This window comes from Electrophorus electricus, chromosome 1 (genome assembly GCF_041902795.1).
Source record: "Electrophorus electricus isolate QZ-2024a chromosome 1, ASM4190279v1, whole genome shotgun sequence".
NCBI lineage: Eukaryota > Metazoa > Chordata > Actinopteri > Gymnotiformes > Gymnotidae > Electrophorus > Electrophorus electricus.
Window position 1 is genome coordinate 41,274,506 of NC_137497.1, and position 65,000 is coordinate 41,339,505.

Genomic DNA, 65,000 nt, shown 5'->3' on the forward strand with positions numbered 1-65,000 from the left:
ACACACACACACATACGTAACTGTGTGGTCTTTGGCACTGATTGGGTCAGTTAATGGACTTTCTTTACTCTGGCCTCTTTTGCCTGGGTGGAGGGGGCTCTGACCAAGCTTCTGAGGTGGCGATAACTAGGGCTCTTACCTGGCAGCAGATACACGTGTGCACCTCTGTCTGCCTCAGTATGCAGGAAAGGATGTCAAGCTTTCAGATACACTTAGCACACTCAGTGATTAAATAAAAACTAAACCAGACCTCTCAGTTAGAAACAAATGTTTCCTTTTGAAAGTACAAGTACAATGTATATAATAAATGAAATGAATGAATAGGTCTTGTTATTTAATGTAACGGGAAGCCGTTTCTATAAACAGGTATACTGCAGCTTATTTTAACTAATGTTTAGTGCATATCTAGCTTTTGTCCAGTAACAGTAAATGTAATATTCAGACTTCATGCTCTCCTGTAACCCCCATCTGACACAGCTGACATTGCAGTGTGGTGGGTGGGTTTGTGAGCGTGTGCATGTCTGTTAATATGTGTGCATGTGAACGCGTGCTTTGCTTCGAGATGTGTCTCCTCTGACACTGGTGAAAGAGCTCCATCAGTTCTTCCTGCTGAGGTCTTGCTCCCAATCAGAAGCCAGCCACAAGCTCCCGAGATTGGACGGTTAAACTGGCTCATTGCCGAGCTCTCCTGAGCCTTGAGCGCAGGCCCTGCGCGTGGCTGTTAAGCACTATCCGGCGGCACCTCGCGCATGGCATAAACGGCTGGGTGGCAGCAATCTGGCACCTGGGAAGCAGGGCACCAGGGCGGCAGCTGGGCTCTGTGGCAGTCAGAGGGAGCGATATATAGCAGAGGAGCGCCTCCTCTACCCATAGCTCGGTGGGCTCCGCAGCTGGGGCGAGCTCCAGGGCTAAGTGCCAGGGTCAGGGCTGCTGGCCTTAATGCCAAACACACACACGTAAGTTAATGCTCTTTCGATATGCAGGTGCCATTTTTTTTATTTGCCATTGTTGTTATTTTTTTTAAGGCATTATGATGCATCAGGGTTGAGGCAGCGACGCGTGGCTTCACTCAAACACTGCTCTTGCCATGCAAGCAGGAGAATGGAGAGATAAATAAGGGAGCCACTTAATAGCTCACCAAAACAGAAAGACATAATTCAATATCGATCGAGTCCATGGAGGCAAGATGGAGAGACTGGCGGCCGTGTTATGGCTGCACAGGGAAGCCAGGCCCTCTGGAACATTGATCACTGTGTTCTGTCAAACCCCAGACCTCATTTTGGGGAAAGAAACCAATGTAGCTTTATCTTATTCCCTGTAATTAATTTTTCTGTCAGCAGCACTGGATTACATTGACTGGCACAATTATTTTTTGCCATGGTTATGTGACATATTTCCTTATATACAAGTACAAAGGAGACATGTAAGCCGAGCAGAATTGTGGCAAATGTAGTTTGGTGACAAGGTATGAAAGGTGCCGATGGAATGGTGGACTTCGAGTGGGAGGTGTCAGGGCAAAGCTATCACAGCTAGCACATCTTACTTGTCTGACTTCAGTTGTCTAGACCTAGCCACATACTGAAATGTGGCCCGTGGCCCGTGAGGTCATCTGGAATACCATGCTTTCAAACTGAATGCCAGAGCTTTCAAACTGCTATGTGAAATCGAGGAATTACAATAGAGCTGTGTGAAAAGAAAGGGTGTTTTATTTTAGATGGTATTGTTGTTGGACCCCCAGCGTAACTGACAGTGAAATAGATTGCACTCTGCAGTAGCACACAGGGACAAATGCAGTCTGATCTTTACTCATTATTATGTCAAAATTAAAGCAGTTTGAAATGCATTGAAAAACAAGTGCGTTTAAAATGACGGAATCGCTTCATTGCTACTCATCGGCATCAATGTCTCAGTACAAAGTAGTAACAGCAGCAGAAGGGACACCAAAAAGGAAAGTCATTGCTGCCACAGTGTCTTAATTCAGAGCAGTAACATGGTAATAAGGTCACAGTGTCAGCACCGCAACAGCAGTAGGTAAAACCATGAGTTACTACCCTTCTCTCTGTCCCTCTTACAGAAGATAGTCCCCATGTGCTCCTGCATCCCACGTCCCCGCCCTTAGCCCCACAGATCCTTGTGGAGGCTGAGTCTACCTCAGCGGCGGCAGCAAGTGAACAGGGCTCAGGCCTCGCCCCTGGTGCACCCCAGCCCGCGGAACAGGACACAGAGACCGATCCCGAGGCGGAGACAGAGGAGGAGAAGGCCCTGCGTCTCCTCTATTGCTCCCTCTGCAAGGTGGCTGTCAACTCGCCATCCCAGCTGGAAGCTCACAATAGTGGTGAGAGCCCCTTCTCTTTGCTCAGCGGTCCATCGGTTTGTGTTTGGCTAAAGGCCACTCTACTCGGGGAGAGAGTAGATAAACTGGTATGAAAGAAGTTTTCCATTTTAAACAACAGTGGAAAACAGTTTAAGGGAAACACTGGGCAGATTAACCTAACTGTTCCTGTCTCCAAGCACAGACGGTGAAATGGTTTGAAATGTTTTCATTATTCACATTTGAAACATTTCTGCATGAAGCAATTTTGTCTGAAGCTTCTTTCTTCCAGTGAATGATTATTTCCAGAGTTGTCTTATAAAAGCAAAGACAGCAAAAAGCACAGCAAAGTATATTCAGCGTCAGTATTCTCCAGCGAACCTCACCCGGAGATCTGCTAAAACGGCAAGATTGATATGCTGTGAACATAAACAGCATCAATTTGTGCAATAACACAATCATCACCAGACATATTTGACCATAACAAGAAGATACAAAAATTGTCTGAGCACATCTTTTCAGTATGAGTCACCAGTAACTTTTCACTCCAAATCACTGCAAAACAGTATGAACTCCAGTGTACCGCTTCACACAACAGTGCCATAAAGCAGTTATAGACCCCATTAGCAAGCACCATCATTTCCAACATTGAGTGAGGACCGCTATGCATTATTTAACTCATAACTCACTTCAGATATTTCGTGTCTGCTGACTTTGTTACAGCAGTGCTACTGATACCACGTTTATCTGGGTTGTGTCTCGTCGTGGTCCTTAGGCACCAAGCACAAGACCATGCTGGAGGCTCGGAACGGCAACGGCTCCATCAAGTCGTTCCCCAGGCCAGGTGTGAAGAGCAAGCTGACGACATCGACGGCTGCAGCCACGGGCTTGCAGAACAAGACGTTCCACTGTGAGACATGTGACGTGCATGTGAACTCGGAGACGCAGCTCAAACAGGTCAGAGTCCGGATGGCAGAAGGACGCGTGATGGAAACGAATATTGGGAATTTAGCCAAAAAAATTGCATTTTAAAATGTGAAGAACCCGAGATGATATGCAAGCACATGCAAGCAAAGAAAGAGGTCCGTAATGACGAGGCATCTAGAAGTGAGAGAACTGATCTGCGACTAATTCTCCTCTGTCAATAGAGCTGTGCTCATTTGGATGCAATAAAAGCAGAAACATATCTTGGTTCAGTGCTTTTTGCAAGAGCTCGTCGGTAAATGAAGCACCTATAACTATCCGCCTCTCTCCATCCAGCATATCAGCAGCCGGCGTCACAAAGACAGAGCAGCAGGGAAGCCAGCCAAGCCGAAGTACAGCCCGTATGCCAAGACCCAAAGAGGACAAACCAAGCAGCAAACGGTGGGTACCTGTGAACAGGCTAACACCATAAATAACCTCGCCTAAGGGGAAGGGCATCGGAGGGCACACGTTTATTATCTCAGCATATATGGTGCAAGATGTGTATATTGCACATACCTTTTTTATATCTGTGTTTATGTATGGCCATTTTAGTAAACGTTGTATGCTCAGAAATGGACTGACCCTGGGGAACAAATCAAGTTTATTCTATATAATTAAGTTAAATTCAGTACATTTAATAGTTTTTTTCCATCATTTGCTGTTTTATACATTTTATTGTATAATATGGTAGAGTATCCTAATAAAGTTGCATGCAAAAATTTGTTCAAGGGAACAACAAATGTAAGATATTTTATCACACAGGTGAGTCCTGAGATCTTCTTAGATTCTAATATTTCTTTAACCTCTCTTTATGTTCTTGAAGCCAAAATGACTTGTCTGCTTCAGCCTTAGTTATTCCAATGCTATGTCTCTCTGACTTGTATCCAGCAGCTGAAAGTTCCTCTGAGCAAGGACCTGTGCCAGCCGTTGCAGGCCACGCTAGTGCCCTCCCACTTGGCAGCAGTGGCCACAGCAGCCGCTGTAGGCCCCACCTTCCCCCTGCGTGCCAGCCATAGCCCCTCCCTCTTTCAAACACAGCCCCTCCCCACAGCCCTTCTTCGGGCTGCCCCCGGGCCAATTAGGACCACCCACGCGCCAGTACTGTTTGCTCCCTACTGACCTCTGAACTGTGACCTCTGACACATCAGCTGCACCGTCTCAGCCTTTGTGATACTTCGGTCTGGTTGCATATGGATGCTGGCCTTGGCTCTTTTCCTCCCCAGTGTTACAGAAGAGTCCTGTGTGGACCTGATGTGTGATACTATACCGCAATAAGTCAAGAGACAAACCAGGTAACTATGCATTGTCAGCACCACATGACACACTGATTTAAGCTATAAATGTGTTTAGGGGTAAAATGTCTTTTTTATTTTAGTGTAGTGTGTTATTGATGTGTCATTGCTTCTGAGAAACTGATGTTTTCTGTATTAAAAGAAAGGCTGAAAATAGTCTGGGAAAAAAAATAAGTTCTACTGCTCTGCTGTTTGCACTTTAAGCCCCCTGTATATGTCTGCAGCGCGTTAGATGGCTAGACCATGTCTTATTCCTTTCTGTCTGTATAGTTTTTATGTTTCGTGTGTGTGTGTGTGGGGGGGGGGGGGGGTGTTAGGGATCATCTGAATCAATAAAAGGTATATGGGGATGCTAAAGGAAAAACAAGTCAGTCTTTTCCAAAGTAAAATACTGCTGATGTATTTCAACGTACAGCAAAAGTACATTGGGATACCTGCTAAGCAGATAAATATATATATTTGTGTGTGTGTGCGTGTATGTGCATGCATGTGTGCGTGCGTATGTTTGTTGAAGTTTCCCTTAAAGCTACCCTCGCAAAAATCCACAGGTTGCAAGATGACAAAGCTTATCTGTTTCATCTAGCAATGTGAAAAAAGAATGAACCGTTTCAAATAAACTCATACTTTGTAAAGTTGTTTTGCAAATAAATATGTACACACACACACACACACACACACACACACACACACAGTGGTTTTGATTATTCTAAGACTTGTTAGGAAATATCTCCATCTATCTTTTTTCTTTTTTACTGGAAGCATTCCTGTTTATTCTGGTCCATGAAATTTTTCTATTCAAAATCAGCCATGATGCTGAAGAAATCTATTCAGCCCAATGTTACCGTAGACCATTAAGCACCAAAACAGGAATAAACATAATAAATCACACAGTGGGACCTGCACCAACCCAAGATGCAGATGGTGCATAACAATGTACACCTTCGCAGTCACTCTCTATACCCTCTGCAACGTATTGCTTCTATCCATTTCGCTCTGACAACTCAGTGGGAATCATATTTGTCAAATGTGCAGAGGCTCCAGGTGCTGGATGAACTCAGCTGTTCCCCCACAGAACCATACTTGAACTCTCTCTCTCTGTTGCGTAAATTTCCCACCATGACTTATCTATGTCTAAAACAGATAGGGGAGAAAAATCCCCCTTGTACACACTCCCAGCTCTGCTGCTGGCCACGGCCAATGCTGCTAGACTGGTGAGCAGATACCGGGAGTTGCTGAATGGTACTGCTGGCGCCGGTCTAGCTTCCAAGACTTGATTTCTGAACTAATAATGACCAACATCTGTAGCTATATGGGACATGCTCTTTGCAAACTGCTGTTCCAGAAAGCTGACACGCACACCCACACACAGATGCGTACACACACACAGACGCACACACCGCTAGTTGCATCTCAGCCAGCCAGAGGATCAACACAGCAGCTAAATCAAACTGTGTCAGGTGTTCTAATGTCAAATTCAACGCATATTTTGTACTCACATACACCACACATTAGATTAGAAACATTCATTTACTGATCAGTGATGAATGGGGTACAGGCTGGATAAAACGTTGCGCATGGTAGCTCAACCATGTAATTGTAGACCTATACACATTAAATTCCACTAAGATAGGTTAGTACAGTATACAGTGACCAGTGTAGGTGCAAAGTAGATGTTTTGAATGAGGTGGATGTGAGCATACACTTTTAAAATGGACTGCAGTATGTAGAAAACACCCATAGGGCATTAAGAGTACAAGGGTAGAAGGGTACAACACTGTATCTTGACATGATTTATGGCCCAATTTCTTGAAAGCACCGTAATGTGAAGCTCATCTTACCTACTAGAAAATATTTACAATCACTTTCAGTTAAAAACTGATTTCTGGTGTACAACACTTGACATGTAACCCTGGTATGACATGGAAAGGAAAAGGAAATATTATACTTATTGCTGCCTTAATGTCGATACTTCAAAGCCTTCTGCTCGTAGCTGCGCACTGAGTCTTTCGTGGCGCAGATGACTCACTGGAGCTGAAAGCCATTTCGAGGATGCCGTGTTGGAGAGGTGAGGCCCCGAATACATGCAGCAGGCTATATCCAGCTCGCATTTCCCTGTGCGCAGCATAACACGTTTACACCACTCGAGACTGTGCCTTTCTCCTGAAGTGTCTGACAGAGGATGTGAAGGAAGCTAATGGATGTAGAAGGCCGCCGAAATCCCCCTGAGGACGGGCTGGCACCATCGAGCGCTATGGTTCTTCAGAGGTCAGGAGGTCACAATCATGACAAAAGTAGCTCCGTATTTTGCTCCGAGAGAGCTAGCCTCGCTTATTCATTTATTAGCTACCAAGAGAGGCATTATGCCGCTATTTTACACACAGTTCCTGAGATAATGCTATGTATGGATTTAGCAATAACTGACTGTATTAGTAATTTGTCAACTAAGGTTCACTTTAATGGTAATTTAGCACCTTGAACTGTTGTTTTCACTGGGAGTTTAGCTTGCCAGCTGGGTTTGGAGCTGCTGTTTGTAGGTCAGTAAGCACGATTGCTGATAACGATAATGTCAGTCCATTTAAATGATGGATAATTCCTTTCAAACTCTCACCTTGTTCAAGGTTTCCTTATGGCACCATTAGGCCATGTTTCCTGGCCACCTTTACTCTTTATACATTACTGTAGCCAGTAGCTGTTAAATCCTCCACCTGGCGAGGTGCAATGCACATGAACCGTATCACAGGTGAACCTCCACGGATCATGTCAGAGTTTTGGTTCCGGGTTAAGATTTTAATCATGATTTTGAAATATTAGCGCGCTTCTAATTCCTGTCATTATACACTAAAGCGACGGACTATGGACATGACTAAATGTGGCCTAATGTGTGATTTGAGTTCCTTAAACAAGGGGAAAACAAGATGTATGCAGGTGTGCTTTGTCTGAGGGGAATACCGTTGGTAGAAGGTAATGTCAACATGAAAATGTTTCATGTTAGGTTGACTTGGACATAATAGCATTCAGAGACTTACAGGACCAATAACAATTAATTTCAGAGCCTATAAGGCTTGATAATCTTATTCCTCTCCATCCAGCTGTTCCTTTCAAATATATATAAAAATGTAAAGTAAATATATATATATATATATATATATATATATATATATATATACACAGAGAGAGCAAGAGAGATAGTTAGATAGATATTTATTTTCATAGAATAAATGAAAATCAGTCACAAAAATCCATTACTTCACTAGATACTTTTCAGTAGTTCTGATGTACCCAGGTATACTCTCCTGAAAATCAGTCTGTTCTAGATAAGAACATGCTGTTTGAAGAAGGCAGACATGCGTTCCACGTGTGGGAATATTCTGTGAAGCACCCTCACCACTGGTCACATGGAGGGCGTGTAAAGAACAGTCAGAGCAATGCAAAAACAGCTGGACGCTGCCTGCCGACTGTACACAGCAAATGTTAAACAGAAAGGAAAACCAAATCCCAGACATTTTGGATATCCCGGTCGGACACGTTTTGGGTCACCTTACTATTGCCTACAATGTACATTTATATGTACATTTGTGGCATTTAGCACAAGCTCTTATCCAGAGCAACTTACAAAAGTGCTTTGTTATTTACTTATAGAATACATCCTAGATACCAATGAACTAGAATGCTGTAGAAATACAGATGTAAAATACATAAGCTCTATCCTTATCTCAGACAACAAGCAATAAGTACTAGAGTTAGTCAACATAGGAGCGGTCAATATTAGTGCAATAAAGAATACGCTACAATAAGTACTAGAGTTTTAGTCAATACAGGAGTAGGGTAAGTGGTCATTTAAATAATACAGAAATAGATGGGTCTTCAGTCTGCATTTAAAATGTAATAATGAGGCAAGGTTTGTTTGATCAGATTAAGCCGAGTTAACCAAATCCTGAACAGAGACGTGAAGGTGAATGTTGCATTTATCTGATGGCTCCTCATTGACCTAGGTCCAAAGTTTGAGAACTGACATTCATCTACATGGCAACCGGTTTGGAACTGCTAAGTGTAGGTCAGTATATGATCGCTAATAACGATAATGTCAGTCCATTTAAATGATGGATAAGACCTTTCAAACTCTCACCTTCTTCAAGGTTTCTTCCTTATGGCATCTTAGGGAGTCTTTCCTGGCCACTGTTACTCTTTATTTCCTCATTAACAGCCTGGATCAGTAACAGCTCTGTGAAAATGTCGGTTGGATAAAGCGCTGTGCAATTGAGGCTGATTGGGATTTAATGTAACTTTCTTAAAAGATTGGGATTTAATTGTCTTAAAGGAGAAGTCTATCATTTAATATATGATTGTTGACCAAGTGGTAGTTTATCTCTAACTAGAGCTCACACAAGCCTTTGTGGTTTCAGGTGTAACCATGTGTTGCCTTTTATCTATTAAATTGTACGTTTTGAATTTTCATGAACACTGGATATAAAAAACATAATATGTGTGCTGATTTGCAAATAATTAAACCCAGTCTGTTTCCCAATCTGGAGGAGTGCATTGGATACATGTAATGTTCCACGGTGAGTGAAATGATGCAGTGTTCTGTTTTTCTTTGGTTTCCAATGTGATGGTAAAGGTCATAGATTTATAATATATTTCCATATAAATGTATTAATGATTAGCTAAAGGGTGGGGAGAGACATAAATTGCCTTGTTAAAATGAGGTGTCCTGAGAGTGCTGCCAAAGCTTAGACTCCTTCAGGTGGTTTCGCTTTCATGCAAGATGTGTTTTTGGATTTTTGCTGGAGGTAGGGGCTTAGAGTGCGTTTTGAGGCAGGGGGGATGTCAGTTCTAAATGTTATTTAGAGAATGTTACTTTCACTTGGGCTCCAGTACAAAGAGACAGGCTTGTTAGTTTATAACAGTTGTTAAATTACACCCAGTTCAGGTCACTAGGGTCTGCTGTGTAGAGCCAGGTTTGCGAGAACAGGGAACATGCTGAAACATACAGTGCAGTGGAGCCAGTGACCCAGCACGCAGACCTGACCTTCAGTTTTCTCCATCCACAGTCAGCAGTGGCTGTCGTGAATTCAGTAGAGTTCTTATCCTAATTCATCTGTGAGGGTGCTTGCCGAATGTGTGTGTAACAGGTTAAGTCATGTGTGCTGGCCACTCAGCAGACTGAGGTTGGTAAAGCCACTGAGTTCAGGCTGCTAACTTGTTGTTTTGGACATTAAAACCTCAAAACAATCAAACTGGCAAATTGAGTCCAGCAGAATCTGAACCAGTGGCATCTTGAACTGGACTGTACCATATCGACTCAGGCAAATTGGCTCATGGCAATCTGCACACACATCGATTTATATAATGTTTTGGCTGCCCACAAAAGCCTCAGAGCAGTTTGCTCATGCAGAAAAACGTGCTGATTCAGTGAGATGGCAGTCAGGTGCAGAATATTACAATCAGGGTCTAATACTATAGCCTTAGCCTGTACACAATTGTGCACAAGATTGGCAAAAAGTCTTTGCATTGAATTTAGCTGCATGTGGTCATTTATTGAATTACTATGCATAATTTCATATGATTCATTTATCTATATGTGGAACTCTGCAGTTAATTACCTAGGGAGTACCTCATCTGTTTAAAGCAAAGTGCTGCCATCTGTTGGACAACAAACAGGTGCACAGATAAATGAAATAGCAGCACTAAAGTTATATTGCATGATGATTATTTACAGAGCTCATTATTTGTTTACTTTCTTTCACTTATTTTATTACAATGTAATCATAATTCACTACTTTTTTGCAAAGGTCACATGTTAAAATGCATGACAGGCAAAAGTCAAATTACAATCAAGAATGCAAACAATTTTATGCATTTATGATTGTTAAAATCATGTGTACAGGCTCTTCTGACAAAACACAAACAAACAAAAGTACCATTGCATGTCATCATTGACTCTAAAACCACTTGCGATAATATTTACTTGAATGTGAAGGGTTTGGTTTGTCCCCAGAGGCAAAGATTTTGGCAGCCTTTGATCATAGGCTGCATAGCCTTTGTTATAGTTGACACTGTTGCTAAGGAAACAGTTGCTATGGGGAGGCAAGTAAACAGCTGAACTTCATCCAAGTGCTACTTGAGGATTTGAAGAGCAGAATGGAATCATGGTATACACTTTAAAACAGGCTTACTGAAGTTCTAAATTATGGCTGTTGCAGCTGAAGGACTATAGCCAGCTATTTGTTCTGCTGCAACTCCTCTTCTGCTCTTGGCATGTATTTTAGGCAGAAGTGTTTCTAATTAGCTTCCGTTAAAGAGACACTCAGTGAGTTTAGAATAAAGTAGTGACACTATCATTTGATATGATATTAAGATGAAGGAAATAGAAGGAGATGTTCACACCCTCAAATTCGTAGACAAAGGGCCATACGAAAAAATATATGTGAAGTGTTTTGATGTTCTAACTGCTTTGCTTATGCTATTACCAGTTGTGTCACATATAAACAAAAACCTTAATATTTTTCCAGGTGATGACATAATGATCTTGAGATATCTATAACGAAGTGTCTTAAGGATTAAATGTATATGTTTATCATAAAACTGTAAATAAAGTTACTTCAAATGACAATGTGCTTTATCAACAAAACTAAGGGACCAAGCTGTTTTTTTTTCCCAGCATCCCATCACTGCCTGAAGGAGATTGACTCATACTTAGCCTTCGAGATGTCCAGGACATCTTGGTGAGATGGCACAGACACCAGCAACAGTGCAAGAATCTCTGTGGCACTGGATCAAAGACTGTAGCCTCCTTGTGCCATGATCCAGCTTGAGCAAGTGGAGAGACCACGTGCCGTGGGGGAGAGCGTAGTTGGTGATGCCTAGTGGGGGCACCCATGATCACTGCCCTGAGTGAGGAGAGGAATGAACTGTGAAAAAAAGACATGGAGGATGTTTCCATCATCATCAAAGGCTATGGAAGGAAAGACTAGCTTCTTCGAAATTTTTGGCAGGTTCCATGGGCGGGCTGCCGCAGGAATCACTTCCAGGGAACTTCCTGTTCTCTTGTTCGAGCAGCTGTGTCCGCTGGACCTGGCCCTATTCCTGGAGCCAAGCAAGCTCGAGTTCCTCACCCAAACAGCCCGCTCCTTTGTGAGAATAGGCAGCAGAGCCGAGAAAAGCTGAATAATAAAGCCGGAGCAGGCCGTTTATTTGAGTGAGGACATCGGGGAAGATGTAAGGCTGAGTCAGCCTTTCTCTGCAGCCTTTTTCTAAGATGGACCGAGTCCTTAGTCTGGGCTGGAACGAGACCTCCAGGAGCCACTGGATTGGATGTTCTGCCCTCATCTGTTTGATTGATGGGGTCCCTTTAGCCAGTGAAGCAAAATGGCAGGACGTTGGGAGCAAGGATGGTTAAATCCATAACAAACCACACATTGCTCCACACATTGCTAACTGTGGTCAGTATCACTTAGGATACTTGGGAGACCATACTGCTATTTACAAACTATCAACAAATAGAATTTATTACACTGGTCATCTTACAATAGATATTACAGTTACAGTACAGATTGCTTTCTATAGGCATGTCCTAATCAGGTGGGTTGGATTAGGGAAAATAGCAAATGTGATACTGCTTTCTTGTACTAGATGACCTGTGACACACCTGTGAACCAGTGCCATCTGTTGCCAAAAGCCTGAAGCTCATATCTCATGCAAATAGAGTAAAACCCAAAGAATTTAAACCTGCTAGATGAATACTTCATATGTAATCATTTCCATCTTGTGTAAAAGTGTCCAAAATGGTTTCCTGTAATCACTTAATAACACCATTATCAACTTGCAAACACTTTTTTTTGTTGTTGTTGTAATGTCCCTAACTTTGTCCTTAATCATAATGTCCAGAGAGCAAGCGGATCCTCCACACAGGCAGGTGCATCGGTGTTAACAAGGTGCACGGATGGGTGGAGGGTCTGTTGCAGGACACACAGAGGCCAGGCATTTTAGGGACCAGAGGCTGAATCGGGCAGTGATCCCTGTGCCCACCAGTTTCCCTGGTCCTGGCCTCCTACTGGACCAGCATGTGACGGAAAGTATAAGAAGTATATCTGGAAACTCACCAATTTCCATACTAGATTAAGTGTAGAGAGATCAGACAAGGTATATGATATGACACCTGCATGCTCCTGTCCTGACAGGAACTCTGGAGCATTAGAATGAAGAAATGCCAAAGGAACACAGAACATTACAAAAAAGCCAAGGGCAAGAGCCCAAGCAACAGCTGTAAGGACGCCCTGAACAAACATCTGGCAAATTGCCTGTCAAGAACTCACAAAGGTAGATGTGGCAGCTGGCTCGAAGGAGAATATCTTAGTCATAGTTGTGCTTCTGCAAGGTTTGGAGCCAAAGGTCAGACAGAAAAGCTTTGAATTTATTCTATTCCAAAAACATTTAAAAGAACTGCATGGTAACTGACAAACGTTAATCAAATGTCCACGCCACAAACTGCATACAATTCACCCCCTTTATTGGAAATAATAACTAGTACCTGGACATTAAAAAAAATCCCCACAACCCCAAAAACACACCACACCCTCAGTGCCAATGATGTCACTGAATCAATTTTTGGCTCTCAAAATGCCTATTAATTAACTTAGCTATCTGTGGCAAATTAGCAGTACAGTTAAGCAAGCCCACAATGGTCCATTTGAGTTTAATCACACTATAGAAACATCAGGCAGTCCCAATATTATGATGACTAAAAATACAATTTAAATTTGTGCAATTTGATAGGTTATTAGGAATTAAAAAACATTTAGCATCTTGAAAGAAGTACAAGGCAAAACACTGGGTAACTGTCAACTTGATTTGTTAATAACACTACATACATGAAAAGACCACCATTATTTGACGAGTCTGTGAAAACAAAGGGTTTTAAAAGGGAATTATACAATAAAGAAGAATGGGTACATATGGTCTGTCATGGCAAATGATTAGTATTGTAGCAATCAAGATTTCTCCTGTATATTCAAGCATTTAGACTAACTTGATCTGGTCTTCTTCTGAAATCAGTGAGGCTGCACTGGAAATTTTTTAAACCAGTTTACTGTTAAGCACTATAGCCATTAATGGCTGTAATATGTTCAATCTTAACTAATTAATTAATTGATGTCACTTTTGAAGAATGACTGGTAACAAGTGGGTTGAGTCCCCATGAAGCTCCCCAAGGCCCACACAGCCTCCTCATATTATTGCATCAAACATGCTGCAACCATTTTCATATATTCCAGACATTATGATGGAAGGCCCCTGAACTGGCTCAGAAGTGACCGTGATGACTTCTTCTCGTCTGCTCTTCACTTGCTCATTACCTGAGTGAAGCAGCCATAATGTATGTGGAACACAAAGCCAAGAACCCAGTAAGGGCTGAGCCATCAGTAGTCCACAAAGCTACACGTCTCACAACCCTTTGCCACCTACTTAAATGACAATAAGCTATTTCTCAAATCAATAGAGAACTGGACTGCACTTATCCAGGATAGTAATGGGTGAAGTGAAGCTACCAGGTAACTAATATTCTTAAAATCTCTAAAATAGAACAGAATGGGGTATACTGTGGCAGCTGGGTGGCAGAAACTGAGTCAGAACGAGATGTCTTGCCTGTTCACTGCACAAGTACTGCACACAACATACACACTTGGACCAAGACCTGTGAAGCACAGGGTTTTGGTCCAGCTCATAAAACAAACACATTTAGCCTCCACTGATTCTTTAACACCTTTCAAGCTGCTAAACACTGCACTGATGTCTGTGCCTTATTTGGGTGGCAAAATGGGACAGGCCTGGATGGTACACTACTATATGAATTGTGATTGTTCTAAGAAAAAAAAAAAAAAAAAAAAAGACAAATTCTTCCCATATTAATGGTCAAAACATGCATAAAATTCAGCTTTTTCTCTATTGTTTGGAGAGGTGAATGTAAGTTAACAGCTACAGTCCTTTGTTCAGGATACCTCCATGCTCCCCCTCAACACTATGTCACTTAAAAGAAACAGAAGCCAAATGCACTGTTGGACCAAGCCGCAAATATAAGCATCCAAAGTGCTACCCAAACTTAGCATTAATGTGGCCCAGTCAGCAGATTAGATCACTAATTAAATGTTCTTAAAACTAAACCAAGCACTCACACAAGCAACCGCTCATTCTTCTTCTCTCATTCAGACTAGTCAATCTTTCTGCTGAGTCAGGTTAAAAATGTTTACTTAGGCTTTGTAGTGATACATGCATCCATTATACTGAATTATTTATATTTTCTTAAAAAAAAGTTTTAAAAAAACAAACAAACAAAAACAAAGAAAAATAAGGTATTAGAAACATAGCTATACAGAGTCTTTAGCAGTTCCAGAGAGCTGGGTTTGGAAGAATGCGCCCCATGTCCAGAAGTGATGCGGAGTTAGTTGGGAGGTGGTGTGTCTGTGTATTTGCAACTAATTGCTGCAGCAGGGCCCTTTGGCAGGCTGGGCCGTATCCGCGAGGTCCACTCCCCGGCTGCGGCCTGGGGCAGTTCCACCGGACAGGGGCTCATTCTTGGGTAGCTTCTTTGCTGCAGTGTAAAACAAGATGCTCTTTACCACTTGCTTTCAATTGCCACTGTGTATAAAAAGTGCTATAGAAAATAAACTTGCCTTGCCTTACATTTCAATGACTCTTAAGTGACTGAATTAATGGTTATTGAGTAACTGACTGTAGCTGAATAAGGGACAGTGGAGCAAAAAGGTTTATTTGCGGTTTTCCACTTACCTTAGATGTAGTCAATCAACCAATGTTTTCATCATTAGCTTTGTAATGAAACTATGGGGCTAATTTAGACAGCTAGCAAGTATCGAAATTCATTACACCAATATCTCATTCTGTAAGTACGCTGAAATTTTCACACTTGCATCAAAGTACCTTTTTAAGCAATTTCACACAGACCTGCTGATGCGGTCAAAGAAACATAGAGAATGTCTGATAAATTTCACTTGTAACTGACTGCAACACCTACAGTTTGGTTCAAAATGCTTAGCTCCCTTTATAAAATTGATCAAAAACCCTTAGCTTTTCCAAAGAAATGACTGCTACCAAAAGGGTGAACAAAAGTACTTCTAATGACAATGACAAAATCTCAATGAACTTTGAAGACATTTTACTAATGCACTGATTTGAAACAAGAAATAATCAAAAATGACAAGGCCAAAATGTTTAGCTCTCTGACGATTAACAGTGCATAATGTAAACTTTCTTACTGGCAACCAAAAGCAGACTTTTGCTGTAGTTCCCAACCAGGCCGCCACATGTCTCTTGAAGGATCCTAGTCCATTTCTCCTCATCCAATTTTTCCAGATCATCCTAATTATATGGGTTATGAGCATGGACCATAACCTTGGGCTCCTGCCATAGATTCTCAATATGACTGAGAAGGTTACTCCACGACATTGATTCTGTTGTCCTTCAAAAAGTTTTGGACCAACTTGAATGTGTGCTTTGGGTCACTGTCTTGCTGGAAGACCCAGTGGCAACCTTAAAGTCAGACCAGTAGCAATTTCCTTCACATTATCCTTCAAAATGTCATTAACTTTCTTCTTTCTTCCTTCATGACCCCAAGCACCAGGAATGAGGTTTCCCTGTGACACAGTTTTATGCTCCCATCACCATGTTTAACTGAGGAAACTGTTTTAGGTTTGAAGACCTCTCCCTTACTTCACCAAAAAAAAAAATCCATGTGCCCAAATAGCTACAGTTTAGTTTCATCAGACCACAATGACTTCCAAAAGAACCAAAATATTTCCAGAATTTATCCCCATCTTTTAAATGGTCGTGGGCCAATTGTGAGCAATAGTTTTCCTTGGGCAATAACCTGAAGTCCTATCATGATGAAGAGTCCTCACAACAGTCTTTCTTGAAACTTCCAGAAGAGTCCAGTTATCTTGCACTTCTGACCATAGCAAAGTTTGTTTCTAACAGAATGTGTCTCCTTGTACTTTGTGATGATGTAAGACACAGCTGCTCAGGACACCATATAATGCTGTAAACTGCATGATGAGCCGTGTCCGTGAGGTCTACTCCCCGTCTGCGGCCTGGAGCTGATGCACAGCCCTGGGGCTCATTCAGTACTGCCATCCCCCTTAAGATGGGCATCCAATACCTTCCTTCTTTGCTTTTTTGCATAATGAAGTGACTCGTTGTTACAAAGAACTTAAGAGTGGTGCCTTTCAGGCTTGCCTTCATGTACCTCTAGTCAGTTGATGATGCCAGAAAATATCCCAGTGCTGGCAATAGATGTTTCCATATTCATCCAACAACTCCATCTAGTCCAAGGGAACAGCTGCAGAAACAGCCTGCCCACCCTTTACCCACTGGAGAAGCTAGCACCTATACTGAACTAGCCGCATCAACTATATGTAATAATGCATGATCTGTTTATAGGCTGGCCTGCCTATAAGGCTGGGATCCTCTTGAGTGTTGGTCCATCAAAGGTTCCTTCCTTAATTCCATCCAGGCAGTTTTTCCCCTGCCACAAGCTTGTTCATTAGGAATCTGAACGTAAACATTTGTAAAGCTGCTTTGTGACAATGCATGTTGTAAAAAGCACTGTATAAATTAATCTGATTTGACTCATCCTATCAGAGCCCTTGGAGTTCAACATTAACTGATTGCGACAATCAAGACGAAGTTCAGATGTGGTTTCAAAGCTAAAAATGACAATTTACTAAATTTTCTTCAAGAATTCACATGGAAGCTAATAATTTTATGAATGTTAAAATTGGACAGAAAGTTAGAAAAATGTAAATTCAAACACCCCACCTAAAACTAAACACTATAAGTTTAAGTTATGTTGTGTATTATTTCTTCATTTGTATAGATTACATAATGTCATATTGTGTCTTTAACCACATTAGCAAGAGTATGTGAAACCTGCTTAAGAGATGGGTGCAGTTTGAAGCATGTTTGTGAATATTTAGGCATACATGCATGGAAAAGATATTTTGATGTGGTGAATTCCAATACTTGGTAACTATTTTAGCCTCATATTTCTGGAGCAAAACTAAAAGAAAACATGACTTATTGGCTTACTAACTATACTTGTTGCAAAACTATGTAAATTTCTTCTTTTTTTGCTGAACTATGCCTTTAAGATTAATAACAAAATAATAAGCATGGATTTTAAAAGGTTTAAATAATAACATGGCATATCTAATCTAGCAGGGTCCATCTATCATTGATTTATCATTGTTTACATAATTCTAACTGTTCCCATTTCTTTTGATAAACTGGTTCTGTGCACATAAGTCCCTGCTCTCACATGGGAATTTTCGTTCTAAAACTGCACTTCCTTTGTTTGGGTTTTCTTGTTGGAGGGGGGGGTATTCAGATTTTCTCTGCTTCTAAAAGATGCTTACCAATAGCCATAAAAATCTCGTTCACATTTATTGATGTCTTTGCTGATGTTTCCATAAAAAGCAAACTGTTGTTGTCTGCATACAACTGTGCATCCTGCAAGTGCAAACAGAACAAATCAGCAAAAAGAAAACAGCTATTCTAGACAGTCTAGACAGCCATGCTATAAAACTAACAAAATGAAATCTAAACTTCTTTATAGGGAACATCAATAAATCAATAAATACATTTTGGAAGAAGAGACAAACCTGAAAATCCAGTGCTCTCTTGTTCTCAAGATCTGCCTTGTTTCCAGCCAAAGCTATCACAATATTGGGACTAGCTTGCCTCTGAAGCTCTTTAACCCAATTCTTTGCACGTGCAAATGATTCCTGCCAATGAAAGACATTTAATTGCTTTTTCTGGAGACACTCGCAGTTTATCGTGAAAAGAAAGCTTGTGTCACATTACTAGCCTTTATTCTCTCTCTTTACTTGTGCAATCTCAATGCAATTTGTGGCTGTGTCTGAGAGCTGGCCATGCAGACCCCAAGTATTCAAGTAAGAAGACTGAAGTACAGCCTCCAGCTTTGTGTTTTGCAGTATGCAAGGTGCGCTGACTCACTTCATTCGTGATGTCATACACCACTATGGCTGCCTGCGCTCCTCTGTAATACATAGGAGCCAAACTGTGGTAGCGCTCCTGACCAGCAGTATCCCATATCTCGAACTTCACTGTCGTGTCATCCAAACATACTGTCTGAGTCAGAAAGGCAGCTGTGAAAGTGGAGAAAAACAAAAGGCAGGTTGAAAACAAAGGTAGTTACTCTACTGTAACTCTACTTAAGTGTAACTCTACTTAAAGGCAGTTACTTAAAGCCTATTTAGATCAAAAAGATTGAGTAAAAAAGCAAAAAGAAGATATTGCTGCATATGTGCTCTTTGCTACAGAGAAAGTGCACAGAGTATCCTGATTTTCTGTAGCTTTCCTATTCCTAGAAAGATGATGGCAGCCTCCACAATTTCTGCATGTAATCTTCAATAAATACTAATTATTCTAATCCTAATAATCCCTCATACGTCACTCTTTTCAAATTTTCACGTGTGAAAATGCTGTGGAATGAGACATCACCCTTCATAAAGACACACTGTTCTCACATCTTTCTTGACTGGAAGGAGAACAGCAAAAATAGCATTTATCATGGATTAACTGCCAAATTCGAGAAACCCCCAGCACCTTCAGATAACTCTGCAGGGACATGGTTGCCAGCAGCAAAGATAAATTTACCACTGGAAAGTTGCCTGTAAATAAAAGCTTTAGGTTCTCATTGTCCTCCCACCACATGTGAGAGTTGGTTTACCTCCTATCGTGCTCTCCTGGAACTCATGGAACTGGCCTTTGACAAAACGCAGCACAAGGCTGGACTTGCCTACCGCAGACTCTCCGAGCAGCACAAGCTTGAACTGACAGATTTTGTTGCTGGCTGCATTCGGCCCATTAGGTCTTGTAGCTCCTCCTCTTCCTGCCATGACCTACACCCAACTCACCTATTCTGGACTCAAGGTGGTTCTCAGCTGATACCTCTAGAAGGGGAGGGAAGGGGTGATCAATACACTGGTATTATACAGTGCTGAGAAACTGCCAATCCTGTTATATATTGAGATTAACATGAACTATATTGACACTTCCATTTACAAGCCTAAATTTTAAAAAAAAATTTATTAGACTGGTATTGTGGTGCCCTTCTTCCGTCATAACATGAACTACTGGTAAATGTCCTGTATTATAAATGCCTGTTAATATAGTTTTGTGCAGTTCCGTCTCACGTACTGACTCACGTCTGGAGACAAAAGTCTAAGATCTAGGCAGTGTTTAAGGTTAGCTGGGATAAGTCTGACTAGACATAACTAGGTAGGTAGGTAGCTAAACAAAACCGCATATGAATCTGACATTTAATTCGCACTATACACCTTGAGGAACATTACAGCTACACTGCCCGCTCTTGTTTTTGTGTATATATGAACTACCGCGATGGAACATTAACCCTATATAACCTTTCTTTTATGCGGAAAAAAGCACATGATTTCCTGTGAACTAACTTGCTATCTAGCTCTACATAGTGTTCCCGTATCAGCAAAACATTACTGGCAAGCATAAGATGAAACATACCAACATAAAAAGCGTCCTAGATATCTAGCTAACTAGTTAGCTTAGCTAACTGACGTTTCTCAGCAAGACACCGTCCAACTAGCAAGTTGGCAACACCATCTTATCATAATCTTGATATTAATAAAGGATGACAGAAATCGACCTTGTATTACATTGTCAACCTCATTCTTCTACCTTTATTGATGTACAACTTATGGAGAGATTCTTACGGTTAGCTAGCTCTGTTAGCTAGCTTCCCCTTGTCATCCTCGGGATTTGGGGGCTGTCAGCTACCTAGCTAGCGCTTTAGCTTGTTGACAAAACCTGCGTGCAAACGTTACAAGGTTTGATTTCGTATGGAGTATCAACAATGTTAGCTCCCCAAATAAACTTAAGATTTATGTCCAAACTGCCTACTAGCTAGCTATAATTATAGCACCCAAATAGCTACCCAGGTAGCTCTTTGCTAACTAGCTATCTTAAGTTGCTGCCAATAAATCGACCGATTTATCCAAATGGGAACACGAAATGTGCACTGCATTTTGGACGATGATGGCATTTAATTGACCATATCTATATCAAGCTGGGAAAAAAAGAACCCGATAACACAAAAATATTCGACAGGCCTCAATTTAGACGACGACACACTCGCTACCTAGCTAGCCGCCGGAGCTAACCATGGAGACAAAAAATGAGACGCAAGGTGCTGCAGAGCTCACCGCATGAACTACCTGGTCTCCAGATTAAAACAGGACGAAGGCGTTCTGAAAGTGTGCGACAGGTGAGTTACAGACTAATATCGAGGAGAAAATTCATCACCGGAATGCAACTAGGCTCCAGCTGGCCAGCTGCCCTCTGCACGCAACTTCCAACCCTTCGCATCGACACGGGTGACAGAGCGTATGACTGGAGTTGACATCTCAACACGTAGGCGAGCATGTAAACCAGTCAGAAAATAGACGTTTGGATCTATTTTTTCCCCAACTGGTGCCTTCATGTTTCAAGAAGTCGGCTATAATAAATAAAAACAATCCAGCAACACAAGTTATTTTTAAACCGTAGGTCAGTGAAGATGACCTGTCTCAATCAAGTGCACAGACAAAACAACATATTCTACACCCTAACGCACAGACTTTTGTATCTATTTTCACAAACTTCTTTTGGGAAATATAAGTTAATCAAAATAGTTTTGGGGTAGGAGAGCCCTCTGGCTAGCCATGCGTTTTACTTCCTTTGTAGCCTGCATGGTGGTGTGTGTAAACCGTTGCCAAGTGACAGTATGTCAACATTTGTAATGTTAGTTAGCCAGCGCTAGCTATTTGTTTAGCTATTTGTTTATTATTCACATTAAAAATGAAAGTGGTGTCCATACCTAAGTGAACGTTTACGATGACCTTGTTAGAGAGAAAAACAACCACCGCCTGGAGATGCAGGGACACCTTTCCAAATATTAGAGCGGTAATAAATGAGTAGATTTGGATAAGTGGACATTAGTTGAGCAATTATTTGGCCTAACGTTGGTTAACTGCTGCGTAGGTCAACGGGTCTAATAACGATGAAGTCCACAAAATTGCCAGTGACTAATAACGCTATGTTTCTTTCTTCAAAAAGGCGGGGAAACTTATACCACAAGGTGACAGGGCAAAGACATGTCTAGAGGAAATAACACCAAGGGTGAGTCAGGTCAAAACCAGTTTTCTTTCTGCTTGTGTGATTTATTAAATAATGGATTAACTATATTAATAGGCTGGTTACATCTTATTTTTGTTGTTGTTGTCATTTTCTAGAAATTATTCTTGTGAATACATTGATTCCTACCATTGTGCTTCCCTGTAGCCTGTCACACCTTCAGTGGTTAGGAAATTCCTCAACAGTACCCATCCAGAAGCAGGGGCAATACGTGTGTTCTTCGGGAAAGCAAATGATCCTGATATTGCCAGCACCCTAGTTCATGGAATAAGCACAAGACCATCCATATCTGTGAATATCCCTAAATACCCTCAATGGCAGCATTCTGTTTAGAATAATATAGGCCAATATCAAAGGTTTAAGTCACTATGTTTTATCAAACTTATTTAGTGAATGTTGAAGAGATATGACGAGTCCTCCAAATGTGCATTTTTGTATGGTTTGCATAGGGTGGATCTTTGATAAACCCACCCCCCAAAACACAGTACCAGGAGAGGCTGCGTGAGCTTCAGGAGTCCATTTATGACAGCAGTCAGAAAGCTCCTCTCGGAAGAGCCCAGCTTAAGGGTCCTGGGCTTCCGGTTCAGTTTGACTATGAAAAAACAGCATTCAGTGTTAAATCCCTTCTCCGTAAGAGCCATAACAGAATCACATTCACAACTACTGATATTGCCTTTTCTTATTCACTCATATGGTCAATAACCTCTAAAGAGCTTGGCTGCAAAGGTTTATCCAGCCAGTTAACTGTAAATGGCTTACATGCTATATTAAATGAGGCTTTTGTGTAACCTCATGCCAGATGGGTTCCAAATGTGTCGTGAATTGGTTCTCTTTTTCATCTGGGCAGCTTTGACTGCTGGTGAGATCATCAATCCATCCAAATCAGTAGAACAGGTAGAAAAAGAGGCACAGGAGGCACATAAGCACTACGTGATCTCACATAACTCTTACTTTGTTGGTAAGTGAAAGCTATAACGTGGTTTGCGAGCAAGTACTTAAGTGCTTAGTACTTATATTTCCTTGTTTCACTCTGCATTTTTGTGTGGGTTTGGTGTCTTGTCTGTTTCCTGCATGTCAGGTAAACACTGTTTGGCTGCACTTTCTTCTTCTCTGTCTCAGGTGAGCATGTGGATAGGGGCTATGACACAAATGCCTACAGGAAGGATAGCAGGTTCGGTGTGACCACTCCCCATCGCAATGACGGGTACAATGCCTCCAGGTCTTTTCAGTGGCTTTGTGACACACAAAAGTAAGCTTCTTATTGTAACTTATGCTTTAAGGTGTTTTTAAGTTTATAGAGTTTATACAGATGCAGAATATTCCAGTTACATCATAATTATGGATAATTTTATCCAAAGAGTTATGTGAATATCAATAATTCAACTTGCAGAGTTATAGTGCTCTATTATCAAAATTTTATTTATTTTTGAAAAAAAATTTTTTAATTATTTTAAAAAAATGTAAAAAATACTCTTCAGCTATGACAGTCTATGTGGGGAAAATCTAAAGATGAATCAGTGATTTATTATATACTTGATTAGTAAGATTTGAAATAAAAATACTGAATAACATGCTGCCTCTGTACATGATCTTTAAAGTTTTAGTTCTTAGAAATGCAACCTAAAAAAAGACATATTCATATCCTTCAGGCACTACAGTGCTAAATTAGTTTTGAAGCGATGTGACAACTTTAGAGAGAGGACACAGCCACAGATAGGCAAAGTTCATGATCCGTAAGTCAATATTAACTACAATCCATTATCTCACTCATACAGGCCTTCTTAGTATATCAGTTCCATTACTAGGAAGTAAGCAACTAGGTCTTTATTCATCTGTTCTAGGATTGCAGAGACCTTGAGAGTCCCACCTGACCACACATTTGGAGTTTTGCTGCGTCCGGATAAGTTTGGTAATTCAAAGGAGGCATCCGTAAAAATGACGCACGTCTTGGTGGAAATCAAAAACGGTGTTAGCTTGTGGACATTGAATAATGGAGTCCAATAGAAGCAATGTGAACACAGTTCATTGTAAGAGTATTGCAGCATATTAAGGAAGGTCCTCCTGTCAACTCTCCCGCAGGTGCAGGTGATCTGCTGCACTGCACACCACCTTCCGGATACGTGAGAGGGCAGTTCTGGCTGCCAGCCCTGGTTAGCGCCGTCCGACAGCAACTGAAAAAGGCCAACTTCCACAACTTCACCTCCCTGCTGCAAGCCTTCCGATACTACGACAAGGTCGAAGTCTCTTCATTATATGCTATTCGATGTTCACTTGTGTTAGCCAACAAAGCAACACAAAAAGAAATTGTACAACTGGAGGAATTATTTCTCGTTTGTCTTATTTCGACCTCTGCTGGTGTAGAAAGGCCTTGGGAAGATAGATAAAGAGGACCTGCAGGATGTGTGCCGTCAGTTTAACCTGGACCTTAGCAGAGATGTCCTGGATGGCCTCATGGACTACTGTGACATTGATAAGGATGGTCTTATCAACTTCTTGGAATTTGCAAATTTTCTAAATTGGAAGGACAAAATGCCAATCAGTACAGAAGACCAGAAAATGTTAACAAGAGGTGAACTCCATTCAACATATTTAACAGCTTGGAAAATTTTAGATTTATAATTCACAGATTTTAGAAGAACATTGTTTGAGGATCTAAGAGAATGAAGTCTCATATGATATTTTTGAGATCTTATGTAAGTTCATCTCAAATCCATTCATCCTGTCCTCCAGTGCAGAAGGCCAATTCTGCCCCAGCCGGTGTCCAGAGAGTGGAGCTCCGGGCCTTGGACACGGACAAGAAAGCTGGTTTGCAAAGCCTGGCCGCACCGGAGGACATGGAGCCCGCAGACGTGGGCAGTGCCTTAAAGACACCCAGAGCACTCTGCAGGTCCAGAGCAGAGCAGGGCCGCTTTGTCACCTCCTCCTCTGTCATCTGTGCTGTCATCGGGGGGCTTCCTGCGACCGGTGAGTCAGACTAGGATGACTTGTGAGTCAAATCTTTAGGGTTGTGGGTGGTGAATGTATCTCATTTTACTAGGCCTGATCCCCTTCCTTATAAAAGACTTAAACTATGTACATGAACAGGCGTCGAGGGGCCATACTGTAGGTGTCACATGCTGCAGAAACCTCTCCGCCCCTAATTATCATAAAACTATTGTAGATATTTAAGGCCATACAGTTTCCAATTATTAAACAGCAGCTATCCGTCTGTTACTGATATTAGACCTATTAGCAGTATTTGTACTACAAGAGCAACTGTTAATGTCTACCATGTCGTTCTGGTTTCAGAACAACACAGCTATTGCCTTTTTTTTTTCTCCTGCAGGTAGTCGCACGTTTGGGGTTCCGACGGTGCGTACAGATCTGGCAGCTCCTCGCATCAAGCGTATCGGTGACCGCACGAACTATGGTGATGAGGCCACAGCACATGGCCTTCTGCATCCCACACTGCACTCGTTGTACGGCGTTCATGAAGAGCACTTCCTGTCCCCACGAGCCAAGGACGAGGTGGGCCAACAGCGCATCACTTTAACTACATCGTATTAATCTGTCAAATAAAAGCTGTTCAGGGGAGTGATTTCACACTTAAAAGTTGCAATGTTCCATGATCTAAAGAACCTTAAAATGATAGTTGTTGTGGATGTGGCTACAATTATGCAAGAGATGTTTTTCTTGTCTCAGATGATTCAGATTTTTCGGAATGTAGGCTTGGATGTTGCCGAACAGACGTTTGAGGAGGCCTGGAAGTTGGCCTCCATGAGACATCCCACTGGCGAAGTGTGTGTGGAGAGCTTCTGGAATATTCTCAAAGAACTACAAGCAAATTAAAAAGAATGTATGTTTTCCCCTCATTATTTAACAAGGATACATGTATATATTTTGCTTTGAGGCTGGTGTTATGTCCAGTAAAGAGTAAAAATAACTCAATTAAAATGCTTTGCTTCTTAATTGATCTAACTTTATGCCATGTTGCTGAGCCAGAATACCCAAGCCAATCGTTAGGTTTCTTCCTTAATTAAGTTTTCAAATGATAACCTGTAAAGCTCATTGCCCACCTAAGAGATTTACATACTTAGATCACCTGAGAGAAAGACATTGACAGGCTTTCATTGCTTCCTGAGAGTGAGAGTTTACCCTATTTATTTATTTTTCTGTATTCAGCAATGAGAAATCTATAAAAGGATCAATATTAGACAAGACATTTAAGAGACATAAGAAACACTAGCAAACACATACAAACACAAATGGACATTAAATATTCTTTGGATGCACCTAAAAAAGTGCACAGGAAAGATGGAAAGGCAGAACACAAACTAGATGAGATGATGTCAAATGACAGACTCCTTTGACATGGACAGACTTTAATTAACATGAAATGAAGACAACGATGGCACTCATATGACAGAAACCGTGAACAAGTACACACATCTAACAAGGGTGAACACAGACAACCATTTACAAGGACAGACATATCAAAGACCGACAGCACTGCATTCCACAACACGGGTTTATATACACACACAACACTAACCTGGCGCAGGTGTGCAGGCGTGGTCCTAACTAAACAGAGGCCCTCCCACTGCACGTGGCAGGCCAAATCACATGACTTGCGGGAGGCGAGCGCTTCGTGACAGATGGTATGTATAGAGTGAAAGCAGAGGATTTTGAGCTGCTAACAGGAAGTCCTGCCTGGCATTTCTTCATATGTGCAGGCTAATGGACGTTTGTCTAACAGTGGTGTGTGTATTTAAAGAAAAGATGCTGTCAGACCCAGAGAGAGGTATGACTGTAGACGGACCGTTTCCTTTGCCTGAATAGCCGGGGTGGCTGAAACTGAGTCACCTTTAAAGCGTGATTTTCACTAGGAGAATAAGCAGTGATGCAGTCTGTCACTCAGTGACTTTAATTTCACACATGTTTATCTTGCTGTTCTATTAATTGGCTTCTCAGTTGGAATCTTGCAAATCCGAACATAATTTAAGCATTTGTAAAATTAGCACCATAACTGCATGTACAAATGCACACAGACACACTACAGGATCTTGAAACATTGTTCCGTGGTATTCCATTACATGTATGTAGTAAGAGGAGAAATCCATTTGTGTTTTGCATAATAAACAGGTTCATAAGTGTAAATGAATCCTAATTCATTTCCTTGCAGAAAATATTGGAAAATAGCATATTGTTCTGTTGTGTTTGATGCCTGCATGATTCATTGGCTAATATGGTATTAACATATTAATCTAAATTGAAATGATATCCACTCATAATCATATTAAAACCTGTTTCCACACATGTGACAAAACCCCCACGCAAACTTGAACAATCAATTATTGCTGAAAATTATAATCCTGCCACTATATTTCTAAACAATATAGTCCAGTTCCTCATTGGTAGGCCAAGACTACCTAAATAATACTATAATATAAACATTTTTTTCTTTTCACAGAAATAGAAAGCATGTTTTCCAGTCAGTTTTAATAATGTATTTTTTATATCTTGATTATGGTTTTATTATTATTACGTTGAAACAAGTGTGTGATTCTACAGATATGTGTAACTAAGAGTGCTAAATTGAATAAAGTTTATTTCATCCTGGGAAAAAAAAAAAAAAAAAAAAAAACTTGTTTAATTAGGATTCCAAGCAGCAGTTTTTCTGAGTCCAGAAAAACAATAAATAAATAAAACAGAATAACAGAATATTGCTTCAAATGTACCAGTTTTCTACTTTAACCCTTTGCATGGCTGGAGTTCCTAATACTACAATACTTCAAATGTCTTCAAATTAAGTACCGGGCCAGATGTAGAGGAAGAAACAATGACAGACCAAAGACATTCAAGGAAGTATCTCATGCAGCCAATGTAACTGGGGCTCTGCAGGCAGCGGTTCCCTGGAGCTCACTTCATTATGGTGAGCTAAGTAGACACTTGGCACAATCTCTCTGGAGCACAGAAAAGAAAATGTTATCCCTGAATTCATCTGTCTGGGTGAAAAGGATTTGCTCGTATAAATGTCAAACTTCTCCCTTGAAAACTGGTGTCGATAAGATCTACCTTCTTGGCATATTGTCTAATGTATTAATGCTTAATTCTCATGCAGTGTCTTCACTTTTCAGCTACTGCAGTAAATATTCTCTGTCTGTTACTATTGGACACTTGCCATATGCTGCTACACTGAATAGAATTTGATCGATACACAGATAGAATTTGCATGTTGCACAAAAAACAGAAAGTAGACTATACAGAGAAGCCCTCAGGGGAAAACAAGTTTGTGAGAGTTTTCTGAGCATTGATGCAGAAAGCATCAGTTCAGAGTGAGTGCTTCAGTTGAGGTAGTGGCCTCTCCTCCTGTGACCAAAGGAAGGCCTAAGTGCACCTACTTAGGATGTCGTTGGATTTCTCCACCTTTTGGACAGCTCCCACCCTGGGTCCTGACTAACTGGCTAACCATATAAAAGCCAGTAACAGCTCTCCTAATAATGACGTGGGTAACTGTATAAAAACCAACGGTAATGAGTCTTTGATTCTGCATTTCTGTGAACTATGTCCTACTTTGGACTACTTTGGATTATTATTTTATTTTAAACTATATTATTATGATTATGATTATTATTATTATTATTGCTACTATTTTAAACTATATGATGATTATTGTTATTATTATTATTTTAAACTATACTTTGAACAATATTTAATAATTTAATATTTAATCTTTAATTATTTAATAACCCAGTCATTACAGTTCTGTCAATTAATAATATGAATCATGTCATTCCAAATTATACACATGCCTTCGCCTTATCTTGCCAAGGGCCATATGTAAAAAGTATTGGTGAAAGAAGATCCTATCTACTAACAAAACCAAAGTAAAGGCATTTAAGTCAGATACACAGAACACTAAACTTGAGAGCGAAATTTCTTTAAAGTTTACTTAGAAATGACAGTTTTGCGTATGACGTGCCAAACGCTGACTCGCTAATGTGACAGATGGGGAGATTTTTCACACATGATCGAGATGCGTGCAAATAGCTGAGAGCAAACCTATTATCAACTACACATCCGTCAGAGGAGGATGGAAAACAAATGTCTGTAATAAGAGGGGAAACCCATTAAGTACATTTAAAATCATCTCCAGTTCTTCCATGTTCATCAGTCTTACAGTGTAAAATAAAATAAAAGTGGTGAAAGAGTGAGAAATATCTCAACTGATGACAAGCTGCTCTCAAAAAGAAGTGTAGACTAAAAGAATGCTGTGCATGATGCTTTAAAAACCAGGACTAGAAATTCTTTTTATAGTAATAGTAATAGTAAAAGTAATAGTTGCAGTAATGATAGTAAATGCTCAATTTTACACTCTGTACAAAACATTTTGTTTTTACAGTGTGAAAGAAAATCACACTAGTGCACTCATCACTGTTGGCAAAAATAACACCAACTACACACATAAAAAAAAAGAAAAGAAGTGGGAAAGATATGTTTGGAAATTTCCATGTGATTCTACTTCATTTTGAAAAGCTCACTTTCACGTTTGATATATAAATACTTTAATCCAGGACCAGGACATGAAATGTGCAGGGCAAACACAAAGAACATACATTAGGCCTTATGCAGTCAGATGAGCAACACTTCAGCATAACACTCACAGACTGTTTTACCCACCAGAGGGAGGGGGAGCAGGGGCTTGATGCTCCCGAACACCGGCGCTGTCGTCCCCTCTCACTGGGTCAGTTTAAAAAGTGTTTTAATATGAGATGGAAAGTGGTCCAAACTAGCTGCCCCCCCCCCCCCCCCCCACTCTTAGCATTAGACAATACTGTTAGAGGTTCTCAATTCCTTAAAGATTCCTCACTATTTCATTCTACAAACCTCAGTCTCTGTATCTAAAAATACACATTTAATTCCCCTTTCAGACTCCACATTTTCCACACAAAATAGTGAAGTATCATTTTATAGCTAATCCATGAGATGATTTACTTTCAGGAGCTCTGGGAATTTACAGTTCCTCAAAAAGGCTTATGTTATATCTACCAGTATGGCCAAATCATGACCACTGCTTTTACAGAAGCTTACCTTCTGTGTGATACAGAGCTAAAGCATAACTGACTATAAGATCCACTAAGATGTTGCTGCTGGTTACTGACCCAGCCAGGAGACTAAGTTGGAGATTATTATATATTAAGAATATTTAGAATAATTCAATACATTTGAACTGATTAGAGCAACGGTCTTCTAAAAATCTTAGTTTGGTAAGCCTATTTGTACTTATTTCTTATTTCTTAGGTGCGCTAAGATTCTTTAAAATGTGAAGGAATAGGTTTGATAACCTTATAAGTAGCTTGCATTAAAAATGTTTGCGCTTGGAGAAACATCAGGGTGGCTGCTGTTTTTCACAGAGCTAGTTCTAACGCCACGCCGCACCCACCGCACAGTTCTCGGTACGTGGCGAAACGTGTGAATCGCCCCCTTGCTCGCCACAGGCTCGTGCATGCAGGAAACAAGCGAGAAACTGCACTTCGAACATTCACAAGACCTCTTCCGGCCACCCTTGGAAATCCACCCACACTGTGTCCGTCATACTACGGATATTTTCACAGCAGTCCGACTGAGTTTAGTTTCTCCAGTAGAGGGAGGCAAACGCCTATATTTCTTGTGATCTGTCGCGCCTGCATCCCTATATATCCTACCAGTAGAGCTGACGAGGCAAGTTGTTGGACAGAAACTTTTAGTTGGTGAGTTAAATTAGATGGTTTGTAGTATTTTACCACGTGCTTGTTTAAATAAAAAAAAAAACTTTTTTTTATGTTCTATAAAAAGTAGGACTGTATTTACAAGGATAATCTGATTTGAGATTGCAGACCTCTAGTAGCTAATTAATTTGGAAATGATTTTAATTGGGCATGAGGAGACATCTCAACACCTGAACGCTTGACTACCTAGGCTAAGCCTCAGAAACAACAGGCTAAAGGTAAGAAAGGTAAGAAATCATCAGTTAAAATGTATAGGTACATCGGAATTACTAAGGACAGGATTGCAGGCCCAGCTCTAGAGCGTTTTATTCGTCCCCTGAACAGGGATGTGCAACAGAGCTGCACAGCACAGGTGCGAAAACATTATTTCAGAAGCTTAAATTTGATGAGTACACGAAAACATCATTACATTCCCGCAGTTCTTGGTGATTACAGGTCAAAAGCTTTTGTATTTGCTTGACGTGTTTTCTCTTTTTTACGCTATAGCAAATGATTATTCATTGAGTTTTAAGCCTATCATTGCAGCGCACACGAAAATAGAGTAGACACCTGCACGAATTCCCGCCCATCGATGTTCTGTAACTAATTTTATTGATAAATAATTGCTAGTGCGGCTCTTGATTATTGAAATTGCGCTCTGATATGGAAACCCTTCTAAGATGTATTATAGTAATTATCGCTGTTGGTTTGAAATGCTTTTACATCTGTGGGTTGAATGGAGTAGAATAATAGAATGTATTGCTGCAGTGATTCTATTTCAATTTTAATTAAGTGGTTTTAAGGAATATTTTGCTCACAAAAATTATCAAAAGTTTTTGACACTTCTCTTTAGTTATGTTGTGATGTAGTCAGCAGGCCTGTTATCACCAGTAAACAAGGGGAGCTGTTGTTTATTGCATCACTAGAAAAGACAAAGTTAAGGTAGTTTAAGGTAGTCTTTTTTTTTTGTTTTTTTGGCCTTTTACATTCTAGACTCCCTCTGTGTCTTGACTATTGATCTGCACATGCTTCTTAGAAATAGGGTACCCCTAAAATGATAAGTAGTATGATTTTAATTTTAAGGTGTTTCTCATACCATTCCGCCACACGGTACTATTTTGTTCTATCATTTGATAGCATAATATTAACTATTAACTTAGTAGCTTGGCCATAACTGAGTACCAAGTTTTAATTTCCTCACCAAACTTGTATTTCCTTACAATTCAGCAATATCAGAGGTTGATCATATCTTTTAACTTTTTAACGTCTTCTCCAAGTGCAAGCACATTTCCAAGCACATTTAATATACCATGCCCTTACACGCGCGCACACACGCGCACACACCCACATACCCAGACACACACACGCAGGTATCTCAGCTATAACTTTTCAACGCTAGATAATGAGAAAATTTAGTGCAAATGCTCTAAGTAATGGTTTCCGATTTTCCCCCAGCAAATTATTTTTTCAACTTGTTTTTTTCTATCTATGCATAAATTAAAAAATCTGCTGAAATTTATTATTCATCTGAGATGTGATTAATATGCAAAATTATGCAAATTAAGATGCAATTAGGCTCCAATTCTCCAGTGGAATTTTCCATTATAATTTAATACAAAGTAACAGAGTAATTGGTGTCACATGTAATTACGGTTACTCAAGTGTACTTTCAGGCATGCAAATGATGTCCTATATGTTTGGTTATCCTATGCAAATGCACCACGTGCTTCTTTAACAAGTTGGAAATACCTAAGAACAGAGCTGATAACTGAGGCTTTGGTAGATGTAGGACTAACATTTACAGTAATTGTGAATGACTAAGCACTGCCTTTTAGCACAAGTTTAGGTGGAGACCTTTCCTCTGCCAGACACAGCAACAGGGCTTGCATTGCTAGCACACTCCCAGCTTACAGTTGATTTGGGCAGAGAGAGTGCTCTAAGGGCCTTCTCAGGCTTTGGAGATCTGTTCCTCCTTGGCCAGTAAATTGATTGTAAATTGTTACATGCTGATTACATGACCTGACCATTAGCTTGTTGACACTGACATAGATACCCCCCACTGCTCTCTTCTTTTTATCTGTTCCTCTCCTCTCTCTTTCCTTCTTTTCCTCTGGCCTTCCTCCTCTCCTCTTATGACTGCTGCTCTGAACAAAGACATCGCTGCCCCCCCACACCATGCCACCCCCCCATCCGCAACATCACCGCCTCCGCCCCTAACGGCTGCCTGTGCCACTTTTTCAAAGAGCATAATCCCTCCACAAAAATGCCGCACAAAGGAAACTTGTGCTCAATCCTATAACACACAGCCACGGCTGAGAATGCACCCTCCCACCTACAAATACCCCCCCACCACCCCCCACCCCCCCCGCCACTGCAGTGTGTCTTCATGAGCTTGGAATACCCCATGGCAAAAAAAAAAAAAATCACTCTTTAATCCCCCTCCAGCATGACTGATCAACATTGCCCCTCTCAGCTTTAGAGATCCCACCTCTGCATGCAGTCCTGTCCCTCTACACAGCCCCTCTACCTTGCTAGCATGCCTTTGCTTTGATTTTATGCAGAAGCCCTGCTAAGAGCAGTGATGATTGATATTGCTCATAGGCATAGAACGCTGTGGCTGCGTACGGTTTGGATACGTATTCCTGGGGGATTTTTTTGTGCGTTATTGTGTAATTCCATTGTTCTTAAGTGAAAGTGGTCTTTTTTAGCCAAGCTAAAACAGCACCATATATGATGATTTTTGTTGTTGTTGTTGTTGTTGTTGTTGTTTTTGGAAAATGACCAGCATGTACATGTGATTATTGTAGAAGATTACTTCGTGTTCAGTCATCAAGCCATTACAGAGTGTCGAGCCATTAAAAGAGGAACAGAGTAAACAACAGTAAGGTAAAGAAGAAATGTATAAAAACCCAAGAATAAACAAACAAAAGAACCCCATGACCCAGAAGAAGCGTGAACGGGCTGAGTGAGCGTTGTGGTGGCTGCACGTGCCTGATGTAGGTCATTCGAGCACCTAGTATGTTGTATTTCCTGTACGCAGCAGTTTAATAACAGCACGCCGGCTTCTGGCGTGATGCTGCTAGCTGAGCAGGTGCCAAAGCTGGAGTTGCTTTACTGTGGCTCCCCAACTCCTGGGCGTCCCAGGCCCCCAGGCTTGGGGCTGGTGGGAAAGGGTGGGGGTTTGTGGGCGAGGCGATGTAATCTGCTGTCGGGGGCGTTGCCCTGCACTCCTCTGTGTGGTCTCCTGCTGCAGAGCACTCACCTCCCGCACTCTGAACCTGACAAATGGCAGCATGGCATGGTCATCCCCCACATGAAGATTACATCTGCCCAGACATACAGACAGGCAAGGCTGTCGAATCTAGGCCACCCTACAGTGCTAAGGAGCCACGTGGCCCACTGTCACCTGGCTCATGCAACGCTGTCTAATCAGGCAACAGATCAAAGCTTGTTTATGGCCAGGCTACGTTTGAGATCTGTCTTAACGTGTTGGTGGTGTTTGAGATTCGACACTGACTAAATGGGTGATGACATGAAAGCATCTGATACATTTCTGATTTAAAAAACGGAGAGAACAACATATAACCCATACTCATATGTGATTAACATGCATTTCTCTCAGAATAATTTTTTTTCTGATGACTTAAAATTATGTATAAGTAGAAGTGTCCCATCATGAGAAGATTTTTTTTTCTTCAAATGTGAAATGTAGAAACAAAATAAATGACTCTTCCATAGGGACTTTTATAAACATGTAAATTTGGATGTGCAGCTTTCTATAAACTAAACAAAGATTCATTACATATAAATATAATTTAAAATCCGATAAAAAAATAAATACAAATAATGGTATTGATGATATTTGCTGGCAGCAGGTGTGTGTACATGTTGTTTTTTTCCCCATAAACATGGCAGAACAAACAGCCGAGGGAACCGAGAGCATGCACCAAGAATGCACGCAGTGATTTGGTTCCGTCTCTTCGCAGGTTACTGAGCCTACCCTACCACCCCGTGGCTCTGCACATCCCAGCTCCTCTTTCTGGGCTTCGCTTTGCACCTGGATATATTTGCCAAGCAGATTTCTGTGACTGTAATCCTGTCTTGTCCGCCCGCGTGGAAGGGAGACACAGGAGCTGTGGGTTCCACCGTGTCTTGCCCGACGCAGGCGCTCCTCTCCCCCATGCAGAACTTGCTCAGCCTGACTGCACTACCACCAGGTGGTTGTTCACCTGCTTATACAACATGTCAGCAAGCACATGAAAAAATTTAACTTGAGTTTAGCAAACCTTACTGCGTGTGGCTATTACTGAAATTAGCTAAAGAAAGTGTCTTACAAATGAACTTTATGTTCAGAGATCAGGCATATTTTATTAGTAACTTCCTTTCATTTTAATGGCCTCTAGTATAGCACTTTTCAAAACATTAATAATTCCCATGATAACTGCCCACACAAAATTATTATTTAAGTGCTTTTATTCAAAGAGCAATCACATTTATGGAAAGAGAGCGTAAATAAGCCATGATCTGAGCTGTAATTGCCTGTACAAATGTGGATTAAAGAGCAGAGAGGAGCATTCCCCAATACAGCACTTGTGACAGTGCGTACACATGCACTCACATCCTCATACTAACAACAAACCAAATTTGAAATCTGAGTATTCATTTAATACTGTAATGTCAAAATAACTGCGAATCAAATAGAGGCATTTAAATGATATAATTATTTTTAACCTAAATACAGAGCATTGTATTTACAGACATAGGGGAGGAAGAAATATAATTTAATGTTATTAATGGATGTCACTGTTATTATTGCATGTCAAATATAATAACTGTATGATTCCTTTAAATTTTCATTAGATAAAATTCATTAGATAAAATAGAAACTGCATAAGGTTAAAAATAACATTATTGTGATGTGTCATCTTAAAATACTTAATTGTTGCACATACACACAGCTCTCTAAATTTGACAGTGTAGAAGCATTTTGCAAAAATGTCATACAGAACATTGTTTTTGCAGACATAGTGGAGCAACAAATATAGTTTAATGTCATTAATGGATGTTGTTGTTATTACATGTCAAGTCTAATACCTGTATGATTCCTTTAGGTTACTTTTCATTAGATAAACTACAAACACACACACACACACACACACACAGACACACACTCACAGACACACACACACACACACACACACATACATACACACACAAAGGCCCTTCTGGGTAGTTGTTATGGTGAAATTACTGAATGTTTGCCAAAGAAATAATCTAAAATCTCTGAAGCGTTCCTTCAAGCAGAGTCTCTATTAGTGTGGTTGAGCACAAAATGTCAAAATGGTTTGTTGTTGAAGCCATTTGCGGTACAAGAAACAATAAACAAAAGTTATGGATAACGTATTGCACCAGTCACTACTGTATGCTGACACACACGCGCTCCTGACCTATGCTAACACACGCTAGCGAGTCTATGCAGCAGTGTGGCTTCCCCACAAGGCTTTGCGAGTGTGCAGCAGCGCGGCCCCCCGAACGCTGACTGGGTCACAACCACCCAAGCCCACCAACGTGATTCCCTCTGGTGTGTTATTGAGCCCTTCACCTGCAGGAGGCGTCGTGTTCGCAGCACACACAGAATTAGCTCGCCTCGTCAGCCCTAACTGTTCTGTTCCAGCATGTCTGTGGATCTGATCTTCGCTTTCTTGTTCCAGCCTAATTGGACTGAAGGAGTGTGAAAGCCCTGCGGTAACAATATGTCCTAGCAAATGTCAAAGGGGGGAGGTTATGACTTTGATGTACGGCAGGTGCAAGCAAGCAGGGAGCACGGCGTTTGATATTATCATTCGAGATGAGGTGCTGAGAGAGCCCACAGGGCCCTCGTCCACATGCCAGCCGTTTCCTCCACGGTGGGCACAAAAGGTATCAGCCTGCCTGGGCTTCTCGACCACTGGAGGGAGGTGGGCGCTGGTGGGAGCTTGGATTAGCACTGCAGCTGATCGAGATCTCGAGGCAGGTTCTGGGCAAACAGAGCAACAAGACCTAATAGCCTCTCCAGACAGTAGAGCATCCTTTGTGAGGGCTCACCGTCCAGTGTTTGAGCAGGTCAGCTGTTACTGTCTGCGCAGAATTCCGAGCTTTGGGTGCTCTCTGCGTGCCGCCTTTAGTGGGCTCAGCTCCTGGAGAGGCTCTGGGTGTCACAAGCCTGGGCTCCGAGTTCAAGGAAGCCTTGTGTCCTGTTACAGGCCTCGTCTGCGCTCAGGTTTGGCCTGAAGGGCACACAGTGAGTGAAGACGGCACCCTCCTCAACCCCGGCTCGCCTGCTAGCGCTCCTCTAACACGCCACTCATCTGTCAAGAAAAATCAAACCAGAAGCATACATCGAAAGGAAAAGGAAAAACTAGGATTTCTAGATTTCAGGGATTGTTTTTTGATGCCGGAAATGTCAGCTGCATCTCCCGAATAGGTAGTGATAGGATTGCAGGGCGCTGTTTCCGGGTTGGTGGCGGCAGTTGAGGGTTGGGAGGTTGGGGGTTGGTGGTTAATACCCGGGTGACTGGGTGTGCCACACCTTGGGATTTCAGGGACTCCCGCTGGTTTGGGGTGTAAAGGAGGAGAGGAGAGGAGGGGAGGAGAGGGGAGGAGAGGGGAGGGCGCGTGAAAATCGGTGGCACCTCTGCTGCCTGCTTGGCTGAACCTGTGCCATATCCCGGTGATGGACTGAGGCAGGAGTGGAGGCAGCCAGGGATGATTGCGGCTTAAGCCGCGTACGGGCCGCATGTGCGCGCATGATAACGCGTGCGCTTTCTTCCCAGCGCTGGGCCGCTCTCGTCCGCCTGCCAGGTCGCCGCCTGAGAAGCGTCCGTGTTCCACGGCGATACCGAGCTTGCGCTCCGGAGAAAGAGGGGTGGCACCTAAAGGAGGGGGCTAATGCACGCTTTTGGAATCGGCGAGACTCAAAAATTCGCCGTAAATCCCGTTGCGCTTCGGGAGACAGATACGGAGCCTTATGGCCGCGGACGACATGTAAAGGCAGCTATAAATGGATCGTCTCCGTTTTTAGTGCCTGATAGCGTGTGTCTTAAGGCCCAGTTGTGATGGAGATGGGGTTCTTTTTTACGTGAACCACCCGCGGCACTGGCGTCTCAGCCGGCGAGAAGCGCCCGTCAGCTCTGCGGAGCTTGACGGAAAGGTGCTGAGGCCATAACTGCAATCCTGATCTTGGCTCACATGGATGCACTGTGGCCACTGCTAAGAATCAAATCAATTAAGTTGCTCCTGAGTTTTGTTTTTTGTGTGTGTGTGTGTGGGTGTGTGTGAGTAACTTTTCAAAGCAACACAAAGGTGTTTTACTGTGATTATGTTGTCATGGACAGTCCTACAGCAGGTGCTTCTGGATAATGATGGTGCAGGCTTCCTGGGCCTTCAGGTTTGGAGGAAACCCAGGTGGGGAGCTGAGCTGAGCAAATGAGCAGGGGTGCACTCTGTCGGCTTCTCTCCGGAGCACACGGTTCCACAGCCAGCTCAATTAAAAAAACAGGGCGTGCTGTGATATTAGCACAAATTAATAGGCGCTCACTAATTGAACGTATCAAATTCAGCTGGTGATATGTCTTCTGAACAAATGCACTTGCATGTGTTCTGAAATATTGGGTAGCTTATGAAAGATTTTATTCATATACCACTGTCCATCACCTCAGTGGGCTGTAAAACTGTTTCTTTAGTGGCAAGCATTTATTTACAAATAAATATACTATGCTAGGCTTCAAGCCAATGATATTCAATAAACAATGCTCAAGAGTTCGAGAATATAGCCGGCATCTAGTTTGTTTTTACAGTGCAGCATTGTGGAGGAAAAAACACCTATCACGATGTCATGCATTATTGTTTGAGAGATTTTGAGAAGTCAAAACAAAGATAAACAGACGTTTTAACTATTGTTTTACTCTTTTATGGCATCAGTGCTTGAGGGCTACTTGATATGCATGTGCTGTATAAATACTGAATTAATAAAACAACAGCGCCTTTCACTGACTTTGTTCAAGTCGGCACAATTGCAAAGTCACATGCGCTCTTAATTGAAAAGTTAATTGTCTTTCTGAAGCCATCAGCTGTCATTTAAGAGGATAAGATTCTGGTACCCTCTTCAGAGGGTATCTTTATTTTGGTGTTAATATCTCAGGACTACACTTTTCGTCGCATGCCATTTTGGTCACTGAACAACTCATTTAGAGCTGACTGTTTAATCATAGTTAAATTAGTCAGACTGTAAACACTTCATGTATTATGTATAATAATTCCATGTATAAATAGTTTGCTTAAATGTTGCACATCTGAAAAAATCAAACTTTTCCTTAGCCTGCACATCTCATGGTGTGTGTGTTACTGCCTCCCTGTTCTCAGTCAGGTGGTGTTCTGCTACTCTAAGCCGTTTGACATGAAAGCAGGGGAATTAATTCTCCACAGCATAAAGCATCATTCCAGGAGGAAATCTCTGTTTCGAGGTTTGTCACTGCTAGACGCCTCCCTGCATGCAAACATGACAGATACAAATCCATGCGCACGTCCAATTAGGCCCCGCACTCCTCCTTTCCACTAGGGTTCCCTCAGATGGGAGGAGGGTTGTCCTCAGAGCAATTCTGCGCTGCTTGTTGAACATGTATTATTGAACCGTATCTTGTCACCTCATATAGGCAGAAATGCCACCGAGAGTGAAATTCAACTGATGTAACGTTATGTCGCCTCTGATTCACATTTCTGTTGGGTTAGAGAACATAATTTGCCCTGTTCTGGCTTCCTCATTTGAGTAGAGCAAGGGAGGTTTCTCTAAACTTCGCTGACTCATCTCTGAGTCAACAAATGCAGATTTCTCTGATGCCATTTACTCTTGACATACCATTTTTTTGTGCTATCAACACAGCAAACATTGCTTACTTTTTAAGACGAAGATGTTTTTAGACATTCACTAGGGAGAATAATAAACTTTCTTTTATCTGATATTTTTCATACAGGTGCTTGTTCCTCTTTGGTAAAATTAGACATGAACTATGGGCAGGTGTTCACCTCTCTGTGTTGAACAAGCAGGGACATGTTTGCCAAGGGTCAGCAGCACTGTAATTGATTCTTTCTCTACATACATATCTTATTAAGCCTCCCATGGTCTCCGTGGGAACGTGTAATTGCTCTTCTCTGTGGCAGCTCTGGGAGAGCGGGAGAAAATCAGACACTTTCATATCGACTCGTAGGTTGGATTCTAGGAAGAAAAAAAATTGACAAAATGCATTTGAAAAAAAAAAGAAGACTTTTGTGTTTAATAATTTAATTTTCATTTCCTTTTCTGTGTTTGTTTATTTCTTGGTGCCTGATGCCTTGTGGACATAGTTTTGCTCGTTACAAGAAAGATGCCTCTGATCGGAGGAAAGGATTGATGCACATCTCAGAAGAGGGAGTCTTCCTAAGTGTGAAGAAGCTGGGAAATGAGATACGTGCTTGTGCAGCCACCAACTGCCACTGTGGAGGTTCAGCCGATGCAGCATACTGTACCTCCACATGTCCTGAAAACGAGCACCGTATCTGCGAAACAAGGCCTAGCTTTCCGTAGCAGTACATTATTACGACTAGATGCAACAGCAGAATATGGAGTAGAGCGTGTGTCCTTGCTAGCTTCTCATACACTCAGAAGGTATATCAAATACATCCAGACCAAGACAAGGCTGCACTGGACTCAGATCCAAGGCTGCAATACTCCGGACCAATACCGGTCCTTATCCCCCAAACTCAGATGTACACCCCGACCAAGGCTAAATGTTTCCAGACCGTTACTAATACCAGATCCTGATGAAGAAAATGTTCAACAGTGTTTACACTTGGTCATTTCATGTTTCTTGACTATTAGGATTATATCCCAATAGGAAATATCCACATAAAAATTAAACTTTAAATGTACTGAAGATGCATTTAAAATGAATTTCTATTTTATATGGCTCTGCTTTATATTTTATGTGGTTCCGATCACACAGTTTCTGGCGCTGGTCTGAGACACGGATGTTCCATAAGTGTAAACTCTCCGATCCACGTGTGACGACCAAACCTCCCCGTTACGTCATCTTGCATGACGTCTTTGGCCAGGAACCACCTCTAAATGGAAATGGTTCTTTTGGAAAGTTACAAACATAAAGCAAAAGTGTTATTTTCTGAGTGGCTATAAGTATTTGCCTCGTTGCAACAAGAAAATAGGAACAACACAAAAAATTGGTGATCAGGTTGTATGAGTGTATTTGCATTTCTCAGGCCTAACCGGAAACGCATTTAACAATGGTGTGTAAATGCATGTGACTTTAAAAAAAGCACCCATTTTGAAAGCTGTAAGTTACGTAAATAGCACATGATGCCACATGAGAACGTCTAGTCCAGGGAGAAATCACAGTGACAACCACAGTTTATGTAGAGCGGTTCAAACCATCGCACTGACCATGTTTACATGATCCTTCTTTTAGTCACAATCAGGTTTTGAATAGCTTTTTTTAGATTCGGCCTCTGAAATGAATAAACGCTTCCTGTTTACATTGAAATCTTAAATATTCTTGCTTGAATGCTTGGAGTTGCTCGTTTATTACCGGTAATCTAGGAGTGAGCATACTCGTGTTTTACCGAGAGGTTCTGCCGGATATAAGCATTATATAAAAGGATATTTAACACTACGTCGTTTTTATTTATCACAATAACCTTAAGTGGGCCATATTTTTGTAATGAATGTTTCTGCTTAACCAGTAGCGGCAAGCGTGAGTCAGAAGCAAAAGTGTGAGTCAGTAGCAACCGACATGTATGCCAGGGCCCGATATGTATTTCTTAAAAACACATAATTGGCACATGATGCCTTAAAAACGTGTGCATACGCAAACCACGATCCAGAAAAGGAGCAGGGTGCTCACGTCCTTTCCGTTGTCGGGATGTTTCCGAAAAAGATCGTAACTGGAATGAACTTTCCAAACAAAGTGTTTACATGGGTTGGGTTGCGCGGAAACTGTCAGCATTCTGTGCATATTCGGAATTTTCACGTATTTGTACATGTGGCCATTGCTTTTGGCAACGTGCTGCGGTCAGATCACGTCCCAGCTGTGAAGATTCCTCACAATTTCCACATTAAGCAATCTGACAGTCAGAGGGTGATCAGAAGCGAGGATCATTTCAAATTACAACTGAATCACAATTTTCAGTATTCGGTTTTGAAGCAGATTTTATTAATGAAACCATGTCGTCGGGCACAGTTCCCAGAGTACGTTGAAACGTGAGAACATACTAAAATCAATTTACTGTAATTAGGGGAATCCTTTAAGTGTCATATCGACGTTTCGCACAATTACAATGACTTATGGAGTTTAGATATTATTCACTAGACGCTTTGTATTGAAAAATGTCTGGTGTTTTTAACCTCTGATGTGGTGGGTCATATTTTATACTCCTACACCTTACCTGAAGTTGGTCACGCCTGTTCTTTCCACTACAAGTTTAACAAATGAGTGATAAAGGATGTTACTTTGTGCTGCACCTTCCTGAAAGACCTCAGAAAAAGTTTGTTGTGGGTGACGTTCATTTTCAGTAGCTAAAAGCATGATTATCTTTTTTATGATCTAGTGTTTAACTTGGTAGCCCTTTAACTGTTACATTCCTGAAACATGGTGTAACGTAGTAGAAAGTTTTGGCTAATATTTGGCAAAAGTGGTTTTCTTATTAAGTTTGGATGCAGCCAAAACCTCTCAAGACACCTTAACTGTTTATATTAATGATCCAGGGCCATTTAATGTTAATATTAACAGTTATAATCTCCATTTTCAATCTTAATCTGTTAAATTATTCAGTGCCGCCTTGTATGTAAGGCGGCAGTTCACAACTGAATAACAAAGCTTTGATAAAAAAAATGTTTTGGGGGGTCGGTCACCGCAATGACTAGACTCTTTGAACCCGGGTGTGTGCGTGTGAGCTCTATACCCACTGGCTCTGTGCTGCACAGAGGCTCTCGGGGATTGATTTAAATGCTTGCTTGCAGCATTGCTACCAAGTAATGTGGTTAAGATGGGGCCAAGACCTTCATTTCTGTCTCTTTGGTGAAGAGAGTCCTGACCTACTCTGTAATCTTGTGGCATCCGAAGATGTCAGGCACCAGAACTTTGTGATATGAGAGAATTTACGTTTCTGTATATTTTCTGGATATTATCTGTAAATATCCGATTCTATATATTTCATCTTATTATGTCGAAGGATAATATCAGTTTTGCGAATGAATATGAACTTAAATTTAGGTACATTACTCCAACACAATGTCACTGTCCAACATGATGGCTTATTGGATTTCTGTATTTATGGGTCACTTAACTGTGATGAAATATGACTTTTTAATGCTGGGTAATGCTGGGATGCTCTTGCATCTTGCTCTTGTCTCTAACCTTTATTTTAAACTACTCGTTTATAAGAATCGTGTGGTGACGGGAAGGATCTGACCTTACCTGAAGTTTTGGCACATTTCTCTGTGTGGTTCCAGTGAGCCTCCCCCCCCCCCCCTTATGTTTCTGCGGGTATTTCCTACCTAACAGCAAAAGAGTGCTGAGACATTTCGAGGCTGTTTTTTTATGGGTGATATTTTAAGTCCCTTTGTTATCATAAAGGACACATTCTGCAACTTTACAAAATTTGCTCACGCGTTCCCAATTCCACGAGTTCGTGATTGGTGGTGACCAAGCTCCTCATCACGATTTTTTTTCAAGAGGTTCAACATGATGACTTATTTGTTTTATACTAGGAGTGAACTGGGCCAAGATTTAGGTTACAGTTTGGCCTAATACACTTCCATTGTATCACATTGCTCTAGAAATATTACTTTTACTCTCCCTCCGTAACAAGTCCCAAGGGAGGCAATTATTTATATAAAAAAAAATCAAAAAGTTAAAAGTTAAAAAAGTTATGAATAAATAAATTAATTAATTTAAAAAACACCCTTTAGTAGGCTCTAATTTATGAATATATAGTAAATCCATTTGCATTCCTGTTCTTACAAAAAGCTGCAAAACTATAAAGCCAAGCTCACCAAACTCAGACCTGGTGTTTTAACTGATAGCACAGTTCACGCCAGCTCACAGTGGCCAGCAGTGCCTGTGCCACTCTCTGCCACCGAGCCGAGGGTTTTGAGCTCGCCCGCCGGGACATAGCAGAGCAGCCGAAGAATGGCATGCTGTGTCGGTATGGCGGTGTCCAGCGTTGGCATCCAGCAGGTTCGCCTGCAGCGGGCCGCCCCATGGCACGGGTTCCCGCTTCTGTGTGCCCGACACTGCGTGCCCGGGCTGTTACGTTGTGTGCGGCAGCGATACGGCGAGACAGCAGAGGGGCTGCTTATCAACGCCGATCCAGACGATTGCAAAGGCCCACCCCTCCTCCTCCAACACCCGCTCTCGGCGTTCCCGGGCCCTGCTCGGTGCGAGTCTGGGCAAGCATGTACGGCGTGTCTTTGAGCTGCGGCAGACCTAAGGCGAACTGGGAGCCACTGCCAAGGTGCTCACAATTTGCCATATTTCTCTGGGCCGGGGGCTTTGGGGGCTGGGGCCCTGCGTGGACCCTGGGGCTTGCTGGCCCATGGAGATGCATGTCCCCCACCATCCCCCTTCTCATAGGGACCTTGGCCAACCCAGAGCACCTGGCACCGGTTCGTTACCTCCCATGGCTCCCAGAGTGGTGGCTGGGCATGATATGTCTTCAACGATGGGCTATTTTGTGTCATGGTGCTTTCTGGGAGGGATGAAAGGAATGTGTTGGCTAGAGGTGTGCTCAGAGGGCACAGGGGTAAAGGGCCAGCTCGACCGCATTCACATCCCACACTCCTCACATGCGTGAACACCAAATGCAAGTGATACACACACACTCACCTTTACTGTAGATGTGGACATGAAACTGTGAAGCTATCTTTTTTTTTAAAGCCATTTTCTTAACATTAGTTTCACACTATCAGTGTATTCACTGTAATCTTGAGAATATATTAAAGACAAAGGCATCTTCACTATGATACGTTCAGGAAATCAATAGGCAGGTCACCATTTACTGCTGAAATGTATCTGATGAGCCTGACCTTCTGTTCTAGCTGTGTCTTCTGGGTTACCTCACTGATGACTGGGAGATTGGACTAGAACAGTAGACTGAACTTTGTCATACATTGACAGCTGCATGTAAGGACATGGTGGCCACCGACTTCGCTATTTGTTTGTTTTATTTTTATTTTTCCCAAAGACCGAACGCAATTTGCTGAGGCACAGAGACGATCAAGCAGTTATGATCACTGGCGGTGGATGAGATGTGTGATAGGTTTGAGTTAATCCCATAACTAGAAGCGATTAATATGCATGTGTGATCCTTTGGACTAATTAGATGAATCAAGAAGCAAATTGACTCTTTAAAACAGTTTAGGATTTAGGAAATATGCATGCAGTAATAATTCCCAGTGTGTTTGTGCTTTAAGTTAGATAATTCCTGCTACACCCCCAACCCCCACCAACATTATTTAACTTAAACATGTATAAATTAAAGGGGTTTTATCATTTGAGTGTACGGGCTTTAGATGCCATCTGATTCTGCACACTGATATTTTTGCCTGTCTCTTCAAAAACATAAATAAATAAATACATTTTGAATGGTTTATTCAGTTTATTAAAGACATAGTTTTTTTTTTTTTTAATTCTAAGGATACTTCTTGGCTCATGTTATCAAAATCACATCATTCCAACTTGCATCCAGGATTGAATTTGCCACTTTTCTCCATTCAAAATGTAAAATATTAATAAGCCATATGGGGTGTGTTCTGAATGATGCCCTTTTTATGCAAAATTGTAGGTTATGCAAAATTGTGAGGCATAAAGATGAAAGAAATCGGTATCTTTTAAAAATCACTCATAGTGGTTTTCTCGGTTCTCCGCCTGCTCTGCCCTACCACTTTTGATTAATACGCGGAGGAAATGTTTGTGAAAGAGATTTATACCCCGGTGCATCTGCAAAATAATCAAATCATTACCAGCTAATGACAGCGACATGACTGATGATGCGGCTGCCCTGTGACTGCGGGGCTTGGTAGCTGCAGAGGCTGCGAGCCCCCACCTGTCAAGCGGCAGCGCCGTAGCGGCTGTTCCCCGCGCATCCACACCGCCGCACAGACAATACCACTCTTAATGAAGTCGTCCGAGGCGGCAGCAATTACTGACTCCCATCGCCGTCTCCCGGGGAAACGAGACGGAGCGGGGCCGCCCCTCTGTGGCGGAAGAGGGCTCCCCCATCGCTTACGGTGGAGTGTCGCAGAGCGGTTGTCACAAGCAACATGGAATATCAGAGGATTAATGGTTCAGAAAGTGGGGGGGGGGGAGTCTTTAACAAGAGAATGTAATTGAAACACACAGAATTCTTTCCGCAGTCAGAGGCACTGAGGACACTTGTTACAAGAGGATGATGTTGAGCTGGATTCCAGCTGCATAAAAGTTCCCTGTCATTTGAAGCTTCATGAAGAACAAAATATTGTTGTGAGGGGATATGCGATACGTTCATCAAATTAACCCATATACAACAGCCCACGGCCTTTTTCACTGTTCCATTTTTCTCACTCGGTCCTCTGCCTCCCAGAAGTTTCTCCACATTTTCATTACGAACAATTTACCAGTAATGAAACAGATGAATGAATGAATACTTGTAATAGCTATGAAACATTTTCTGTACTTTGTAGCACAGTTTGTGTTGGATAAGTGAAACAAAATACGATGAAAGGTGGCAGATGTATAGCTCGGTCACCAACTGCTGATTCAGAACCAAAGGGCTACGGTTTTGATCTTAGCTGTGCACTACACAGTGCTCCCAGCAGGCCATGTGTTCGAAGTCCCTCCTCACGCAACGAGCACCTGAACATGTGTCACTTCAGGAGCACATGTGAAATGTAGACGTAGAATGTTCCGGACAAGCTCTCTGCCTGTCAGCATGACAGTACAAAACGGACACCCTATCATTCCTGAGACAATATCATTTTTCAGAGAAGGAAAATAAAAAAAACAAAAAGCTTTATCTTGGACAAATGTTAATTAGCAAGTCAGGGCTTACATGCTTCACAGCAGGGTCTGGAGCATCTAAATGAAAATAGTTTCCTCTCCATCCTGCTCCTCCACCCCTCAAACCACCACCACCACCACCACCTCATTCCCCCAAACCCAACCAGCACAGGTGTGCCCTGATGCCTACAGATGTTGCCATGGTTACATCCTGCGGCCCTGTGTAATTATGCAGAACAGCTTAACTTGGTTCTTCAACAAAGGGTAAATATACTGTGTACATGTCAATCCTCGCCAAAGTATTTCTAATTTTCCATTAGAGAGAGAAGGAGAGAGCCTAGCGATTTGCCCATTCTTGTAGCTCTAGCACTTGTTTGATGGAAGCCAATCTTCCCACCCGTTTGTGGGCGCTACAATTGAGGCTCAGCACTGGAATTTTAGGAATTAATATGTGGTTTTGGGCACTTTCATTATATGTGACTAACCTTTATGTTGAATTGGCTCGGGTCATAAATCTGCAACAACCTACATAAAAAGAGCAGAAAAAATGACTCAGGAAATTCCCGCTGGAGAAAAGAAAGGAAAAAAACTTTGAGATTCTGAGTGTGAGTTAGAAAATAATCATCATACAGCCATTTGATAAGACTGCACAAATGATACGACTAAGAGGCTTATAGCGAAGGCGCTTTGATATGCGGCAACATTATAAACACGACATATTATTAGCTCTTAGCATGTCTTCCCCCCCCCCCCCCCCCAACACACTAAATGTACTTCAGGTCTCTAGCGATAACAGCGATACCGCCTGCTTTCACGGACGATCAGTGCTCGCTTGACTTCAGCTCTGCCTAATCACATCTGTTTAATTAAGCGGTGAGTAACGGCTTCTTTGAAAACACGACGTCTTGCTGGGCCTCAACCGCGGTGTTAAGATGCATGCCAGTCGCTCGGGAGCCAGTGCTGAGTGGTGATGCCGTAGGTGAATCCTCGCACTCCGGGTCACTTCAGCTCCTCTCCTCGTGTCGGGAGTCCTCTCCGGAGGAAGATGAGCGCGGATTAATGGGGCCTCGGCTCCACACCGCGTGCGTTTATACACCGAAACGTACGTGACGGCCTCTCCGCCACCACAAACCGATCTGCGGAGGGCAGAAGGTTATCGGCAGAAATACTTAGGAGAGAGAGAGAGAGAGAGAGAGAGAGAGAGAGAGAGAGAGAGAATGAGAGACATGGTTGTCTGAAATGATATGCATCCACACACGACAACCTGTGGGTTAGACGGAAGTTTGTTTTACCGTTTATGGGTATTTTGAGAATATGAAGGAACAGTGATAGTTGTACAAATGCAGTAATTCCCACATGTAGTAAATGCTAACCACAAAAACAAAATCATAAAGCGCATTCCGTAAGTAGACAAGACGCCCGACTTTTCGCCACGGGGTTTCTTTTTTTAGACAAATTGCCCTCTATTGTAAATAACGCCTGTAATTAAAATGTGCCCACTTCATGAGAGTGCAGCGGAGTTGCGTCTCACAGCCCTTAGTTGTAAACATTAATTTCAGGGCATTGCACCCTTTTTAATCTCTCTCTTCATACTGCTATTCATTACCAACAGATGAAAAATCCTGGGATGAGAGTTAGGCCACTGTGTGACAGATCTGGTTTTGGGCGCACCCCCCCCCCCCCCCACCCGCGCCCATGTCCCTAGCAACTTCTCCGCTGAGTTCGTCGGTAGGTTCGCTGCTTCTCCTTTCAGGGCGGAGAGTTGCGTCGAGGAAAGTGCAGCACTGTCAACATAATTAAGCATACTTCCTGCTCCAGACGCCCACACGACCACTTCCACACCCACTACAGCCTATTCTACTACAATAACAACAACAAGAACAGGTGTCACTGCTGCTTGCGCACTCTTATTCAGACTTTGCATGCTCTTTATTTTCCAGGATCGTTATATTTCAGTGCATCAAAACTTTATATATATATATATATATATATATATATATATATATATATATATATATATATAGATTGATAGATAGATAGATAGATAGATAGATAGATAGATAGATAGATAGATAGATAGATAGATAGATAGATAGATAGATAGATATAGCACTTTTGTATCATCCGTCTAGCTATGTCTCTCTGAGGTGTTCGGCAATGTACGATTCCAGCCAGCATTCTTGGCTTTATTTTTTGATGAGAATCCGTAAGAGGACCATAAATAGGACATCCTGTGGGTGGTCGGTAGGAAGTGAGTCAGAGCGACTCCTCTGGTCCACTGTCCCGGTCTGCAGGAGCGCTCGCACGCAGCCCTCTTGTGGCGTCAGTAGGAATCACACAGCAAAGTTCTCTGAATTCACATGAAAAATGGAAAGTTAAAGATATGGAAGTTGACCCAAACTGACGTGCAGAGTTAACGCGTATGCGTTTTAACTGATCTTTTTTTTTTCACATCACTAATAACACCCCACAAAAACTGAAATCAATGTGACACAATGATTCATACAGAGAAAAAAAACATCAAATGAAACTATTTTGGCTTTTGTGGAGTCCCAAAACCACGATTGGGCGACTTTTCAGAGAAACAGCTACAACCTGACGATAAAAACACTCATTCTCAGACAGATCGAGCAAAATTCGTTACATGATAATGTTAGTTTCAAAAGCGATAGAAGCGTAATTGAAACACGAGATTCCCATAATTTTATTTAATGTTATTTGTGAAAGATCTCCACGGAGAAATGCACGCAATTCTGCATGGCTTCAGGTGTTATACAAGAGTTAGGCAGTGACCTAGTTAACTGCTCAAACTGTCAAACTGGACTTTTTGCACATCAATTACACTTTGTTTCCGCAGGATGAACACGAGCGAGGTGCAAACGAGGAGCATTTGTTTCCGTTCGGGCGGTGGTCACGGTGGGCCGGGCAAGCAGCGCAGCTGCGAGTGAAGATACTGTAACCGGAAACAGAGGAGAATCTGACCAACGGCAACAAGTGTGAGTGTTAAACCATCAATAACCCTTACCTGCGCATATTTGTCATGGCAGATTGATGTGCAGCCTTTGTCTAGCCTTTCATGTGTAAATCAAATAAACAAAAATAATCTAGAGTCTATTTAATCTTCAATCTGTTTTCAGATTTTTCATGTGCAAAATTAGCTCTCGTTGTTGTAGCCTCAGGTGCTTTACCAGGAGGCAGGTATTGTGTGGAACTGAAGAAGATGCAATGACCTTTCGGAGTGATGAAGAATTTCGGGTAATAACTGTGATCAGCGGCCTGCGTTTTAATCAAAAGATACAAATTCTAGGGATAATAAATAATTTTACCGCTATATCTGGTCAAGGAACGGGAAGAAGATTTGGCATATAGGAAATCAGTTAATGTAAGGATGTTCTTTCCAGTAGGCTATGATGCCATGATGCCAGTCTCCCTTGCACCCTCACAGGGAAATGCAGCACCGCCTTAAATACGCTAACACCTAACTTCCCCAGGGGCAATTCGAAAAGTGTAAAATAAATAAATAAATAAATATATATATATATATATATATATATATATATATATATATATATATATATATATATATATATAATCATAATAATAATCATAATAATAATAAAACCCTACACAAATCATGGCGATGTGCTTATTGGCTCCTTCACTTGCCAGTGACTTAAAAAAATCTTTTTGTCTTTTTATATTACGCCTTCGATATGTCCTGGGTATTTTCATATCTGCCTCCACATAGCCTAATATAGCGGATTAGGCAAAATGCAATTCTCCTCGGACGGGTTTAGTTTCACTCAAGGTCTGGTTATCCGAAGTGACTGTCACGCAGGCGCCCCAGTGCCACAAGAGTTCAATCAGATGTTAAAACAAACAAACAGTATAGGTTTAAATTAGCTTTATTTATGAGTGCAATTTGTTTAAACGCCTGCTTTAAACTCACACGCAACTTGTAAGTAGACAGGTATAAACATGCGCTTTCGTCACATGCTTACACTGTTTTAAAATTGTGGCAACATTACAAGTACTCTTCTAGGAAATAACTTTATAAACTAGGTTACAAAGTCCATCAGGATGAAAGTTCATGGAATTATTCAGGAACTATGAATAAATGAATCGACTTAACGAGCATGAAGCGTTTCTTCCAGTGCCTCTCCTTTGTGTTATTTTACCTTATGTTTTTGAAACAAATCAAAATAATGCCGACTGATAACATAGTTACACAAATGGTTCCAAGCAACAAGTCACTAAAATGTGTTTTAGAATTGTTGGCACGACGACATGCCCTAACAAATCCAGATCAATCAATAGACATGCAAAACATGAAATCATTTTGCAGTGTTTCTTCTTAGTTTTCCCAGCGACAGTGCCCTGCTTTATAATTACAAATAATAGACACGGAGGTCTGAATGCATGTGCACGGATACCATCTGACGGAATGATCTCTTAAATGCGCCTTATATCCGTCTTTTAGTCCTTACTTACTTTTTTTTTTTTTTTACCATATGTCTAATAAGTAGGGCCATCTACATCACATTTAACTTAAACATGCTTTAAAAAGTAGTGAAGTTGCATCTCATATATCACATCTGTGATTTACGTGATGCTGTGTGAAAATTGGAAAAAAAAAACCAAAAAAAAACCATCCAGTGCGAAACTTTAAAACCAGTGACCATATGGGACTGCAAACAGCAACTGTTAAAGTTGTTGATTGCAGGTTGGAAATTATTTCGTGCAATCCTATTTTCTGACATTTAAACGCACAGTGTGTAAATATGAAAACGGGGAAGTGTTAACGCTCTCGTGACGGCCCACCTCTCCCCTCGCGCTGCACGGTTCCCTGGAGAGCGCGCGGGGAATCAAAGTGGGGCAAAGAGACGAGCTCCACCACAGCTGGCAAATCATCTTCTGAAGCATCAGAGACGGGGAGGGGCGCTTCGTCTACCTGACACTCTCTCATACACTCGAGCCCTCCCCCTCCTAGCTCTATCCCGGACCGCAGCCCACGTTGCGCACACTCTCGTGCAATCCGTGCGCTTCCAACTTTAGCGTTAATCAGTTGTGTGTGAGTGTGTGTGTGTGTGTCAGCCTTGGCATTTGACAGTTTTAGGACTTCTCCGGCTTTGGATCTCTCAAGGTGGGACGAAGCAGTAGAGATTTCTGAACTTTGGATGGAAAACGAGCGGCTTCGCGGTCACTGCTAACTTCTAAGGTAATGTTCCGTTTCCTCCTTCTGATGTTTTGCGTGCGGCATGTTTATCAGCAACACCTGCTCCAAAACAACGCGCTCTGTTATTGCAGAACTGCCGTACGTACTGTCAGGTCCTTGTGCTGTTCTCTTTTAGCAGCTGATAAAGAATAGATAACGCGACAAGAGGCGTTACGCAGCTCGCGAGAATCAACCTGCCGCCGGTGGATCCTAAATACTTTTACATCGACATTTGACCATGTCATATCATGTCGTTGCACTTTTAAGAAGTTCATCCCGAGGATAAAAAGTTCGGTCTGGTTTGCTAGTCTTGTGTGCTTCCTCTCACGTTTAATTTGTGAGAATTTCTGGTGGAGGTGTTCGTGTGCCACTCCTAATCCCCCGCATTGATAGGAAACGAGCTGATATTTCCTTGGTGTGAAGTCAAAACCCCTGCAAGTGCCTATGCGAAACAGACGTCCGAGAAATAGCTACAACTTAGCACACGTCAAAAAAAGAGGATTATTAACGAACAAGTAACTGTTGGACCGATACCCACGTTCTTGAAACAAGTGTTAATGATTATTAGTCTACCGTTTTTAAAATTATTTGTAAAACGTAATTTCGAGTTCCTCGTTTTTATTTTATTTTATTTTTATTTATTTTTTTTTTTGCTGCGTGTAAATATCGTATCTTGCCACTTCATAACGCTGAACCCAACCCATGTAGTCCCGGTTATTTGTGATCTCTTTCGAAGTTGGATCACTGTTGTAAATAACAGCGCTCGAACGGGCTATATTGTTTGTAAACAAGATGCGGTTCTAATTGAGATCTAGTAGAGATCTACTACCCTTATCAGGAAGAGACCACCGTATGCAGATGTTTTCGTGCAAACCACACACTAAAGAGTTTCACTTGATTCGTGCTGAAATGTATAAATACACAGGCAGCATCGCTTTGGCGGGTCTCGCAGTGTGTTTTGGGTGAGCACTAGGCTTCTCGGGTTCACCTGCCTTTTTCACTGTCTTGCGAATAACAGATCTTATTAATGAGCCGTAGCTCGTACACGTCTCTTACACTCTACAGATCACTGGTGTTCCCCGTGAAGGCGCAGACAGTCGAGTTTTTGACTCGTGACATGGTGAACACAGCTAAAGACTATACCTGCAGTCCTTAACCCCACTGGACATGCTTAAGTGCATCTTATACAGAGCATACCAGAAAATCTAAAATGAACTGAAATAATGCATTTCTTAGTTAGGTGTAAAGAAAACAGTGTTTTTAAAGATACGCCTCATGAAATGTTTATTAATTTTAAGCCTGTAAAACTTTAAGTGACACAAGCCCTCAGGTCCACAACCACAATTTGCCTGCACCATTTAATACATACATATTTTTATTTTTACTTTGTTTTCAGCCCAACAAGGTAGCAATTCGGTTTGTTATTGTGGTGATTTAGCACCTAGCAGCTCTCCTGGGTAGAATCTGTGTGGTTTATCTGGTCACTAATTCGCAGAATACAGCCCCAGAGCTTTTCCTGTCACTGTCGCTGCTAGTTCTTGTAAGTGCTGTTTAAGATCAAAGACACTATTATGAGTGTTAATTCCCCTGTGATGCTCTCACTTGTCTCTTCACACTCTCTTTCTCTCTCTCTCTCTCGCTCTTCTGAGGTCCTCATCTATACAGTTTGTTAATACAAAAACCCGGCTAGTTCCCATTGATCTCGGCTCAGGCACGTTATCGCCTCGTCGTTGGCATGACTTCACCTCATTTTCACGCTTGCCACTGCGAGACCACTGCGGTGACGGACAATGCGTGAACAGATGCCCGTTCCCCTGCATCACTTGATTCAGGGTTGACCCCCCCATCCAAACGCTCTGGTGTGCTATGGCTCAAATGGAGCGTGTGTCAGAATTCCCATTTGTGTTTTTTTGGGCAGCGTCTGGCAGCAGTTTTTGGATGTGATGGTTTTAGCTACCCGTGGTGTGATATGGTATGATGCGGTCAAATGTGTTCTGTGAAAGAAAATCCCTTTTTGACTCTAAAATGTCATAACTCTGAAGAACGTGCGGTTGAACTATATTTAAAAAATAAGTCAAAAAGCTGTAAAACTATTGTAAAGAATTTCAATTTGGTACATTGCCATTTTGAAATGTTAAGCAGAGCTTTGTGTTGCCCAAGCTCTTTTGGACAGCAAGGTGTGTGTGTGTGTGTGTGTGTATGTACATGCATATGCTCTTGGGGCACATATAGGTCAGTATACCAGTCCCCTAAAGTGGAAAAAGCAAGCGCACATCAAAGCCTTACCAGTAACTGCAGGAAGCCAGTCTTCAGAACCACTTCAGTTGCAAGCGGACACCCCCAATCAGGCCACATCTCAGTTTTACATACCTGCTTAATTGTCCTCCAATTTGTGAGGCATCACAGGCAGGAGTCAAACTGTGCCTTGGTTTCAGCAAGTGCGCTCGTGGTACGGCGTGCGGCACTTTACGAGGGACATGCTACTCAGCAGCTAGAAAGCCTACATCTGCCGTCAGAAACGGAGGAAGAAGGAGAGGGTACGAGAGAAGGTGAAACAACATTTACCCTCTACCCTCGGAGACCAATTAACCCAGCCAGTGCGCCAGGGGGTTGCAGTGGAGGGAGAAGGGCACCTCGGCGCATCATCAAAGCGCCCATCCTGGATGGATCATTTCCATTCTGTCACCCCTCGTTTGTCTTCTTCTAAGTGACAGGGCGCACAGGCACGCGGGTTGGTGTGCAGTTCAGCTACTCCGCGTTTCAGTCCCTATCTACTTCACCGGGAAGGATGAGGGGAAGAAGTGCTAACAGGTTCAGGGGCCCCAACAATTCCGCAGCCCAAGGTGCATTACGTGAACGTCCTGGTTGGTCGGTGTATGTGTGTGTGTGTGTGTGTGTGTGAGTGTGTGAAGTCAAGACAGATATCTAGGGTAAAACCACTCATTGTCTTCACCACCGCCATAATGAACGCTGCAGTGAAATAACAGCTCAGCAAAGAGGGAAATTATACTTGTGGTTGGAGCCCAGTAAATACCTGTTTAGCTGCCCGTGCATGTATTTATTAGACTGTCGCCAGTAAGGTGCCTCTGTCTCATGTCTGCCTTTTTCTGTTCTTTTTGTGTACGGCTGTTTGGAGATTCCTGTCTTTGGAAAGGCGCTCCTGTGACTCCTAATAGTGACTAAAAGTGATGGTGATTCATAGGCCTTTTTGATGACAAGCTGTAACGAGTTTAAAAAGAGAAGAAAAAAAGGAAAAAGAAAGAAACCAATGAGTAGGAACGTTATCTTAATGGGGATTGTTTGTGCATTCCTCGGCTCCGAGTCAAAAATGTAAAAAGGTTGGCAGTTGCAGCCATCCCACCCCAGATGCATTTTTCATGTGCGGTTCAGACTTGGGGTTAATTTTGCCACGTTTTCCAACTTTTGGCATGATGCTGCGTTGCCTCTGCATGTTTTACTAACATGACAGTTATGTGCACACTAAGGGAAGACTACAGTCTGGGTTTTATTGCTAAAGCGCATTAGTTTTTGGTTTTTTTTGTAGTTGTTTGTTTCCCAAACTGTCCTCTTTTCTGTGCAGATATGGAATTGTGGCTACATGCGCACAAAAAGCAATACTGCAAAAGTACGTCATGTCGATTTTGCCATGGTTGGAGTTGATGAAATATGTGTAAAATCGGTATAGCAATGTTATCATGTTGTGCAGTGCTGTTCTTAATAGAATTTGGAACGTGTGCACGGCAAGACCTTCAACTTCTTAAATTTTGAACAGCCTAAATTTAGAATATCCATATGTTTTTGATCTCCCATCATTGTGTCTTATTTCTATGCTTGTCGTTATCCGATCTGTGTAGGTTTTCTCGAATCCTTTGTTCTGGTGAAGCAACAAAAAGAAAATAGCGTGCGCATCTGACGGCTGCGCATGCAGCAAAGATCAGGTTGTTAATACCCACCCACATGTTCCAAAGAAACAATTTAAAAAGATATTCTCTTTTACTGCCGATGCATGCGATGCTCTCTCTCTCTCTCTCTCTCTCTCTCGCTCTCTCTCTCTCTTTCTCTCTCTCTCACATACACACACACACGTTTATGTACATACACATAGACAGAAAAATACATTTAGAAACACAGTACATATGTACATACACTTGAACAGAAAAAGAGATTTAGAAACGCATAGATTAGCTAGCAGTGAAATCTATTCAAATCTTCCCCTTTGCAATGCTGTACAGCTCCACGGATGACTTTGATCAGACATGCAAACAAAAATAAACACACATATAATGAACGGGGTGAGCAATAGTGTTGATAAAATGCTTTGTTGGAAACGGGGCCTGTGAGTTAGCTCCTGCCAAAGTTTGAGCAAAAGGGTTTGGAGCTGCCGGCGGAGCCTGGTGTGCAGAGCTGGGATGAGACATGCAGTTGGACCCTGGTTCGCAGGGCCCCTGGGACTAGCAGTGTCTGCACAGATGCTGCCTCCCCGCCACCAAGATTCTTCCACGTTTTTGGAGTCTTCCCGAGGGTCACGGCAGCGCGCAGACAAAGAGTTCCCCGGCTCTGGCTCTGGCTCTCGCGCGCACCACCCTTTCTCCCTCTACTCTATTAATTGTTGATATGCTGCGATCCACGAGGCAGAAATTAGAGGTCCCATTATTCAATCATGGGCTTCTGCCCTGCACTAGTGACAGAAAAGTAATTTCCAAGGCCTTGAAACTGATGTTAGCTGATTGTTCTCTGACTAATTTGTTTTATAATTTGATAAAAGCAGGAGGAATAAGCAGAGAGTTGAGCAGCTAAAGAGGATCTCTCTCCTTGTGTGCTGAGAGAAAATAATTGGTTTTAAATCATTAATACAGGATGCAGCAGGGGCGAAGAGAAGCCTCCTTTTGTGGTTAAACTGTTTAGTTGTGGAACCATCACTGCTGTGGCCAGACCTGAAGATGAGACCCTACCCTGAACTCAACACACACACACACACACACACACACACACAGTGCACACTCATACTCACATTGGCTTACATTTAGACTTTAGGAAGCCACAGGGGGATTTTTTTACAGTACACACTGCAACCCAGGCATAACCTGTGAAGTAAGTGAATGTTTCTGAACTACTACCACTCCCATTTTGGCCCAGCAATTATAAATATATATAAATGCATTTTTATATGTTTATGTATAACACACACACGCACGCACACACACACACACACACACACGCACGCACGCACACACACACACACACAAACACACACACACACACACACACATATGGATAGATAGATAGATAGATAGATAGATAGATAGATAGATAGATAGATAGATAGATAGATAGATAGATAGATAGATAGATAGATAGATAGATAGATAGATAGATAGATAGTGCTGCCATCTGTAGGAGTGTGTAATTATTATGAATGAATGTGTAATTAATATTATTATTAAGTGTAATTAATATTATTATTATTATTATTAAGCAATGTAATGCATATGAGGCTAATATACTGAATTTGACAGTTCTCCTAACCCTTAACATAAGAACTATTTAACCTGCAAAATAGTGTAATTCACACCCAGTGGCTTTGAATTCCAGGTCTGTGGTAGAGAACACACACATACAGTACGTACACATAGCTACTGTGTACTGCAGCACACCTTCCACTGAGCAGAAGTGAGCAGTGACCTCCAGCTCTGCAAAACCGCAGCAAGCTCCAGGGGTTCAGGCTCCACCTGCATGTGCAGCTCCACCCACGGGTGGAGCACGGTGAGGGGCAGAGATGGCTTGGCCCCATGCCAATCACACTAGTGAGCTGCGGAGCTCCACTTGGCTCCGATTTATAACCCAGACCCCAGCAGTCACGTTAACACACGTTTCACGTCGCCGAGCAGCCAAACACCCAGGCAACCGCGTAACGTGACGATCTGGCCCGCAGATCTTATGGCAAATTTTTACATTTCTGACATTTTGGGGGTTGCACGTATACTATAACGCAATATACACATAACCTTTTGGTTACTGTATAAATTCAATAAAAGGAGACATCTTTGTTGCAATGCCTTGAGGAAAAACAGAGAGGGCGTATCCTACCAACTAGTTTACAAATGCTAAAGATTTACTGCACCTAATAAAAAAAATCCCAAGGACTCCTCTGCTACAATACAGGTAGAAAGGAACAAAACCTACTGAGCATCCAAAAATATCATCTAATATTTGAGATCACTGTAATACCAAGTGTAACGATTAAAATATATTAAAAGATTGTCATTGGAAAACTGATCTGTCAACAGTGAGCTGCCTTGTGTGAAAAGAGCATGCTGCCTCATTTCTGTAAGCTAGTCTACCGTATGTTTTAAGTAAGCCTCTAGTTCTACTGATCATCTGTTGTTTTCATCAACAGCTTGGAGAAACTGCCCTTTTACATTTTGTATTTTTTTAATGTACTCTAATAGATCATTGGTTGTTAGATAATAATCATGGCTGATCAAATTATGGGTGCTCTCTGAAGCTCTGCCTCCTTCTGGATGTCAGAGATGGTGTTGTTGGGGAGCGTGCGTGTGTGTGTACGTGTGTGTGTGTGTGTGTGTGTGTGTGTGTGTGTGCGCGTGTGCATGAGTGAGTGTGTGTGTGTGTGTGTGTGTGTGTGTGTGTGTGTGTGCGTGTGTGTGCGTGCGTGCGTGCGTGTGTGTGTTTGTGAGTGTGTGTGTGTGTGTGTGTGTGTGTGTGTGTGTGCGTGTGCGCCAGGGTTCTTGGCAGAGTCAGCACCTGTTGGCAGAGTCAGGGCCCTCCTGGCATAGTCGTCAGGAGCTGTGTGACGAGGGTCTGGGATGGGCGTAGTGGATGTTACTGCCTGCTCTGGGCACCTCAACATGGCCGCCTGCATCAACTCACTTCCCCAGCCATAACTGCTCATCTCCTTCATGCTCGGCTTGGGAAAATTCAGCAGGCATCTCAGTACTAGACACACACAGGCCTGTGAATCTCTATACTAGACACACACAGGCCTGTGAATCTCTATACTAGACACACACAGGCCTGTGAATCTCTATACTAGACACACACAGGCCTGTGCAGCTCAGTACTACACAGGCCTGTACATCACAATCAGAACTGACACACACAGTCCTGTGCTTCAGATTCAGAACCAGATACACAGCATGCGGATGCTATAACGAACCTCTAATTGTGTGATTAACAGGGCCAAACAAATCCAGACGGTTTGCTCTTAGCCAGTCGAGCAGAATCGTTTTTTTTTTGGGGGGGGGGGGGGGGGGGTATGTTGGGTGATGCTAATTATTGCTGTTGCGCACGACCTTGTGAGTTTTTTTCTGAGAGAGGCCTGCTTTCACTGACTAGATTTGTGGGGTACCGACTTTGCTGTAACTGTTTACAGTATCACCTAGTTGCCCATTTGGGTTTTAGCTTCTGTGCCACTATCTTGAGGCTATTTTGGCTGCAGCACTCACCAATGTCTTGCGAGTACACTAGCACCCCCAGAGAGAGAGAAAAAAAAAAAGTAAGCTAAGTGCAAATTTGTCAGTGCCGGAAATATACTGTTTTTTCAACCTCAGGAATGCAAGCTGCAAAAGGGTCATGTGCAGAGATGAGTCTCAGAATGAACTAAATTCCGAAGCTTCTAGTCTGTTCTTCCGAGCTCCGTCAAAGAAACGCGCCAGTGTCTGACAGTGGTTTTACTGCGGTGTTTCGCACCTTACATGAGCCCTGCGTTGTTCTGGTTCATGTAGTACATTTGTATACGCCACTGACCACCTTACTGTGAGGCTTGCAGAAGTGTTAGTTTGCTCGCCGTGCCGGTGGGTTTCCTATTTCAAGAGACTATTGGCCTGTGTGAGTAGAACTTTGGCGCGATCATGTTCAACACCTCCAATATCACTAGTTTTGCCTCCTACACCTGGATGCTGTGCAGCGTGCGTATCTCAGCTGGTATTAACCCTCATTAAAATGTTTAATGCATACAATGACTAGAATAGAATATAAACATCCGAATAATATAATGAATAAATGTAGTCTCGGAAGTATAAAAACTTCGGTTTGAATCAGCCTGTCTGGGGGCGGGTAGCTAAAGTGACGTGTGCGCCCTTGGCCGCTGTGTCGGACTCACACGGCCTCTTCCACGCGGCCGCGGCTTTAGGACCGTGTCGCGTTTGCTTTGGCGAGCCGAGAGCGGCTTGGTGGAAGGCTGCTTGTTCGCTCAGCTGTGCGCTGTCACCTGCGAGTGCTCGGCTCGTCTGTCGTAGTCCCCCCCCCCCCCCCCCCCCTCCTCCCCGCCAGTAGCCGCACTCGGCGTGAACCGCCGTTTATTATCCACACAGAAAAAGAGCACGCCACGCTGCAACCTCACGGACAGATGGCGCGTCCTATTGCAATAAGCAATCTCGCACGAATCTAGAGCTTTCTCCAACTCTTTCGGATAAGGGAATGTTAACGGCGATGCGATGTTTCTAAAACGACTGTTATAATCTCTGGGGACTGTGAAAGAATGACACGGTCGTGTTATGGTAATGAACTTAAAATAATAAAAAAAAAAATTTAAAAAAAAATATATATATATATATATATTTTACACATATTGCGTGTGCATTAAAAATCAACCACGTCCACAAACAATAGGCCATTATTTTTGAGCTCCTGTAGAAGTACAGTAGCCTCCTGTCTGTAGTGGTGTCGGTTATGACTGCGCTAGAACAATATGGCTAAATCCGGCAGCGTGTACCCATTTGCTGCATTTGCTCAGCGGGTTTTTACAAAAAAAAAACGACATCGTGCTTTGTTTCAAATATTTCACCTGCATTTTATTTCTCGAGGCGCTTTGCTCGTGCAGTCCGTCCTGCGTGCGCGTGGATGTGCGCGTGTGTCGTTCAGTAATAAATGCAGAACCGCCTCACTCTAATCAAGCTGATTAAAAATTCCTGCGCGCACGGCCGGAAATCGCACCGTCCTCTCGTGTTTTCGCTGCACTTTTACTTTATTTTCGGGTCGTTCCCCCGCCAGGACATCGGCCGTCACGGGAGGGTGCCTTCGGCGACTCGAAATACGGCTTGAATCCGCTTGTTTCGGGGGGTATTTTTCTTCTTCTTTTTTGAAATGAGGAGGAAAAGGAAAGCAGGGGCAGCGCTAGCACCCGCGAGGGGAGTGATGAGTCAATACAACTAATAATTTAATGGGGACAGAGGGAAGGAAAGGGAAGGAAAGGGATCCCCGTCCGGACGCGAATTCAACGCACTGAAACCAGTGTAAGGCAGGGAGCTTGCCACGCATCTGTAGCACGCCTTATTCGCCTTCGCCATCGGAAAGTACATCGCACTTTTAACCTGTTTGGAACCGCATATCGCACCTCGCCGTCAGATGAGATATCGGCTCGTTGCTTCGTTTTCATCCACACAGAGGAGGCAAAGTGCCACGGCTTTCGCGTGTTTTTCCTCAACGATGCGATGCCAGGAGACTGTATGCTCCGAATTGTGACAGCGACCGAAAAAGCTTACTTTAATTTCAGACGCGTTGTTCGCGTACGAACGCCCGGTTTCTCCTGGCGGATCTACTCCGCCGACGGTAGCCTATAAACTCAGCCGAACTCGGCACTCTCTCCGCAGAAAGCCTTGCTCGTTTTTGCTCAATTAATGCGTTTGCAGTTGTCCCCGTCCGAGAGGAGACCAACGACTTTTGTTGATTTTAACGCCGCGGTCGTTAGCTGGCCTTTAATTTGCCTTTAATTCATGACTTCCCCACGAACCTGGCTCTCGCTTCCCTGGGACGTCTGCACTTTAGACTGCTGATCAGAGACTACAGGATTCCCAGGGTTTTTTGGACATGATTATTGCATTGTGGACAGCGTGAGAGAGGAGTATTTCACCAAGGGATTGATATTCCATCAAATATCAGGCCATTAAGCTGCTTCACGAGCATCACACGCTAAAGTTTCCCTTCTGACAAAACTTGAAGCCGCTGTTCCCCCAGACGTCCTTATATGCTTTCGAGTTTTGAACTGGTAAGTTTCATGCTATAACGTGACATTATAACCGACTTTGGTTGTCATACATGTACATGAATAATTGTTTCCATCCATTTTGTTTAGAGAGATGCACAGAAACGGACGCCACATAAAATTCATGACACGATTTATAGGCTGGTATTGTTTTTCTGAATGTTTGTTTCTTTCTGCCTCTTTAATGTGAAATATGACATTACACCGTTGTATCCTAATGCAAGATACATGTACAACTACCCAGTTGTTCAAAAGTTTTGAGCAACAAATTTAATTTTTTTTTAACCCAACGTAAGAGGGCTATTGTGTACATATATAATCCCCATAGGTGAAACTTATTCCACATCAGCTCACTGGAATTTACAGCTTTAATATATGGATTATAATGTGCGTTCTTTGTAGCAGGGCTTGATAATAGGCCCCGCTAGTATTGCATTTTTACTGTGCAAGTGTATTTCACAGTGAAGAGGCACTTATTCTTTAAACCTGTGTGACTGTTCCACTGCCACCTGGCCCACCATACACCGATTTGTTTGGATAATTTAAGAAGTCTGCAAAAGATGAATACCACCAGCTTCGTGGGCCATTTAAATAAAAAGAGAGAGAGAGAGAACAGGAAGAAGAAGAAAAAGAAATCCCTTGGGTGTGAAACACGCCTCCCTTTTTGCCTTCTCTGGGGTGAAGAGCCTCATGTGTCACTACTTGCGCAAAAGTATTTACTGATGCTCGACCCCCTTTTTTCAGTTCCCTAGAACTGGCACTCAGCGTGTGTGGAGTGGTTTGGTACGCGGAGTGTTTTGCGCAGTCCTCCTGGTGCTGGGTGGGAAGGATCACTGAACAGTGCAGTGATCACAGGAGTGGAATCCTCTACAAATGAATGTGTTTGCACGAGAACAAAAAGAGAGAGAGAGAAATTAGCTTGTTTGCACTGCACATGTGATTCTGCAGTGGGACCAGCATACATAATACATGTTCTAGAAAACAAAACAAAAACAAACACAAAACGAGCACAGGAACATGATGACAGCATCGCAAGATTGTAAATGCCACATAATATTATCCTGGATTAGGGAGTTTTTCTCCAGCAAAGACACATACCTGAATCATATAGTGTTCTTTTTGTTGTGTTGGGTAGTAAAGTAGCATTTGTGTTTACAAAATCCAATATTGTTTGATTTTGAGGAACAAAATGTATTCCTCAAGGTTATGAACATTTTGATGAATACCTGCCATCTTTCCTTTTTTGTGTGTCAGGGCAGTTGACGTGGCCGGTGTGTATGCCACAAATTCCAGCTGTTTTCTTAGATTTGGTTTTGTGCAAACCTTGCATGTATGGGATGTCTAAGATGTGAGACACAGCTGAACATTTGTGTGCAGGATCTGCATGAATAAAATGTGTGCATTCATGTGGAAGACCAAGCAGAATGGCCCGCACTCCTGACTTATGGGAGTTGTAGTGGATGATGTGTTTGGTTTAACTGTGCAGAGTGAACGCCACTCCGGTCAGAACCACGCCAGCACCTGTCTGGCTCCAGTCTGGGCTGGCGGTTCTGATGCAGGGCTCTTCCTCTCTCCCCAATGCCCCACCCCCCCACCCCGGTCTCAGCAGGTGCGAGCGAGCAGTGGTGCTGAGTCACGATGGACCACCTCAGTGACGCCTGCCTGGGGAAAGAGAACTGTGAACTGGTGGGCAGCCTGAGCGAGGCCAAGGCCCCGCCGGCCAAGCTGGCACGCCTGGAGCAGAACGGCAGTCCACAGGGCCGTGCCCGCCTCGCAAGTGCCGCTGGGGCCAAGCTCTCCGCAGTGGGCTTCAACAAGCCCTCCACGCATCTGCTCAAGACATGTCACAAGAGGGGTGAGTAACCTTGGGGGAGCCGGTGTGCATAGCGTTTTATGAGTCAAGGTGGCTTACCCTTACAGATGCGTGCTGGTCAGGGACCACACTGGGTGTACTGCTTCACTCAGCAACACACGCACACAAACAGGTGACATCATTTGGAGAGTTTCTGCTGCATATGGATAGAAAGGAAGAGTGAAGAAGGTCTCTCTTTTACTAGAGAGTTACAGTTCTTTTCAGAAGTGCATAGATACCTAAAACAGGTATCATTCTTAGAGAGGCAGGACTAGAATGAGGTTTGGGTTAGTTTCGTAACGTTAACGTGGTGCCCTTCTTGTTGAAGGTGGCACCTTGCGTAGGCTCTTGCTGAGGGCTCACTACAGCAGCCAGCTCTCGCTGTAACATCCGAGTCCTCAGCCCTGGCCCAAAACGCCCTCGTCATCCTCCGTGTGCCCAGGATGGGAAGCGGTGAACTCTCGCTGAGCATTGGCTGGAGTTTTGGGCGCTACGCTAGGCATTGTTTCTGCTGAAAAACATTTAACACGGGCTCTTCTCAGCTCCCGTGAAAACAAAGCACATATTGATCCCGAAAGGAACCCACACAGCAGTCTTTATTGTCGGATCTTTATCTGTTAAAATTGGAAAAGCCCCACTTCAGCACATTCTTCGGCATCTGTTCGCGATCATCCCTGTTTATTGATTGTTTGCCAGAAAATGTTAGCATCCTCAGGAAGGTCATGCTTCACAGATCAGAAACTGAACTTATGATATTCTGCTTTAATATTCCTCCCCTTATCTCTCTCTCTCTCTCACACACACACACACACACACACACTTAGACCCATGCATCCAAAAAAATGCATCCTTTAAACCTTCTGAGATTCTTCAGATTTCAGCAGCATAGATTGTCGACTGCCTGGTATTAAGTGATATTTGCATAGTAAACCCCAACACATGATAACTTTGGACAAAGACTCTTAATTATTATTTTTTTTATAGTACAAAGTGTTTCCAAGTATACACACTTGGAAAGCCCAGAGCTATAGGGTGTGCAGGGAGCTGCCGCAAAGCATCATGGGAAGGGCCCTGGGAGCTGTCAGGAGAGCGTCCCTAATGTTCCGAAAGGGAGTAATCGGTAGAAGAACCATTTTGAAGCTCAAGAAAGCAACTCCTATATCAGTCTCAGCCATGCAATCACCACACCGAATACCTTCTGTTTATGTTTCTACAACATTGTAATGTTGCATGCATTATTCTGTAGCGTGTGTAATTACAGAAAGATTGATCTGGCACTGAGATTCATATCGCATTAATAATTCTGACTGATTACTGTCAGTCATCTCACATGTCATAGATA

The 65,000-nt window shown here is 42.4% G+C and overlaps 4 protein-coding genes across 16 annotated transcripts in view; 3 read left to right on the forward strand and 1 right to left on the reverse strand.

Moving 5' to 3' along the window:
• znf385d (zinc finger protein 385D) overlaps positions 1-4,874 on the forward strand; it is a 27,198-nt gene extending 22,324 nt beyond the window's left edge. The window contains exons 5-8 of one of the 4 annotated variants that reach the window (XM_027012263.3): positions 2,075-2,335; positions 3,087-3,268; positions 3,572-3,676; positions 4,166-4,874. In XM_027012263.3, coding sequence (XP_026868064.3) covers positions 2,075-2,335; positions 3,087-3,268; positions 3,572-3,676; positions 4,166-4,396 — 779 coding nt within the window. In that variant the 3' untranslated portion in view covers positions 4,397-4,874. The remainder of the gene's footprint in view (positions 1-2,074; positions 2,336-3,086; positions 3,269-3,571; positions 3,677-4,165) is intronic. The other 3 variants (XM_027012264.3, XM_081720108.1, XM_027012265.3) reach the window with 3 other exon arrangements.
• An 8,187-nt stretch (positions 4,875-13,061) lies between these two features.
• On the reverse strand, positions 13,062-21,078 carry rab5ab (RAB5A, member RAS oncogene family, b). 5 transcript variants are annotated; one of them, XM_027012281.3, is made up of 6 exons: positions 20,935-21,078; positions 19,328-19,550; positions 18,592-18,743; positions 18,237-18,359; positions 17,991-18,084; positions 13,062-15,154 (listed from the first exon to the last, which is right to left on the reverse strand). In XM_027012281.3, the coding sequence occupies exons 2-6, from the start codon at positions 19,494-19,496 to the stop codon at positions 15,039-15,041; spliced, it is 654 nt and encodes a 217-aa protein (XP_026868082.1). In that variant the 5' UTR covers positions 19,497-19,550; positions 20,935-21,078; the 3' UTR covers positions 13,062-15,038. The 5 variants fall into 5 exon arrangements, with proteins under 5 accessions (XP_026868082.1, XP_026868081.1, XP_026868079.1 ...); XM_027012280.3 differs by having other exon boundaries at positions 20,847-21,018; XM_027012278.3 differs by having other exon boundaries at positions 20,835-21,017.
• Positions 21,079-21,389: 311 nt separating this feature from the next.
• On the forward strand, positions 21,390-27,323 carry efhb (EF-hand domain family, member B). The gene is made up of 13 exons (XM_027012287.3): positions 21,390-21,573; positions 21,727-21,789; positions 21,952-22,095; positions 22,254-22,434; positions 22,652-22,762; positions 22,924-23,053; positions 23,454-23,537; positions 23,646-23,713; positions 23,884-24,038; positions 24,166-24,373; positions 24,535-24,768; positions 25,130-25,311; positions 25,486-27,323. The coding sequence occupies exons 1-13, from the start codon at positions 21,505-21,507 to the stop codon at positions 25,630-25,632; spliced, it is 1,776 nt and encodes a 591-aa protein (XP_026868088.2). The 5' UTR covers positions 21,390-21,504; the 3' UTR covers positions 25,633-27,323.
• A 24,253-nt stretch (positions 27,324-51,576) lies between these two features.
• The window catches only part of satb1b (SATB homeobox 1b), a 41,625-nt gene continuing 28,201 nt past the window's right edge, over positions 51,577-65,000 (forward strand). For 3 of the 6 annotated variants that reach the window (XM_035526617.2, XM_081720147.1, XM_081720155.1), the window contains exons 1-2: positions 51,577-51,809; positions 63,416-63,661. In XM_035526617.2, the coding sequence (XP_035382510.1) occupies positions 63,445-63,661 (217 nt within the window). In that variant the 5' untranslated portion in view covers positions 51,577-51,809; positions 63,416-63,444. Of the gene's footprint in view, positions 51,810-60,652; positions 61,810-63,412; positions 63,662-65,000 lie in introns of those variants that run through there. The other 3 variants (XM_035526618.2, XM_035526615.2, XM_035526616.2) reach the window with 3 other exon arrangements.

Bases quoted from the DNA above. Each gene is read 5' to 3' on its own strand.
- efhb (XM_027012287.3), top strand. From the start codon at position 21,505: ATGACCTTGTTAGAGAGAAAAACAACCACCGCCTGGAGATGCAGGGAC. The intron at 21,790-21,951 runs GTGAGTCAGGTC...GCTTCCCTGTAG, and splicing joins TAGAGGAAATAACACCAAGG to CCTGTCACACCTTCAGTGGT. The intron at 24,769-25,129 runs GTGAGTCAGACT...TTTCTCCTGCAG, and splicing joins CGGGGGGCTTCCTGCGACCG to GTAGTCGCACGTTTGGGGTT.
- rab5ab (XM_027012281.3), bottom strand. From the start codon at position 19,496: ATGGCAGGAAGAGGAGGAGCTACAAGACCTAATGGGCCGAATGCAGCC. The intron at 18,360-18,591 runs GTGAGTCAGCGC...TTTCATTGGCAG, and splicing joins TGTATGACATCACGAATGAA to GAATCATTTGCACGTGCAAA. The intron at 18,085-18,236 runs GTTTGTCTCTTC...TTGCACTTGCAG, and splicing joins AGAGAGCACTGGATTTTCAG to GATGCACAGTTGTATGCAGA.